Consider the following 72,089-nt stretch of genomic DNA (forward strand, 5'->3'; position numbering starts at 1 on the left):
CTGAAGCTGTTCCTCCTAGAGACTGTTCAAAAGCTAGGAGTACAGCACCAATCCTGTGGATCCATGACACAGTGGTATCACCTGTTTTAGGTATTGAGTGTATTTCTTAGACTGGTGGGACAAAATGGGGAAACTTTTAAAGTGATCACTGTAACATCACAGCTCCAGTCACCTGATGATAGCAGCTGACACATTCTGCAGAAAGAAGGAAAGATGTTGGGTTAGTAGAGGGAGGCCAGTATGACAACAATTAGTATCTCAGATTCCCACTCCACAACCTCAGATGCTGTATGCTTTTTTTTTTAAAAAGTACATACTGTATTTATAGGTCTGTATTCAGCCTCAGAGGATAAAATATATTTATAGCACCTTTGTGGGGCTAATGTTCTGGGGATGCTTTAGAGGAGCACTGAGGACATTCTGAAAGCTGATGAATAAAGGTGCAGCCGGGTGCTTTACAAAGCCAGGGAGCTATGAATGAGGAGTGGTATAAGCATTACTGTGGTAACCCTACCTCATTCAGGGATTTCCCCCATGCTCAGGGAATCCCTATACAACCAGACCTGCTATTTTTACAGCCCCTTTGCACTGGCAGACTGGTAAAAGGGAGCCAGAGTATAGGCGAGAATCTGCCCCATAAAATCTACACACATTAGAGCCAGATTCTTCAGTAAGTGGCACAAAAGAGCCGTAATGCACCAGCGGTGGCCATCTGAGAATTCTCCTTGTGCCGGGGAAAACTCCACTTCCTTCTGTGCCTCCCATCTCCCACCCCCTCTCCCCAAACGCTCCCTTTATAAAGGAAAAGAGGGAGGCAGGGAGCATATTGGGGGTGCACAACACAGGCCATAGAATTTCCCTGAAACAATTCCTGTGTAAACTAGAGCATATGTTTTAGAAAAATATCCAATCTTGATTTTAAAAAGGATGGGGAAGGGAGGGGGGATGGAAGAAGCCAGCTCTAGCTATGCCCTATCCCCCAATGAGGTGAGGTCCCTGAGGGAGCTCAGGAACAGCCCTGAGGGACCTTATGCCAGTTGCATAAATTAGGGCCACTCTTGTGCAGCCCTACCTTGCCCCGGTGCTGGGTGGCTGTGATGCAGGAAGGTACCATTATTGCCCTGTTGCCCCTTCCGCTCCACTCTACGTGAGTTCAGTTACTGACTTAGGCTCTCACCCAGTATTATTTATCTCATTAAGAAGCATTTCAGCTCAGCTTTAAGCATTTTGTTGCTGTTTTTAACTTTACAAAATGTGTAATTTGTGCCAAATCCCAAGAGTCAGCCTTTATTTAATGCAAAATGAAAAGCATAGAGAAGTATTGGACCTAAGCTATTGAGCTACCATCAGTACTTTGGAGTAAGTGGAAGGGACTCATTAGTTTGGCTCTTCTTTTCAAATGCTGTCTGCACACTTGGCGCTATTTACAAGATAAATAAGAGACAGAGAAGTTGAACGTCATTTGGCTTCTTCACTCTGTACCAAATTGTGTTCCCACTTCTCATGCTGGAAGGGCATAACGAGTGGAATCAGTTCTGGGTCCAGTTCTGTTCAATATCATCAATGATTTAGATAATGGCATAGAGATTACACTTATAAAGTTTGCGGATGGTACCAAGCTCAGGGGGGTTGCAAGTGCATTGGAGGATAGAATTAAACTTCAAAATTATCTGGACAAACTGGAGAAATGGTCTCAAGTAAATAGGATGAAATTCAATAAGGACAAATGCAAAGTACTCCATATAAGAAGGAACAATCAGTTGCACACATACAAAATGGGAAATGACTGCCTGGGAAAGAGTACTGCAGAAAGGAATCTGGGGGTCATAGTGGACCATAAGCTAAATATTAGTCAACAGTGTAACACTGTTGCAAAAAAAGCAAACATCATTCTTGGATGTATTAGCAGGAATGTGGTAAGCAAGACACGAGAAGTAATTCTTCCGCTCTACCCCGCACTGATTAGGCCTCAACTGGAGTATTGTGTCCAGTTCTGAGCGCCACATTTCAGGAAAGATGTGGACGAATTGGAGAAAGTCCAGAGAAGAGCAACAAAAAATGATTAAAGGTCTAGAAAACATGATCTATGAGGGAAGATTGAAAAAAATTGGGTTTGTTTAGTCTGGAAAAGAGAAGACTGAGAGGGGACATGATAACTGTTTTCAAGTACATAAAAGGTTGTTACAAGGAGGAGGGAGAAGAATTGTTCTTCTTAACCTCTGAGGACAGGACAAGAAACAATGGTCTTAAATTGCAGCAAGGGAGGTTTGGGTTGGACATTCGGAAAAACTTCCTGTCAGGGTGGTTAAGCACTAGAATAAATTGCCTAGGGAGGTTGTTGAATCTCCATCATTTTTAAGAGCAGGTTAGACAAACACCTGTCTGGGATGGTCTAGATAATGCTTCATCCTGCCTTGAGTGCAGGGGACTGGACTAGATGACCTCTCAAGGTCCCTTCCAGGCCTATGATTCTGTGATTCAATAAGAGTTTTGCCGGTGACTTGGCTGGGATCAGGATTTGGCTTTTAAAAAAGTAAACAATCAAGACCTCTGAAAATTGTGAAAAGTGGGAATCAGAAGATATTCTTTAAGGTTAATACATGCTCAGCATGGTATGGCTTAGACTGGTCATTTACTTTCCTTTGTAAAGCACTTTGAAATCAATGGATGGCAAGTGTGATGTAAGCACTAGTATTATATAAATTACTATTACTTATTAATTTTGCTTCAGTGGCTGTGCTCACTCTTTTTTTTTCCTAGCAGAAAAAAAGAGCTTTTCTTGTTGAAATTTCTATTACCGGTGCCAAATCCTGATTCCAGAAAATGACAAACTTTTCATTGATTCTTTAGTGGGAACAAGACTGGGTCCTTGAAGAGCTGAAATTTCTCTAAGTTTATGATAAATTGCTTTTAACCTAGGAAGTCTGGAATTCTTTTAATTCTCTATAAAATTATTTAAGTCAATTGAGCCTTTTAAAATTTGCTTTAATTCCTCCCTAAACTCCTTTGAAGTCATTTTGCTCTTTGCATACTCAGTTCTCTCCTTTATTTTTCTTTGCTTTTAATGATAGCGCTTCTATGTTTGCCAAAACTGCAATGTTATCACACTCTTTACATACATTTATATAAGCACACATACCCACACAGGACATTTGTAACTAAATGCAAAATGTCTGACTCTCTCAAACATCCTCTTCCTGTGCCCTGGGGCTCCCCAAACAGAATACCCTCCTGGTGTCTAAATATTGTGATTTTTCAAAAATGCTCAAACTCTCTTTAGGCTGTAGCATAATTATCTCGTGCAACATAACAACAACAAGAAAGTATAAAAATGAACCAGGAAATGTTTTACCATGGCTGTGAAATGGAGCAGCTTCCAAAATTGTCTCATTAGTGCATTGGTGGTAGAGGTGGTCGTAACAGGGTAACGGTCTGATCTGTGTTGACTTCCTTTTATCTCAGGTTCCAGCAGGCTCTTGTCCAATAACCCATTCCCACCCCCTTTCTCTCTTGATTACCATTAGTTATTTAGTCTCTCCAAATATTTTGTTAACGATATCTGTAGAACAAACATCTGTCACATTTACTTAGATTCAGAATACCTAGGCTGCCATGATCAACTTGGAGATAACAGTATTAATTTTTTGCTTGACTAATACCAGTTTACCCAGGGAATAAATCTCTCCTCTAACCCCCAATTCTTATGGTTCATTTGAGACAGATTATGAAGAGATGTTTCCTTTCCTCAACTGTCTGGACTTACTATAAAGAGAACATTTTTATTAAGATATGTAACCCTGTTATAATAGTCTTACACAATTATTTCATGTGAGTCTTGTGGCAGGAGGTTCTTTCTCTCCACTAAGTTGGTCAAAAATAATCATGAGTAAATTCTCGCGTGTGAAATTATTGTTTAGGTTCTGGCCTTAGGTGGTTGCCAATGCAATTAGCCTAAACTCACAGCAATGCAGCACAGAGCTCCACAGATTGCAGAGGATGAAGAAAAACAAACAGCACAGGAAAAGTTGACTTTGGAGAAATGCTGCAAACAGTGAATGCATCTCAAAGGGCTTTGCCAGTATAAACATATGAAATTAAAGGCTCTTTAACTGCTTTAAATTACTGATATGACAGAAACACATTGAAAAGCCTGAAAATGCCAGCTAAAGAGAAGAGCAGAAAACTCGGTTGCTCAGGGAGATTAAAGACTTGTAAAGATAAGTAGAAGTTCTAATGAAATCAAAAGGGTTTGAGGAACCTTAGCTGCATTTTAGGCATGCACAGGGAGAGGAAAATATCAGCGAACTAAATGATTTTTACTGTCTTCTCCCAGCCCAAAATCCACTGGGTTAGAGAACTCAGTGATCTGCTAAATGGACTGGAGAGAGAATACACAGAGTTCCAAACTTCAGCAAGTCCTAAGGGAAAACTGAATGAGGAAGTGTGATTGGATGGTTAGAGCTCAGTACTAGTTAGAGTTCTATTCTTAGCTGTGCTACCAACTTACACTGGTACCTTGGGCACGTCACTTCACTAACAATTCTGTCCTTTCATTTACTCATCTATGAAATGGGTATAATACTGTTGCCCCTCTGTTGAGCAGTAGCAGATATTGGGGCCTTGCAGGTAAGTTTCCTGTTGGAAAAGAAAACAGTGACATAGTGTCTGCATATTTTCTTAGTGTAATTCTGTTTATTCACACTGTACACTCCACTCCTAGATCAGAGGGGGTCACAAACGGCATGCAAGCAAACACCTCTTTCAGGAATCTCAGCCCAAACATCAGTGCCTGGTTCCCAGGAAGCAACTCTGGCCTAAGAATTTATTCTAGATTGAACGTTTAAGACAGAGAGCAAACGGGGGGGGGGGGGGGGAATTGTTGAGTGCCAAGTAATTTTATCCCAAAAGTTACTAAAAATATTTAGTCTAGATAAACAAGAAATGGCAGGCCAGCTCTTACTAGTTATCTCTTACTGCCAAGACAGGCATGTGACTCTCACTATTTTAGGCAAAGGGTTTTTTTTACGTACCATAGAGGACACCACAATTAGTGCTGAGCAAATGATCATAATTATTGACCTTGGCTATTTGATTGCTAAAGAAAGTAAAAGAAAACATTAATCAAAACACAAATGATAAACAAAGGTTACTTCTATTACCATCTCTTCTGGATGTCTCTCTGTGGAGAGTTTTTCTACAGAGATTACGCTTTTGAGAGGAGACCTGGCTTGGGTGGGGCCCTTTTCTCTTGGTAAGTTGAGGCCAAGGTCTTATTTCCCAAAATGATTGAAGGTTCAATCTTAATATATCGTTAGATAACTGAAAACTGTTGATAGATAATAATTTTGTTTAAGGTCAGGTGAGTCCTGCTTGGTTACCATTGATAAGCTAAAAGAGTTTTAAAATGGGAAAAGTAAGCAACTAAAATCCAAACAAATTAAATAAAGTATTTAAACCAGTTATTTAGAAAAAGCCATCTACAGATCTGTCTTAAGCCAAAAATCTTAAATCCAGTTAAATCCCCCTGTTTTTCTGTTTACTGATGTTTAGCACCTGACTTCTCTCCAGGAATACATGGTCTAACCCATTTGGTAATTAACAGGAGAAACTGTTCAGTTACAATTGCATGTCAATATTCCAATAAAATCATTACAAGAGTTTTCAAATCGAATCCCTTGGTAATGGTTTAGTTATTTCATCTCACTACTCCATGTTCAAGTCTTGGTGATGTCCATTGGGGGTTGAAGGTTGCCTTTTCACTGCTGCCGCAAGGCTGTTCTCTTCTATTTCTTCTTAGCTGGCTGTGGCAGCTTGCTTGTATAGCTGGACAGGATTAATTGATGAGTGCTGTAAAGTTGTGGATGGAGGCACAGAGAGTGCAAATTCCAAATTTGCCGCTTTCATCTTTTCATTGGCTCAGTACCTTCCTGGATTGTTCTTAGGAGCCTCTTATACATCTTATAAATATGTAATTTGTTAATTCCTATATGTGCTAGAGTTGTAATTCTTTCTTGACAGTTATTCTTCCTTTTTCTTTTTGCTGGGAGATTCTCCCACCATCTTTAAGTTTAGAGCTTTAACTCTTTTCACTCAGCCCATTTTCTGAGATATTTCTTCAGTTTCATTAGGGTTCAATAGGAATTGAAATTCTGTTCTGAAAGAGTCCAAACACTCCTGTTCTTTACAGAAAAGCTTTTTAGCTCTCAAAGCCTTTTAAAAATAAATAATTCTTAAAGAGAGTCTTCAAACTGGAATAGTTATTAAAGGATTGAGGGGAGATATGATTGCTCTCTGTAAATACATCAGAGGGATAAACACCAGGGAGGGACAGGAATTATTTAAGCTCAGTACCAATGTGGACACAAGAACAAATGGATATAAACTGTTCTAACCATCAGAGGAGTGAAGTTCTGGAACATTCAGCCAAGGGGAGTAGTGGAGGCAAAAGACATATCTGGCTTCAAGACTAAGCTTGATAAGTTTATGGAGGGGATGGTATGATGGGATAGCCTAATTTTGGTAATTAATTGATCTTTGACTATTAGCGGTAAATATGCCCAATGGCTTGTGATGGGATGTTAGTTGGGGTGGGATCTGAGTTACTAGAAAGAATTCTTTCCTGGGTGTCTGGCTAGTGAGTCTTGCCCACATGCTCAAGGTTTAGCTGATCGCCATATTTGGGGTCGGGAAGGAATTTTCCCCCAGGGCAGATTGGCAGAGGCCCTGGGGTGTTTTTTGCCTTCCTCTGTAGCGTGGGGCACGGGTCACTTGCTGGAGGAGTCTCTGCACCTTGAAGTCTATAAACCATGATTTGAGGACTTCAATGGCTCAGACATAGGTTAGAGGGGTTGTTACAGGAGTGAGTGTGTGAGATTCTGTGGCCTGCGTTGTGCAGGCAGTCAGACTAGATGATCATAATGGTCCCTTCTGACCTTAAAGTCTATGATTGCTTTCTCTTCTCAACAAGTTTTGAAGAGGTGATCCTTGTTCTTCTGAGTTGGGTGAAGGGTTGCTTACATATTGCTAATTAATTCCCCATTAATAAATATTCTCTATCTAAATAGCTTCTCACATTATTAATCTAGTCAGCAAGATTTCAGGCTGGTACATAAAAGATTTTACCCTTCACATAGCAAGGATATTAGGAAATTACATTATAAGCTTTGCATTTTGACAGAATATTTCTGAACATACATCCTCAAAGCGCTTGCCATTTCAACATTTATGAAATAAACAAACATTTTCTTCAAAACACTTCCCCATTATTAAAGTTTCAGAATAAAGATTTTAGAGTGTTAATAAAAGAATTATATTCCATAAGAATTTTGTGGGTTTTGAACTGTGGTTTCTCTTGCAAAAGAAGGGTTGACAAAGCCCATTTTTAGTGCTGTTTTTGGCTCTGATAACACATCCTTACATTCCAATTTGAGGTATCCTAAATAAGGATCATCCTTGCATTCCTTTACACAATGAGTGTTTTTTCCTAAAACAGGAATGTTTTTTACAAGGTTATTTTCTTGAGGTAAGGTTTGCAGTTATACCAAAAAACTGGTATCTTAAACAAAGGGAGGTGTTCTGTTCTTTGAAAGATGCTCTTCTGGATTTGTTTGTCTTCTTAGAGTTATGACCTGTCTTTGTAGCATTTGTAGTTGGCAATTAAAACTTCTATTAAATATTTTGTGCAAAACACAAATCTCAATTAACATATTTTTAAAATATAGACTTAGAAATAGCAATTACAAAAGCTGCATTTTAGAGTTTCTATTAACACTTTTTGGGGTAATAAACATGGTGTTATGGCTAAGGAGGTGTTATCTTGCTGACACTTGGCTTATCTCTAGGTGACAGAAAGCTTCCTGCAATTTCTTTTATTAGCCTGAAAATCTTATTTAATAAACTAAGCAATGAAAAACATAAGCATGTGAGATATTTTTTTCTAAGGTTCATAAGAACATAAGAATGACCATACTGGGTCAGACCAAAGGTCCATCCAGCCCAGTATCCTGTCTACAGATAGTGGCCAATGTCAGGTGCCCCAGAGGGAGTGAACCTAACAGGTAATGATCAAGTGATCTCTCTCCTGCCATCCATCTCCACCCTCTGACAGACAGAGGCTAGGGACACCATTCCTTACCCATCCTGGCTAATAGCCATTAATGGACTTAACCTCCATGAATTTATCCAGTTCTCTTTTAAACCCTGTTATAGTCCTAGACTTCACAACCTCCTCAGGCAAGGAGTTCCACAAGTTGACTGTGCGCTGTGTGAAGAACTTCCTTTTATTTGTTTTAAACCTGCTGCCCATTAATTTCATTTGGTGGCCCCTAGTTCTTATATTATTGGAACAAGTAAATAACTTTTCCTTATTCACTTTCTCCACACCACTCATGATTTTATATACCTCTATCATATCCCCCCTTAGTCTCCTCTTGTCCAAGCTGAAAAGTCCTAGCCTCTTTAATCTCTCCTCATATGGGACTCGTTCCAAACCCCTAATCATTTTAGTTGCCCTTCTCTGAACCTTTTCTAATGCCAGTAGATCTTTTTTGAGATGAGGAGACCACATCTGTACGTAGTATTCAAGATGTGGGCATACCATGGATTTATATAAGGGCAATAAGATATTCTCCGTCTTATTCTCTATCCCCCTTTTAATGATTCCTAACGTTCTGTTCACTTTTTTGACTGCCACTGCACACTGCGTGGACGTCTTCAGAGAACTATCCACGATGATTCCAAGATCTTTTTCGTGATTAGTTGTAGCTAAATTAGCCCCCATCATATTGTATGTATAGTTGGGGTTATTTTTTCCAATGTGCATTACTTTACATTTTTCCACATTAAATTTCATTTGCCATTTTGTTGCCCAATCACTTAGTTTTGTGAGATCTTTTTGAAGTTCTTCGCAGTCTGCTTTGGTCTTAACTATCTTGAGCAGTTTAGTATCATCTGCAAACTTTGCCACCTCACTTTTTACCCCTTTCTCCAGATCATTTATGAATAAGTTGAATAGGATTGGTCCTAGGACTGACCCTTGGGGAACACCACACTAGTTACCTCTGAAAATTTACCATTTATTCCTACCCTTTGTTCCCTGTCTTTTAACCAGTTCTCAATCCATGAAAGGATCTTCCCTCTTATCCCATGACAACTTAATTTACGTAAGAGCCTTTGGTGAGGGACCTTGTCAAAGGCTTTCTGGAAATCTAAGTACACTATGTCCACTGGATCCCCCTTGTCCACATGTTTGGTGACCCCTTCAAAGAACTCTAATAGATTAGTAAGACATGATTTCCCTTTACAGAAAGCATGTTGACTTTTGCCCAACAATTTATGTTCTTCTATGTGTCTGACAATTTTATTCTTTACTATTGTTTCAACTAATTTGCCCGGTACTGATGTTAGACTTACCGGTCTGTAATTGCTGGGATCACCTCTAGAGCCCTTTTTAAATATTGGCGTTACATTAGCTAACTTCCAGTCATTGGGTACAGAAGCTGATTTAAAGGACAGGTTACAAACCATAATTAATAGTTCCGCAATTTCACATTTAAGTTCTTTTAGAACTCTTAGGTGAATGCCATCTGGTCCTGGTGACTTGTTACTGTTAAGTTTATCAATTAATTCGAAAACCTCCTCTAGTGACACCTCAATCTGTGACAATTCCTCAGATTTGTCACCTACAAAAGCCAGCTCAGGTTTGGGAATCTCCCTAACATCCTCAGCTGTGAAGACTGAAGCAAAGAATTCATTTAGTTTCTCCACAATGACTTTATCGTCTTTAAGCGCTCCTTTTGTATTTCTCTTGTCCAGGGGCCCCATTGGTTGTTTAGCAGGCTTCCTGCTTCTGATGTACTTAAAAAACATTTTGTTATTACATTTAGAGTTTTTGGCTAGCTGTTCTTCAAACTCCTTTTTGGCTTTTCTTATTAAATTTTTACACTTAATTTGGCAGTGTTTATGCTCCTTTCTGTTTACCTCACTAGGATTTGACTTCCACTTTATAAAGGATAAAGTAATTGAAGGTATGTCTAAAAGCTCCTTAAAGGCACAGGCAAGTTTTTAATGACCTAACATTATGAGACTAATGTATGATAAATTTATTGTTACCATTATTACATCAATATTGAAGTCTCTTCCCCACAAAACCTTCTTACTGTTAGTTTTGTTTTGGGGAAGCTATCACAATCACAAAACTAACCACAACATTTCTTCAAAGATTGTGCCCACCGCAACCTTCATGCAGAGGGGTCTTTGGTTAGCTGGAAGAAAAGGGGTGCTGGCCCCTTTGAGGGCTCCCTTGCAACAGGTTTTGATCTGGGGGAAAGTTTACACAGATAGACAGGAAGGGCAGGGAGCAGTAGGGGGCCAAGTCTGGAGATGATCACTGCACTGCCCTTCTTGCTGGTCATAAGAGTGGAGGATATTTATATAGCCCATGCATCCCCGGAGAGGCCTTCTTTTACCAGTATTGAGCTGGGAGATACACTGCTCACAGGCTTTAAAAAAAAAAAAAAAAGAACTTAAACCTCTATGTGTAGCAGTGCTATATCATGCCCCAACAACACTATTTATTAGATCTTATCAGGTATTTTCCATCTGAATATTTTTGGAGGTGGTAACACTTCTGCATTGCAGGTGGAGAACTTGCACAAAGTGTTCCCAGAAGCAGAGAGAAGTCTCTTGCATAACTACAAATGAGATTGATGGTTAGAAATTAGTTCAGCTTTTTAAAAAGTCCGCTGTAGCATTTATCCTGCTGTCCTCTTGCAGCAGCTGATTCCACAGAGAATTACAAAGAATTTCCATTTATTGGCTCCAAACTTTCCCTTTCCTTGTTCTCATTATTATGCAGGGTAAAAAAAGAAGAGGTCAGTTTCCATTATTTATTAAATATTTAATCTTTTTGACAATAGGGATAATGTCACCAAGAATAACATCGTTGCACAAAATAAAGTTCTTTTCTCTCACTATTTCAGTTGTTTCAAACTGGATTGATCATTCTGTTTCTGTGTAAACTATGTGGCCAAAATCATTCCCATTTTGATTTGACACAGATACAGATTTGTACTAGACACACAATCTTGTCTGTCTTCCTCATGTAAGTTGTTCCAGAGGTTTAACCAAAAAAAAAAAAAAAAAATCAACAACAACAAAAGTAACTCTCTCATATGTGTGTGTTGAAACTACATTTACATCACTTGTCTTAATTTTTAATTTGTTCTTAACCTAAAATTGATGCTTTAAAAGTGATGATAATTTAGAGCCAGTTGATTTGGGAGTAAAACACCTATTAGGTGATACACTATCAGTCTGAAAAGATATTCATGAATGACTTTATGTTTGGTGTATAAAAAAAAAAGTCACATTAAGGAGGAGAATAATACACAGCAATCTTTAATGCCAAACAGCAAAATGGAAAGAGAATAGGATTAAACAGAGAAAGAGGCAGGATCCAAACCTGCAAATCTTTTTTTGCCTGAGAGGCTCCATTGACTTCAGAGGTACTGTTCATGAGAATGAGAGATTGCAGGACTGGGCTATTCTTTACAATGAGTTTGACAAACTGATCCTGATGGCATATTCATCTTATTTCCAGTTTTTTGCGTAGGAAAAGTGACCAGGCAAGAGGTTAATATGGTGAAATATTTTTCAGCAAATCATCTGATAGCAATTCATACATATCCAAAAGGAAAGAAGTGGTACTGCGAAGGAGCTTATGTCAGGAATTGGAATGTGAACAAAGCAATACGATCTTTGCCAAACTGCAAATATGCAGCAGTAATATGGGGTAGGGGGGCATGCGAGGTCACATGCTCCCCCACCCCCAGATTTGCTGCTTGGCTTGTACTGAGCATGCTCGCATGGACTGAGCATGCTCAGTAACACTGCTGAAGCCAGCTGCCCTCACTCTACCCCCCAACTATCGGCTGACCTGGCTCATGTCTGGAAATAAGTAAACTTTAATAACAAACTGTGTTTCCTGCTCCCACACCCCCCTAGGCTAAAGTTACAAACTGAAACATTCCATTCAATGAGCATGAGGCACCTCTGATCCAATTGTATTGCGCAAGGAATTGCTTGATTTGGTTAAACGTTGTCTATATGCTAGTTAGTGCGGGTTGTAAGCAGTAAGAGGCATTTAATTTTTCAACAGTTTCAGACATGCGGTGCACGTCTAACTATTTTATTGTTTGTACATGTTTCTCCAGAGTAATAAAGAAGGAGGTTAGAATATTTAAGACAATAGGCAGGTGTCTAGCTTATTGTCTTGCCAGGATCCATCAGTTTGTAGTCGTTGTGTTGGACTTTTCCTGTAACTTTCCAGGCAGTTTTGCAATCTCCAAGAAAAGGGTTGCAAACAGTTTTGTTCCTTGAATGTAATTGTGCCTATGCAAAAAAAGAAAGAAAGACCAATGTTGCTAAACAGATTATGCAAAACAAGGGCCTGACCCTGTGAGGTGCTCGACACCAGCAACTCCTATGGGTTTCAATTAGACTTGAGGGTATTCAACACTTTGCAAGATCGGGCCCTACATTTAGTGGGGAGGGAGAGAAAAGGGAAGAATTAAGTGATTGGGTTTCAAGGTGCCAGATTAAGAACCCTTAAATTGTAAATCTCCAAATTATCCACAGGACAAACACAACACGGGAAATGGCCATGCTAGCTTCTCCATCCCATCCTACCAAAATGCCTTATCCTAGCTCAGGGGTGGGGAGGGAGGGAAAACCATCTCTAGGGATGAGACAGGAACTGCAGTGTTCTGTGCCAATTTAATCCATATTTCTTTGCTAAGTGTCTCATAAATTTGTTATTAGTGCCAGCTATGATGGCAAGTCTTTCTCTGTGAATTAACAGCATATCAACACAGACAAGCTAAAGGGTCAGGCAGAAGACATTACATTTTCTCTTCCATCCTAAAAGGACAGCGTTGTCAGGCCTTCCTTTATTAACCTGGTAAGTGGAAAGGATGGAACAACTGCATGAATTAAGGATGCCGTTTAACATCTGGTTTTCCTGACATGCAGCAACGTGTGTATTCCAGAAAGATGATCAGAGGATTCAGATTTTTGTGTTGTGTCCCCTCAGTACTTCTGTCCATAACCTTAATGTGTGGGTCTACTCTGAAAAAGCAACTGTTGAATGTGATAGTGGGATTTCATGTTTACTGTCTGTCTCTCAATGATTTCCAGATCAAATGTGGTCAGTTTACAAGAAAAAGGTATTTTCTTCTAGCTGCCAGCCCTGCAAATATAAACCTGAGTTCTAAGAATCAAGCTGAGTTCTTCCATATCACAATCTGTTATAATGGGCCTGCAGCCTTCCTCAGTCACACTATTTGCTTCAAATTATGCCCTCAGTGAAAACCTAACTGTCTGAAAGTGTAACTCATTGGAACTTGGTAGACAATTCCAGTATTGGCGACCCCATGCATTCCAAAGTCATGCATCAGGCTCCAAACAATCAGAAAATAAACTTAAAATTCATGTGATTTTTAAAAAAAAATAAATGTTGGGTTATTTTTATTTGCCTTCAGTTGTCAGAGACTTTAGGACACACTTCCTTCACATTCTTAAGTTTTTCTCCACAATCACAAGGGCCGGAAACATAGGTTGTTTTTTTTTTTAAATGACAGCTGAGATTATCATGCAATCCCTTGATTCCAGCAGCTGGCTGGGACTTCAAGAAAAAAACACCAATTATTATGAGACTTGCAATAAACTCATGCAAGTTGGCAACAATGCACTTCTGTCAATAGGGAAGAAGGAATAGACTCCATCTTATTCCTTTTTAGCCTTGTTTGGCGCTGCAGGAGCAACACAAATAAAAAAGCAGCAAAACCTTATTTTTTGTCATTAGGATAAGCATATACAACTCTGAATACCCCAAAATAGATTCTATCTATTGGATAAAAAGAATGAGACAGGATTGTCAATTAGAATCAGGTGGGCACAGCCTAGTATGCTGGGATTGCTGTGGGTGAGTATTAGTACTTCAGTTCCTCCTCTCGTCTCTTAGGGTGCCTTTTTTTTATTTTAACCTGCTTATTTTCTCTTTTTGGGAATGCTCCGCATCATCAGCTGCTCCAACTGGAAGCATCATCACACTCTTCCTTGTTATATTCTGGAACATTTGGGCAATAGGAATTGTTGCGCCATCCCGGATCATTTCTGGATCTTGTCCAAAAACTGAAACACATGGAAAGAATGAAATTCTGCAGAAGTAAAATGAAGACACACTGGTCTCTTCACTGGAGCTAGTGAGCTTTGGCATTCTGCCCAGCACAAACTTTTCTTGGTAGTATTTCTTTTGGAGGAGACTGTATAGCCAGCTGATGTAATAATGCCATTATACATACATATCCTCGAAAACTATACTAGTCTTTTGATACTATCCTGATTTTGCATCTCAGTACACAGAAAAGTGAGACAGTATCTTCCGGCTGCCTCTTACCTTGCAATATAGGCCCCAATTCAAGAAGGTGCTTAAGCATATACCTAACTTTAAGACCAAGTAGTCCTATTGAAATCAATGACTCAACTCATATGATTAATATTAAGCACATGGTTAAATACCTTGCTAAATCAGAGCCTCAAAAATCAGCTGTTTGCACTGGGTTTTAGGTTTTCTCCTCTTTTTAAAGTGGTGTAAGTGAGTCTTCTGCTTTTGAAAAGTAATGTAACCCTCTAATGGGCTTCTATTTTTTCTATTGTAGAAGCCACCAGAATCTAACATTGCAGCAGTGTATATATGTAGCTAGGCCTTGTGTGTTTATATATCAGGGGTCGGCAACCTCTGGCACACGGCTTGCCAGGGTAAGCACCCTGGCGGGCCGAGCCAGTTTGTTTACCTGCTGCGTCGGCAGGTTCAGCCGATCGCGGCTCCCACTGGCCGCGGTTCGCCGTCCCAGGCCAATGGGGGCTGCGGGAAGCGGCGCGGGCGAGGGATGTGCTGGCTGCGGCTTCCCACCACCCCCATTGGCCTGGGATGGCGAACTGTGGCCAGTGGGAGCCGCGATCGGCCGAACCGGCCGACGCGGCAGGTAAACAAACTGGCCCGGCCCGCCAGGGTGCTTACCCTGGCGAGCCACGTGCCAGAGGTTGCCAACCCCTGTTATATACAGTTAGTAAACACAATTATTTGGAGTCCTGCTGTGTCACATATATTTAATGTTGTGTAGAAAGCAAAGATACATGAAGTGAGAAAGAGACAGCATTGCTCACTCCTTCCTAGGGGAAGAGGAAATACCCTCTCTATTGCCCCAAGCCCCCTTTGAATAACCTAAGCAAAAGTGTTGCAGAGTGGCAGAAGCAATCAGGTTCTTAATATTTTTACCATGTTGCTTGGGAATGGAGAGAAGAAAAGAGGACAGGCAGGGGAGGAGGGCAATTCCTAGGGGTTCCAGGAGAAGCTTACAGTGTCCCAGGGAAAGAGAAACTTTAACTCAGATCTAGCAGTGAAAGACCTGCTTACATTACCTTTCCTGAGGTAGGGAGACAACCATATTTCATATTTCTGAGGGGTAACATTAAAAAGACCTTTTATCAACAAGAGGGAGCATTTACAAGGGTAATGCCTATCTGCATAGCTGTCCCCCCCCCCATTTACCTGCTGTGCAGCATTTATTTATTTGAGTACGTATTACACTCCACTGAAATCATATTCTATCAGGTACATCATGATATGTCAATGGGCAGCACTGAGGTGAGTTTTCCTCAGTGTGCCTGATACATAAGGCAGCAATAAGCGGTTACCTGCATCTAAATGCACTGATGGGAGACTAGAACCATAAAACCAAACTGCAAGCATGTCACCAAACAGGCACAGTTCATTCACTGAATAAGTACCGCGCCCCGCCTTCCCAAATTATCTGGATCTAAATAATGTTCCAAACAAGAAATTCATTAATTTTAGGAAAGTTCCTTTTCCTTTGTGCAAGTCACTGTTAGTGTGACATTGTTTGGTGGATGTTAAAAATAATAAAAGAAAGAACAAACCTGTTTTGATTGCCTTTCTTGCTGCTGTATAAAGAGGATCATTTATGTTAGCAACCCATGGCATTGCACTTGTTGGCACAGACACCTTCAGTTTGTTTGGGCTGTTTCTCTTAGAGAATACATCCTCTAAATATTTTATCACCTAAAAGGAAAGCATCTTTTCATTAACAGTGTTTATACATTACATCCTTCAACAATAATATATCCAGAAATTGTGCACTCACAGACACACACTTTCACTCCCAAGCCCATACACAGCCACATAGTGGAAAGATGCCATTCATTATTCTGTAAATTTTAAGTGTTGACAGGATCTCTGAAATTAACAGGAATTTAACATGCTGAGAACTGACCAAAAGTTGAAGTTTGCCAGTATTACCTGATGTTCTCCAATTGAAATGTCCATGTGAGGGACTTGCCGGATTGAAAATTTTCCTATTACTTTTGCGGGTATAACTGTTTTTATTCCTGGTTCGTGAAAAGCTCCTTCAATCCCATGAATAGAGAGAGAGGGGTAACGCCACAGGTGCATAAGTATTTCCTCCTTTATAATGTAACAAACAAAACAAAAGTGACAATGACACAGCCATTCAAAATTCACACAATCTACTGAAAAGCTAACTATCTTGCATGTAAAATTTGTGCTTGATTACTTCTGCAATTTAGAGCTGATTGATTTGTGATTGAAACCCCTAGCCGGTAAAGATCTTTTTAAGTAAACACTGCTACTTCTTTTAGTCAACATTTACCTACAGCATGAGAATATATGGAAGAGGAAAGTTATTCATATACAACTCTGGTGACAGTAAGAGCAGACAGGTGAAAAAATGGCCTGGCAAGAGTGTCTTGGAGGTAAAAGTGTATAATAAAAATAATGAACTAAAAAGAAAAATACCATTAGGAGTTCATTTTTGTTTTTCAAATTCTAACAACCAACTGGCTTATGTAGTGATTATTTAGTTATTTTCAGTTGTCATTACTTCTAATTTTATAAAAGGATCATGAATTGTGATAATCTCTCCATAAACTGTATGTTATTTGTTTATAAATGTTTCAATGATAACTTGAGCGTGCTTCTCGTTTGCAAAGTAGTAGTTGTATCCTGGGCTAATAAATTCTAATGCCAATGGCAAAGGCGTGTATTAGCCTGGAATATGATCATTACCAAGTTAACAGGGATCATTATTATGTAGTCTCCAATCAGCTACTAAAACCACTCACCTTAGAACTGCTGGCCTACTCAGTTAACAGGGTTTTACACCATCTTGCTCTACCCTATTTATGCACTGGTTCAAATGATACTAAGCAGAATGGACAAGCTCTGATGGTGAAGAAGGGAAGAAAAGCTTTTAATAATGGGCAACTCATATCTAAATAATGGAAAGGATAACTGGACAGTGATCAGCGAACAATCCCATCCATTCTCTGGAGCGGATGCAAAAGACAATTTGTATGGCTTTAACTATACTGATATAGTTAAAGTGGTAAAAAACTCCCTAGTGTGGACAGTTATATCAATATAAGAGTGCTTAAAACGGTATAGTTTTATTCCGGTTCAGGAAGTGGAATAAGCTATATCAGTATAAGGCACTTATATACCGGAATAACTGCATACATGCTAGGGTTTTACACCAACATAAATATAGAGGTAATTTTAAAAAAATCACATCCCTAACTGACATAGGAATACTGGTACAACTTGGGTAGACCAGTTCTTAGCTGCTGGGTTTTATTGGTATTGTTAATTTTGGGATTGTCATTTTAAAATTCTGTCAAAAGCTTCAGACATAAAATCTAAAATAAATAAATAAAACCAGCCCCAAATTATACCAACTTTTCTGCTGCCATCCACTTTCCAAGTCTGAATTCAATTTACTCTCTAGTCTATGGTCTTACATAAGTGGTTTTTTGTATACAGTGTTGTTGTAGCTGTGTTGGTCCCAGGATATTGGAGACACAAGGTGGGATACGAATAAAAGTATGTCATCCACCTTGGCTCTCTAATAAGTATTTTTTGTTTGTTTTGGGGGGTTGTTGGGTTTTGGAGGGTTTTTTTGTATTACTATTTGTTATTGACTATCTGCATTTTCGATTATTTTCCCCCAGATGTTTGCATTTGACCAGGCCAAATCTTTTTTTTTTTTTTTTTTTTTTTTTTTTTTATCCATGTTTTTTTTTTTTTTGTTTTTTTTGGTTTTTTTCCTGTGTTCACTGTTGCTTGAAAAACCTTGAAGTTCGGAGTAATCGGTGAAAGTAATTAATGGGTCATTTAAATTCTTTCTGCAGACCATTAATAAAGATGTTACTGTACCTTAGTGTCATATAGGAATTTTTTCACACCACTATTATTTTTATATTCCTCTATATCAAATTCAATTGCTTCATACAACTTCTTCTCCTCTTCCGTTAGGGAAGCAACATCATCATAGACTCCAGGGATCAAAATACGACCTGATGTATCCACAAGGCTATCTACAGAACAGATACCAACAGGCACAATCTTCCCTTTAATTTAGGGCAGTGGTTCTCAACCATTTCCATACTGGGACCCCTCTTTTTCATACCAAGACTCAGTCGCATCTAGTCAAGTCACTCATTCCCATTTAACAATATGAAAAGGGAGATAACTGTATAATGGTTAGGAGGTCTCTGGCCTGGGGTATTTTCTAATTTACTAAGAAACACACTGAGTTGCTCTTTGCTGTTCAGTCTTTCATGGAGCTAGTGGCTGACATGGAAACATCATTCAGTTTATATAAGAATTAGCATAAAATATATTCAATTTCAGAAACCTTCACTAATAGAACATGTCAACAAGACTTGTCTGGAGCAGGTCTAATAAACATGGTGCTGAAAATAGTGTTAGCAACTAGTGGGCCATCTACTCTAGGGCTCCTAACACTGATAGCCCGGGTGGAAATAGTGGGAAGTATATGTATTTTAGACAGGCACTGAGGGGCCACATTTAACTCCAGAATAGGCCTGGAGTCAGCAAGGCACTTTAACATTTAACCTGAGCTGTTCTACTGAAGTCAATGGGCCAACTTCACACACAAAATCCCCCACACATGATCATCCAAATGTCAGGATGCTTACACAAGCCAAACTGAACCACTGAATTTCTGAGGTTCACCCTAACCCATTACTAACTAGTTATCGTCTAGTAATACGATATGCAGTATTACCAAGCAGAGCTATTAGGTCAGTCATTGGTTCATGAATGATGCCTCCAAAACTTCCTGAATGAAGATCTCTCTCCCCACACCGTACCTGTGTGAAATAAAGGTAACATGTTGACATGCACAGAACATTGTTTTAATGCTTTCAAATCACTGGCTTTCCATAGGGACTCAGAAATGGTCTCAGGTCTGCTTCTGGCAAGTGAAAGATGGCCTAGTGGCTTTGCGGCAGAGTATGAGACAGACAGGTTGAGCTCCAAGTATCATTCTGTGCAGCCATCTAGTAGCAGATATGGATCATTTTTGCTATTTTGATGGAGTCATTCTGTTTCAGCATGGCTTGAAAGAGTTGTATTCAGGATCTTGAGAGATTCGCTTTTAGTCAAAATATTCATCTACTAATTTTATTCTTTTTCCAGTACTGGGGTTGATGCAGATTTTGATTTGGTTCTCTAGGGATTAGATTGAAGAATGGGGCCAAGCAGGACCGGCTCTAGGCACCAGCAAAGCAAGCACGTGCTTGGGGCGGCCCATTTCCAGGGGCGGCATTCCGGCCATCCTTTTTTTTTCCGGAAAAATCCACCAATGGACAGATCGGGCAGTGCTAGGACCTGGCAGCAGCCAGGTTGGCTCTGCACAATGTGCTTTGCCTGCAGAGTGGCTCCCAGCCCAGCAGAGCCAGGGGGAGTGGGTGTGAGGCAAAGTCCCCAGCTCCTGCTCGCAGGGGGTCGGAGAGGAGCCGCTTTGACAGACGCGGCCAATTGCTGACACCCGATCCCCCGGGCCAGCGGGCCAGGGAGAACAGACCAGCCAGGCTGCTTAAAGCGCAGTGGGGGGGGGAAGCAGCTCAGAGCAAGGCGCACCCTGGGGGGAACCAGCCCAAACCCAAACGGAACCGAAGGTAACGGGGGGCAAAGGTGTCCTGGGGCAGGGGCGGCTGGCGGGGCTGCAGCTGGGTGGAGAGGGGGAAAGTCCTGCTTAGGGGGGGCAGCCACTGAATTATTAAAAGACTACACAAGTATAAAACCAGAAAAATTCAGTTCATATAAATTCTTTTAATTTATGAGAAACTGGGCACACTGGAAGACACTAACGTTTTTCATTATAGTGTATAGTTGAACCCAAATTGTTTGTAATTGTCATTTTGTTAAAATTAAATGAGAACACTAGTAGGAAATTGTTTTATTTCACTAACTACAAATTCTCTTTTTCTTTTTTTGTTTAATTTTACAGTCAAAACAAAACAAAAACAAAAGCATTGCAAAGTGCAAAAGCCAAAAAAAAATGGGGGAGTGGCCAAAAATTTTTTTGCTTGGGGCGACAAAAAACCTAGAGCCGGCCCTGGGGCCAAGGCAGTATCTCCCCTCTTACTTACTGACGCAAAAACTTCCAGCCAGGGAATTTATTTCCCTGTCCTCCCTATATTTCCCAGTGGCTCATGCAAGTTGCTAAATCACTTACAGTGTACTACTTACTCTGGTCAGTGGCTTCAGAACCTTAGTGTGGCTTCTCAACCAACAGTCCCCACTAAGTTGTGCACTCTGCTGGCAGACATCATGCATTGAGCAGTGCCTGCCACACAGGGGTGGGGCAGCAGTGGGGCTGGGGTTGTACTTGGGCAGCTAGCCAGTGCCACTGCCTGTGCCACAAAGGCAACAACTTCTATTTTTAGTGTGCCAACTTGATCAAAGCTTGTGCGTGTATGTCTACCCGAGCTGGAAACTGCACCTCCAGCTGCAGCGTAGATGTACCTTTGGGGGTGGAGGGGAGGTTGGAGGAGGGAGAGGGGAGAGAAGGAGAGAATGAAAGTGAATGTGAAATTGTGAATGAGGAGAAGGTGAGGGAGAGTCGGAGAGGGATTGGGAGAAGAGAGAGAGTGAATGGAGCTGATGAAATTAGGGCGGGGAGGTGTGGAAGTGGGAGAGAATGTGGATCTGTACTCGCAGTCAGTCAGTCTGTCCCTCTGCTCACAAACACGTATTTACAGAGCACATTGTCATCCTCTGCCCCAGGACCCAACCCCAAATAAATCAATGCCATTTTCTCTTGTACCTCCACAGAGAAGCAGATGTTTCCCCGAGACCCATACGTGAGGGCTGGTTTCCTGTTGCTAAGCCAAAGGTTATCCGAAATCACAAAAAAGTCAACATCGGAGAAAAAACGCTGATTTTCTTTCTTAATTATTTCCTCTAGTCCAAGAGATCCTGCTTCTTCCATACCTTCAATAATGAACTTGAGGTTTACTGGTATGTCCTAAGTAAAAAAATCAACAAAGCGTAGGTAAGAAACTGGCATTTTTAATAATTAAGAGGGCTAATAAACTGGGCTATGGGGGGGGGCAGCCCAAGTGGGCTGTCTAATTAAATTGTCATCTCTTTGGGGCAGGGAGCCCCTTTTTGTGCCATGTTTGCCTAGCAAAATGGGATCCTGGTCACAACTAGGGTTCTTGGTAATACAAGTAATAAATAATTAACAACAACACATCCCTATAGAAAGGGCAGTCCTGGAACATACAGCCTCAGGGACAACATTTCCTTTCCCTTATAAACTTTCTCTCTCTCTCTTCCTTATTTTCCTTTTTTTTTTCTTGCTCCCTAACATACAGGCTGCATCTTCACTGAAGTTTTCCTCTATATCTCCCACTGTTGCAGCTCTGCCAATGCTAGCCATGGAAGGGCTGTCTGTGTAGGCCCTTTGCTGGCATTTTTATCATTGTGTTCTCTAAACCTGCAGGATTAAGTGATATGGTGGTAAAAATGCGGATGGGCAGTCTACAGCGGTACTTCCAGTGCCCTTAGCACCAGTGAAGTTGCACAGCTACTGCAGCATAGGGAGAATTTGAGAAAATCTTCAATGCAGGCAAGGTCATACGACAACTTTCATCAAGGGCCAGTGGGAGTTAGAAATGCTCATATGTCCCAAACAAGAAAGAAAAACTAAGCTCAGCATTCCACTGTGGTTCATTTTCAGACTATGAAGATGGTCTTTTAAGTTAAACAGAAAGCATCACATTGCATTTCTCCAGGTTTCAGATTTAACACCAGTACAAAACCCTGGACTTTACAACAGCGGACTTGGACAGTAAATAACTTAAGATATAATTTATATATTTGCAGATTAGCTGTTTTCTTTGCTGAATCTCATATGCTGTTGAAAGAATATACTGTTCTGAATGAGCATTTTCCAGGTGCTTTTGTTTCCTGATTCTGGCCGTGGATACACACATACCGATGATAACTTGCAGCCAAGAGCAGAACAGAAAGGTGCAAAACTAAGCATGATCAATACTTACTTTAAAGTCAGTTCTTTTACAATTTTAAAAAGCTTTCAAGCAAATGATCTTCCTGGGTATCAAATCAGTTTAATGCTTGCCTTTTTCCTCAGTACCTTCTATAAGGCAGGACAAGGAGATAGCACCCTCTGCATTACATTGAGCCTGGTCAATACATAAAATACCCAAGCACAAAATGATCTTGGGGCGGGCTTGGAAACAGCATTAAAAATATACTAATGTTTGCAAATATATGAAACCAATTTGTGGGGATGAGGTTACTTCTGAAATTCACTCCTGCAGTGCCACTGTAATACAAACGTTTCTCTTTGCTACCTACTAATTTTAGTGCTCTGAATGATTCCGCTGCATTTATCCAGGCCAAGACAGGTCCTTTGTTATCTGTTGCTCCACGCCCATAAAGATTTCCTTAAAAAAAAATAAAAATAAAAAGCTTATATCAAACTTTGGAGCCTTTGATGCTGCTTCAGATATAAATGGGTGAAATCCTGGCTCTACTGAAGTCAATGGCAAAACTCCCATTGAAGTTAATGGAACCAGGAGTTCACAGAATAGTTTTAAGTAAAGGTGTTAGATGTTTTCCAGTAGGGTTAGTGCACTAGACCTCTGAGTCTCCAAGTTCAAATGTTGATTTGTGGCACAAGTCTGCTTGCTGGTTTTATTCTAGTTCTTAACAGAAGTATGTCCAGACCACAACATTTCAATACAGTTTGGCACAACATGCAGTTGCTATGCAGATGAAGCCCATAAAAAGAACTGTAGGGATGGTATCATTCAGCAGTGATGTGTGTAGGAATTGCACACTACCTAGAAGTCCTATAAATGCATCCAGGGATACAGGCCATGGTATTACTACAAAACTTTTCAGACTGATAAATTTGTATATGTTTATAAAGGTCCAGATTCTGCTATCATTCACATTGGTGTAAATCCAGAGTAACTGCCACTGAAGTCAATGGAGCTACACTGGTAAGTTTGACAGGAATCGGTCCCAAAGAGTGGGAAGGAGTGGTCTAGTGGTTAGAGCACAGGAGTGGGAGTTGGGATTTCTGAGTTCTCTACTTTACTCTTCTACTGACTCACTGTGACCTTGGCTCCATAGTTTTCTCTTCTACATTGCCTTAGATCCATCTGATTTCTCGTGGGAGCATGAAATTAAGGGAGGGAATATGACTGAGTTCCATGCATCACTCTTGGCATGGGTGGTGGGTATAATAGGCCAGGAGGGGCTAAGCCTCCCGTAAACCAAGCTCTGGCCCCACACGCGCTCTGCCAAGCCTGTGGGAGCTCAGCTCTGGCTAGAGGCAGCAGGCTAGAGGGACCAGCTGGTGGCCCAGAGCTGGGGCCGGAGGCCCAGGGCGGTTCGGCTGGGGCTCCTCCAGCTGGGGAGGGGATGGGGGGAGGCTCGGGGCTCCAGCGGATGGGGGTGGGGTGGAGGCAGGGCTTCGGACAGAAGGGGTGGGGCCGCATGGCTAGCCTTCCCAAATGGGGGGCTCACAGCCGCCCTTGACTTTTGGCCCCTGTGGGAGGTCCTTTGGCAGAGCTCTGTGGAGCTGTGGTATCACAGAACTGGGTAGACAGCAGAATGGGAGGAGGCGCTGTTCATTCTGCATCATCCTCTTCTGACCCAGAGGATTTCAGAGCAAAAACATGCCCTGTTCTGTTTTGTTGACTAAGGCAGAAAATGTTTTCAGCCCACCAGTTTCTAAGCAAACCAACCAACCAACCAAAAAACCAAATAAACCCCATCACGTGCAGCCCGCAGCCAACAAATCAGCAGAGCCAAAACAAAAACAAAACCAGCCAGCCAATCAAAGCAGAGCAAAAACAAAACACCCCCCAAAACTGAAAACCCACAAGCAGCACAGCAATACAGTGCCCACTGGAAGTTTGCAACCAGGGCGACTGCCCTGCTTGCCTGCTCCTACAACCAACCCTGATTAACTCCTGCTGGCTCTTTCCCAGCTGATTCTGTGCAGTCACAAGCAGGACTCAACTAATGACAGCACGGCTCCTGAAGGCCCGTTTCCCCTGAATTTATCCCAGAGATTTCCACACAAGTAGCACCTTCTTACACCAGGCCTGAGTTTAGAGGGAACCTCCTCCCACTCCCTAAGTTAGTGTCATGCATACAAATACTTGTGCCAGAATAATGACCATGTACAGACCATCAATTTCAGTCAGTGTGTAGGGGTCAGTTTTCCATCCATCTTCTTTTTTGGCAGGTTGTACATCCACATGTCCATAGAAACATACAGTGGGTTTTTGTGGATCTTTACCAAGTTCTGCTAGAATTAGAGGAGGCAACAGAAGGCTCTGGCCATCAGACAGCTGTGGAGGAACATTAACACAGTAACAAAGAAAAGCCAAAACTTTGTGGAACAGGCTAGTAGCTACACGGGGAATTGGAATTGTCAGTATTCAAATGACCCTTTACTGGTGCAGTGGACTCTTATCAGAGCAGGTTATCAAAACTGATTTCCACCCTATCTCTAAAGCTTATACAGAAACTAAGATTCTCTCTCCAGCCATTGAGCTTCTGTGGTGAAACTGAAGAGCCCATCTAATGTTTAACTGTAATACAATGATAGCACACACTCTTTGCTAGGCCCTTCCATTCCCTCCCAAACTCAGCCTGCAATGGAGACGATAGAAAACTGTCCATATGTAGAGTGACCAGATGTCCCAATTTTATAGGGACAGTCCCAATATTTGGGGCTTTTTTTAATATGGGCTCCTATTACCCCCCACCCCCTGTCCTGATTTTTCACACTTGCTATCTGGTCACCCTATCCACATGTGACATGAGAATGAATCAAGGGCTGAACAGAAGCCACTTTTGAGTTTGGTTTTGCAACAGATTGAAGTTCCAGGCTCTTGGAATCTATTAAAAAATGAAATATAAAGCCGTGTTGGTAGGCAGCACTGGCAGCTGTTGCACACCGTTCTGAAGACAGGCTAAGGTCTCAAGCTAATACGGCAGTTTACTACCACACAAGACAGATTTCTGCACAGGTTAGAGAAAACTGGATGGCTCACAAAAGAAGCAGCTCTCTGTTTCAAAGGAGGAGGAGAAGAATTTGCAGGCTGCATTGCATTAACAGGTGCTTTTGATTCTGCATGAAAGGAAGGTAGCTGCTGCATTACACTGGTAGGAGAGGGAATTTGTAAGAAGTCTAGTGCTTTCTCCTTCCTACAGAATGAAAGAAAACTGATGCCCTGTCCCTTTAAATGTTTGAGCACTCTCCCCCTCCCCAGTGCAAAGCCTCACTTTCGGGTTGGTTTCAGTTTTGCTGCAAGAATAATAAAGGTTTCCACGGCAGCTATATGTGCTTAAATGAGCTTCTCTGTGTCTGTATTTCATTCTCCGCTGGGTCCAGATACAACATTTGGCAATGAAGGATTTCTATCCCTGCATGTCCAGTGCTCCTATTGCCTGAATGAAAAGAAGAAAAAGGAAGGAAATAATACTGTAAACAAGGGGGAAGTTCACCCAGAGGCACAAGGTGACAGACTGCTGCTTTTGCTACTGGGAGAGTATGAACCACTCAGCTAGAGAGGGGGAATTGGCAATTAAAAACTGAACAAAGAATAGTCTGCTGCTCAGAGCTACTGAAAACAAAGCAGTGAGGGGGAAGTAAGCAACCATGTTGACAGACCATGTGCAAGCAAGTGGCCTGAGCAGCAGCTTAGCCTGGCCAGAGGGTCTACAGACAGTACAGGGAGCCCAAATACAGCCAAAGGGAGAATTCTACAGTCTGCAGTGTTGGCATGCAGCCAAAAGAGGCAGATTGAGTGTAGACGCACAGTAACAAAAAAAGAATTTCCTTGTGGCAGAGAAGATGTCCAGGAGGTTTGAAGTCCAACAGAAGAACAGAGGAATGACAATTTGTGTGGGCAATGTTGGTGAATTTGACAACAACTGCAAATCATGGGTGGTGTATCTCAAACATTTTGAGTAATTTGTAACTTGCAACTCTATTCCAGTCAGATAACGAGTTAGACCCTTGTTGACAGTGATGGGTCTGAAGGCATACAGACTGCTGCATGACCTATTGTCTCCAACTGTGCCCAGAACTGCCACGTACGCTGCAATTCATGCAACAATGCAGGAACATTTTTCTCCTACCCATCGATGGTAGCAGAATTATATCAGTTTAATCAGCGACATCAGGGAAGTGGAGAGTCGGTAGCACAGTTCACTGCTGCTCTAAGGAAGCTGTCAGTTCAGACAAATATTAAGTGAGCCCCTCCATGTCCAGTTAGTCTCTGGATTATGCAATGAGCAGGTCCTGAAAAAATTATTTACTGTATCAGTGCTTACATTCAAGAAGGCTGTTGAAGTGGCTGGACTTCCAGGATTCTCTGGACTTTAGCATGAACTGACAAGTTCATCTCGTGAACTGATGAGACAGAAAACCACGGGAATGTAAGGAATTTCTGTGTGGCCACTGTGCACAAACTATGCATGCTGAGAAGACTTGCTGGACACACCAGGTCATTTGTAGGACGTGCCAGAAGAAAGGACACATTGCTGTGATCTGTCACAGTTCAGCGACCTCCAGCACAGGTTAATTGTCCATACAAGAAGACACCTATGAAGACTGAAGCTAAGAGAAGATGGGAGTCAGGAATTCATAATGTGGAAAAAGACAAGAGCTCTAGTGACACTGGCCAAGACTTAGCACTACATTATCACAAGCTGGAATCAGAAATGGCATCTGGGTCACACCCTTGATTGAAGACTTTCTGCAAGAATGGAGCTTGATACTGGAGCTGCCATTTCATTGATTTCTGCATCTATCACCAGACTTTGTTACAAGTTGCTCTGGAAGAAACCTGTATGGTTTTGAAGATTTATACTGGAGACAAGTTAGTCCCAAAAGGGATACTCCAGGTGAAATTTCAACTAGATGGACAATACCTTTTATGTGATTGAAGGAAAATATCCACCACTATTTGGCAGATCATGGCTTGTCCACTCACAAATTTTAGTTAGGTTATTTAGTCTTTTATGGCACTAAATTGGGGAGGTCTTGATAATCTCCATCCAAGAATATTATAGAAATTGGCATATGAAATTGCAAGCCCAGTAGCAAGGATTTTTACTGAATCTGTAAACTTCGGGGTTGTTCCCTATGACTGGAGAATTGCTAATATAGTACCTATGTTTAAGAAAGGGGGGAAATGTGATCTGGGAAACTATAGGCCTCAATTGTATGCAAGGTCTCAGAACAAATTTTGAAAGAGAACGTAGTTAAGGACATAGAGGTAAATGGTAATTGGGATAAAACACAACATAGTTTTACAAAAGGTAGATCATGCCAGACCATCCTGATCTTCTTTGAGAAGATAACTGATTTTTTAGACAAAGGAAATGCAGTAGATCTAATCTACCTGGATGTCAGTAAGGCATTTGATACAGTTCCACATGGGAAATTGGAGAAGATGGGAATTAATATGAGAAATAAAAGTTGGATAAGGAACTGGTAAAAGGGGAGACTACAACAGATCATACTGAAAGGTGAACCTTTCAGTCAGGCTGGAGGGAGGTTACTAGTGGGTTCCAGAGGGATCAGTCTTGGGTCCTATCTTATTTAACATTTTTATTAATGACCTTGGCGCAAAAAGGGGGAATGTGTTAATAAAATTTGCAGATGTCTCAAACTTAGGAGGTATTGCCAATATGGAGTAGGACCAGAATATCATATAAGAAGATCTGGATGACCTTGAAAATTGGAGTAATAAAAATAGGTGAAATTTAATAGTGCGAAGTGCAAGGCCATGCACTTAGGGACTAACACGAATTTTTGCTATAAGCTGGGGACTTATCAATTGGAAGTGACAGAGGAGGAGAAAGACCTGGGTGTATTGGTTGATTACAGGATTACTATGAGCCGCCAACATGATGCGGCTGTGAAAAAGGTTAATGCAGTCCTAGAATGCATCAGGCGACTTATTTCTAGTAGAGACAAGGAAGTGTTAATAGCATTATACAAAGCACTGGTGAAACCTCATCTGGAATACTGGAATACAGTTTTGGTCTCCCATGTTTAAGAAAGATTAATTCAAACTGAACAGGTGTAGAGAAGAGCCACTAGGATGATCAAAGGAATGGAAAGTACCTTATGAAAGGAGACTCAAAGAGCTTGGCTTGTTTAGCCTAACCAAACAAAGGTTGAGGGGAGATATATTTATAGAGTGCAATTATATCAAAGGGATAAATACCAGGGAGGGGAAAGAGTTATTTAAGTTAAGCATCAATGCTGGCACAAGAACAAATGGATATAAACTGGCCATCAACAAGTTTAGGCTTGAAATTAGGCAAAGGTTACTAACCAACAGAGAAGTGAAGTTCTGGAACAGCCTTCCAAGAGGAGCAGTAGGGGCAAAAAACCTATCTGGCTTCAAGAATGGGCTTGATAAGTTTATGGAGAGGATGGTATGATTGGACTGCCTACAATGGCAGTAGCCAATCTGCGACTGTTAGTAGCAAATATCTCCAGTGGATGGAGATGGGATACTAGATGGGGAGGGCTCTGAGTTACTACAGAGAATTCGTTCCCAGGTGTCTGGCTGGTGGGTCTTGCCCAGGGTCACATGCTCAGGGTCTAACTGATCACCTATTTGGGGTAGGCAAGGACTTTTCCCCTGGGTCAGATTGGCAAACACCCTGGGGGTAGAGGAGGGGTCTCGCATTCCTCTACTGCCTGGGGCATGGGCCACTTGCAGGTTTAAAGTAGTGTAAATGGTGGTCTCTGTAACTTGAAGTCTTTAAATCATGTTTTGAGGACTTCAGTAACTCAGCCAGAGGTTAGGGGTTTATTACAGGAGTAGGTGGCTGAGATTTTGTGGCCTGCAATGTGCAGAAGGTCAGACTAAATGATCCCTGATGGTCCCTTCTGGCCTTAAAGTCTTTGGGTCTATGTAAATGATAAGGTACATATATGTTTGGGAAGTTTTTTTAATGTAGGGTGTAGGAATGTGTTGTCCTGTCCCTTTAAATGTTTGAGCACTCTCCTCTCCCCAGAGTAAAGCCTCACTTTTGAGTTAGTTTCAGTTTTGTTGCAAGAACAATAAAGGTTTCCAAGGCAGCTAGAGATGTGCTTAAATGAGCTCTTCTCTGCCTGTATCTCCTTCTCTGCTGGGTCCAAATATAAGAAACCACCTTACTTCCTGGGCTAATGTTTTGATCCTATGCTTAGAAGTGAGAATGCCTCTGTATCCATGTGACAGTGGGTGTCTCACTCCTTCCTACCAGTGAGAATTATCCATACGTTACATTAGAACACACCGTTAAAGTACAGATCAGAGTATTTTAAAACATGGCAATGATAAATAGGTACCTTGTGGGAGCCCAACTTCACTAACTCAACAGTGGCTCCCAAAGCTCGAAGCCTGTCTGCTGTTAATTCCACCATTCGTGTTACTTCTTGTCTTAGCCCTGGTTGAATAGAATCACTCTCCACTGCTACCCATTCCTTAAGGGTCTGCAAAGGAAGCCAGGAATATAATTAAATGAACCAGTGGGGTACTGAAAACCAGATCTGCACTGTTGTTTGCACTTTGAACTCAAAACACATCAGATTTGAAGCTGTTTTAATTTCAGCTCTATCATGGCCATGCTGTTGCTGTAGCCTCTTTGCCTGTTCTATCTGGCAAAGAATTGTCAGGACACTGGATCACTCTCTCTCTTGTTAAAGTGTCACCTCTGCTGCTAAAGTCAGAGTGATCAAAATCTGATTCCCTCATCCATTTTTACAGAGCTTCATTGAAACAACCTTCTTGATTCCATCAGGGGACCCCAACAGTTCTGATTACCTTTCTACTTGTCCTTCAGGCAGCACCCTTTTCACACGTATAGTACACCTTGCAGGGGTGGGGGGGGTATAGTTTCAGAGCAAACAAAATGAGCCCCAATGGATTCCTAAAGATAGGGTGCTCTAGAGAGATTCTGCATGGGAGGGATGGTCTATCTTTCGGTCTTCTATCCATCTGAGGTAATTCTCAGCTCACTGTCATCATGGGATCTAAATCCCTGTCTAGGAGAATGTAGAGAGACCAGAGTAGTATTAAGGCTGTCCATCTAAATTCACTTTGAACTGGGTAATTGTATTTTGCATGAATTGTCTACAGTCTAGACAATCCTCATCTAGTTTCAGACATGCCCACTGTTACAATGAGTACGTGCTATTGAGTAATTCTAACAACATGAAGTGTTCATAATTTGACATGAACTAATCATGTCTGACCCATTCCTCTGTTCTTCCTTTTTCCCAAAGCAAACTGATCCCACTTTTTTTTTTTTTTTTTTAAAGAATCCCTTGAAAGGCTAAATCCTGGCAAAGAGGTCACAGCCCAAACGAACAAGCTTTGCACTCACAAAAATGCACAGAAACATCACAGGACTGAGGAAAAGAATCCGGAGCCTATCCCCAATCCAGTAATCGGTGCAGAGCTGGCATGTCTGCATGGCAAAGTGAGGGAAGCAGCAGCATACGTAGCCTGCTTCTCCCCTTTATGCAAGGTTTTGGCTCAGTATGGATTTGCATAATCTGCATGGATCTAGTGGTGATGACCACAGTCCATCCATATTCCCATCTTGCATGGTACACTGTGCGCAAAGCTACCAACGATCTCTGCTACATGGAACACAAGAAGAGTGCAGCGTCGCCACCATAGACTTTCCCTTGCCTAGCCCTGCTGCATAGTGAAATGTGGCATTTCCACTACATCTGAGGCCTTGTGGAAGCCTGCTCACTATTTTCCTCTTAGAGAGAAAAGAAGTGGTCTCATGAACACACATTGTTGGTCTTTATTACTTCACTTCTGCATTGTAGCTATTTGACAATATGAGTAGCTCTTACCTGAATAAATTCATTTTGATGAAGATCAATGTATTGGAAGATCTGATTCTCCAAGCCTGAGGAGGATGAGGACACTCCTGCCTCAAAGAGCAGCATGATAACAGAGAGAGCCAATATCTGCAAGTTCAAGACAAAATTTGCTATATTGAAGAGAAGACATCCACAAGCATTTGTCAGGTACATTTCACTGCTGGGCAGGCAGACATAAATAACTGCTGAACAATGGACAGGTCAGTCTGCTTTAAAGTCCCACTGCACTAGGCAAAGGCATTTAGTACAGACAGCATGCAGAGTTTATTGGTCAAACTGTAGGGGGCGAAAAACAGTAAATGGGTTTTGCACTATCTGGACTACAAGCAACTTCTGGGAATGATTTTGATGCACAAACATTTTCTAAGGAGACATTTATTTCTTCATGAGAAACTGTGAAACAACCTCAAACTGTAGGTTCTGCCAAACACAACAAACACGGCGGGGAAATGCAAACAGAAATACCAATTGCCCAAGGAGCTCAGCTTTCTCTTCCGACATTTCCAAAAGGAAAAAGAACTAATTCAATAATGTACATTCCACATGTTACATGCAGTTTGTTTAAAGGGATAACAATCCTGATGGAGATGTATACGAGGCAATAAATGGCTTTTGTGGATGATTAAACACGAGGGCAAAGCTGAAACATTAGATAATGCAGAAGTCACTTACTGCCTTGTGTAGTCCCACTGCCACGAACGTTAGACAAAACAAGATTTAACAAGCCACTGTAGTTAAAATATTGTTCTTGCTTCACAAGGGTTTGAAAATTCTTCTCTTGCTGTGTTCCTGGAGTTTCTGCAGATGGTTCTCTGAACTGGGAGCTAGATAATTGACATTTGAAGGGTGGGGCTAAAAACTAAATATTTTTGTAGGGAGTGATCTCTTTCGAAAAAGGAATTCTTGGATTTAAAACAATGAGCAACCTGTCCAAAAAGTTGTACTTTAAACTGAGTTCACAAAACATGCTGCTACTTGCACAACCCGTAATGTTAGCCTCTAGTTTTAATTGCAGTTTCAGTGATGTTTGTGAGAGAACAAGATATAAAAAGTGAGACTGATAAACGAGGAGAAAAAGGAATGAGAGTGAAATTGTGGACAAACAACATCACTTGTCCCATAACCTCAGCCGTACAGAACACAATGCCATCCACAGCCTCAGAAACAACTCTGACATTATCATCAAAGGGGCTGACAAAGGAGGTGCTGTAGTCATAATGAACAGGTTGGATTATGAACAGGAGGCTGCCAGGCAACTCTCCAAGACCACATTCTACAGGCCACTATCCTCTGATCCCACTGAGGAATACCAAAAGAAACTACACCATCTGCTCAAGAAATTCCCAGCTACAGTACGGGAACAAATCTACATGGACACACCCCCAGAACCCCGACCAGGGGTATTCTATCTGCTACCCAAGATCCATAAACCCTGGACGCCCCATCATCTCAGGCATTGGCACTCTTACAGCAGGATTATCTGGCTATTTGGACTCTCTCCTCAGACCGTACGCTACCAGCACTCCCAGCTATCTTCGAGACACCACCGACTTCCTGAGGAAACTACAATGCATTGGTGTTCTTCCTGAAAACACCATCCCGGCCACCATGGATGTAGAAGCAATTTACCCCAATATTCCACATGAGGATGGACTACAAGCTGTCAGGAACAGTATCCCTGATGAGGCCACAGTAAGCCTGGTGGCTGAGCTTTGTGACTTTGTCCTCACCCACAACCACTTCAGATTTGGGGCCAACTTATACCTTCAAGTCAGTGGCACTGCTATGGGTACCCGCATGGCCCCACAGTATGCCAACATTTTTATGGCTGACTTAGAACAACGCTTCCTCAGCTCTCGTCCCCTAGTACCCCTCCTCTACTTGCGCTACATTGATGACATCTTCATCATATGGACCCACGGAAAGGAGGCCCTTGAAGAATTCCACGTGGACTTCAACAATTTCCACCTCACCATCAACCTCAGCCTGGACCAGTCCACACAAGAGATCCACTTCCTGGACACTACAGTGCAAATAAGTGATGGCCACATAAACACCACCCTATACTGGAAACCTACTGACCGCTATACATACCTACATGCCTCCAGCTTCCACCCAAGACACATCACACGATCCATTGTCTACAGCCAAGCCCTAAGATACAACCGAATTTGCTCCAACCCCTCAGACAGAGACAAACACCTACAAGATCTTTATCAAGCATTCGTAAAACTACAATACCCACCTGGGGAAGTGAGGAAACAGATTGACAGAGCAAGACGGGTACCCAGAAATCACCTACTACAGGACAGGCCCAACAACGACAATAACAGAACACCACTGGCCATCACATACAGCCCCCAGCTAAAACCTCTCCAGCGCATTATCCACGATCTACAACCTATCCTGGAAAATGATCCCTCACTCTCACAGACCTTGGGAGGCAGGCCAGTCCTCGCTTACAGACAACCCCCCAACCTGAAGCAAATACTCACCAGCAACTACACACCACACCACAGAAACACCAACCCAGGAACCAATCCCTGTAGCAAACCTCGTTGCCTACTCTGTCCCCATATCTACTCTGGCGACACCATCAGAGGACCCAACCACATCAGCCACACCATCAAGGGCTCATTCACCTGCACATCCACTAATGTTATATATGCCATCATGTGCCAGCAATGCCCCTCTGCCATGTACATTGGCCAAACCGGACAGTCCCTCTGCAAAAGAATAAATGGACACAAATCGGACATCAGGAATGGTAACATACATAAGCCAGTAAGTGAACACTTCAATCTCCCTGGTCATTCTATTACAGATTTAAAAGTCACTATCATTGAACAAAAAAACTTCAGAAACAGACTTCAAAGAGAAACAGCAGAACTAAAATTCATTTGCAAATTCAACACCATTAATCTGGGCTTGAATAGGGACTGGGAGTGGCTGGCTCATTACAGAAGCAGCTTTTCCTCTCCTGGAATTGACACCTCCTCATCTGTTATTGGGAGTGGACTACATCCACCCTGATTGAATTGGCCCTGTCAATGCTGGTTCTCCACTTGCGAAGTAACTCCCTGCTCTCCATGTGTCAGTATATAATGCCTGCATCTGTAACTTTCACTCTATGCATCCGAAGAAGTGAGGTTTTTACTCATGAAAGCTTATGCCCAAATAAATCTGTTAGTCTTTAAGGTGCCACCAGACTCCTTGTTGTTTTTAAACATTCCATAGTTTAACGATTCCATTAAACAGTTATGGCAATAGAAGTGTGGGGTAAAACCAAATGGAAATAGTGAAGGGACTTTTGAAGCAAGCATGAAAAAAAGCCAGGAAATTTTGAGTGGGGAAAAAATATCTCAGAGTGGTTAATGAGAAATAGGTGACGCTTGTTGGTGCTTTTGTTTTTAATTGTTCAGAGTATCTTAAAGTTTAGGACAGAGCAGCAGCAGAGAGGATTTAACAATAGGAGGCTTACAATAGAGTCCAAAATCCCAGATCTGAACCTCTTCCATAATGTTTCAGTGTGAAAACTGCTACAAACCTTTGTGGCTTGGGGCTCATTTTAGAGTGAGAGCCTTTAGCACTGAGACAAAAGGGCTTGTGAGACTGGAAATACCATGCAAGATTTGAGGGACACACGTTTCTTAAGAAGGGAGGAATTAAATCAGACCCAGAGAAAACCCTAAGAAGAGGGATGGCTCCTTGTTGAAAGGCTCTGACTGTACAAGGAAATGCTCATCATTAATTCAGAAGGTGCTAGAAAATACCTTTAACTGTAGATAGAAATTAATGAGGCTTTCTGTAAGATCACAAAACCAATATGATCAGTGTAGCAAGAGGTCAAAAGCCAGTGCTTGCCATTACATAAAAGGAAAAACAAAAATGGGGCTTGTCTCATTTTTTATGATGTATAAAGGGAACCTGAAACTTTGCTTTTTAAAGATTCATTTTTCTGCTTTTTTTTTTTTTTTTTTTTTAAATGTTGGGAATTAAGTCTTGTCTGTGGTGGAAAGCCTATAATCACAGGCCAACTAGTGAAATAACACCACAGAAGTGTGAAAACTAAGAGTAAAGGATTTTTAATGTGGCCATTTAAAACTCTGGTTTTGTTCAGACCCGTATCTTCTATGATGAATTAACAATTCAGAGAAAAGACACCTTTGTTAAAATTCAGCTGGCCATTCCATTACAGTTTGAGAGCTCACAGTGCATAACCTCCAAGACACCCAGGAGACTCCACAGCAAAGCCAGCGAAGGGCAGTCTTGACAGTCCCAGTATATCTAAGTTAAAGCAATTTTTGAACACCTCTTTGTATTATATATATATCACCTTTTCAGTCCTGTGTCACAGAATATTTATTTCAGTCCATTTTCAATAAAGTTTAGGTGAGCAATTTCTTGTTTCTGGTTCTTGGGTGTGGTTTTTGAGCAGCTGCTCTGCCTCAGACACATTACTTTTGGGACAGGGATCATCTTTCTCATAGATTCCAAGGCCAGAAGGAACTATTGTTTTCATCCAGTCTGATCTCCTGTATAACACAGGCCATAGAACTTCCCCAAATAACTCCTAGAAGAAGTCTTTTAAAAAAACATCCAATCTTAATTTAAAAATTGTCAGTGATGTAGAATCCACCATAACCCTTGGTAAGTTGTTCTATGATTAATAAGGCTCCGTGTTTGTCACAGAGGTCACAGAAGTCACAGATTCTGTGACTTCCTTGACTTCTGCAGCGGCTGGTGTTCCTGGCCTGGGGCCCCTGGGCCAGTCGCACCACCTGCTGCTGGGGGAGTCTCACCCTCCCCCCGTCCCCCAGCAGCAGGAGTTTGGGTGGGTGGGGGGCGCTCAGGTCTGGGGATTGGGGTGTGGGGCAGTGCTTACCTGGAATTACCTGGGATCCCAGAAGGGCCTCAGGAACTCCCCTCCCTCAGCTCCTAGCTCCGCGTGCTGCCTCTGCTGGCAGGCACCACCACCACCCCCTCCCCCCCCGCTACCATTGGCCGTGGTTCACAGCCAATGGGAGCTGCAGAACCAGGGCTTGGGGCGGAGTGGAGGCAGCACCTGGAGCTCAGGAGCTGGGTAGGGAGCTTGCCCCAGCCCCGCTAACCCTCCCCTGCAGCACCCACAGGCCACCCCCACCCCCAGCTACCCTGCTACCAAATTTTAGTCAGGGGTATATACTAAAAGTTATGGACAGGTCACGGGCTGTGAATTTTTGTTTACTGCCGTGACCTGTCCGTGACTTTTACTAAAAATACCCATGACTAAAATGTAGCCTTATTGATTAATTACTCTCACCTTTAAAATGTATGCCTTATTTCCGGTCTGAATTTATCTAGTTTCAATTTCCAGCCCCTGAATGGTGTTATACCTTTCTCTGCTAGACTGAAGAGCCCATTGTTAAATATTTGTTCCCCAAAGATGTAGGTACATACAGATTGCAATCAAATAACCCCTTAACCTTCTCTTTGTTAAGCTAAATAGACTGAGCTACTGGAGTCTGTTACTTTAAGGCATGTTTTCTAATCCTTTAATCTTTTTATTGTGTATTTATACTGTGCCTAGCACACTGGGGTCCATAATCAGGGCTCCTAGGCACTTCTACAATACAAATAAATATTTTTTTACATAGCATCTTCCATCCAACAATATCAAACTGCTTCTCTAGAGGTTGACTGATTAAGTCCCACAACACCCACGTCTGGGAGGTATAGTGAGTGGTAGGCTTTTACAGATGGGGAAAGAGAGATACAGCAGTTGTATTACTTGTATAAAACCATTCTGAGAGTCTGTCAGAGTTGGGATTAGAACCAAGTTATCCTGATACCTAATTTTGTGCTATTACGCAACACTACCTTTGTTAAATCTTCTGCCACTGGTTCTATACGAGTTTAAATTGAGCTCTCCTGCCATTGGCCGAGCCGAAGTACTATTACTTTCATTTTCCATTTGTTTCATAGACTCATAGACTTTAAGGTGAGAAGGGACCATTATGGTCATCTAGTCTGACCTCCCGCATGATGCAGGCCACAAAAGCTGACCCACCCACTTTCCCTTAACTCAGCTGTTGAAGTCTCCAGATCGTGATTTAAAGACTTCAAGTCGCAGAGAATCCTCCAGCTTGCGACCCCTGCCCTATGCTGCGGAGGAAGGCGAAAAACCTCCAGGGCCTCTGCCAATCTACCCTGGAGGAAAATTCCTTCCCGACCCCAAATATGGCGATATGGTTTCATTTCAGTGTGTCCAGTTTAAATTTTCTACCACAATCCTTTTTCCAGTTTAGCCCTCAATCTTATTACATTGGTCCCAGTTGTATGTTACAGACTATACCAGCAAACCCTCCCAGTGTAGGCGCAACTTATACTGTCAAAAAAGTTTTTTTGCTGGTATAGCTTATACTAATGCCCAAGCAAAATAAGCTATACTGGCAAAGACACTTACGTTAGTATAATTGCGTCTACATCAGTAGAGTTCGCCACTATAGAAATCTTGTTTAAAAAAAAAAATCACACCGCTAGCAAACATTATTATACCAGCAAAAGCTTCTACTGCACTTCTGGCCAGAGCACTGGGTGACCTCTCGTGTAAGAACCATAAGGAATTTTCTCCTAAGTGTCCATTCAGCACCCCTGAGTTCTAAGATGCTCACTCACACTCTCTATATTTAGTTCTTTAATTTCTACCAACCTTATGTTCTTTTTTCCACTTTAATACCAAGTGCCAGTTTTTAATTTGACCACTTAGGTGTATATCTGCACCCATTATATTTCACATTGTAATAACAAATCAGCAGTACTTAGTGGTTTGCAGCAGAGCACTTTACAAATATTAGCTAATTACCACAGTACTGAGAAATACCAATTATTAAATAGGAACCATTACGATGCCATTGTTATTCATAGCAAAACTCAGCTTTAATTCAGGCATGCTCTGGCATTCAGATAATCAGTTATTTCCATTCCTTTGCCTCCACCCCACTTGGAACATTTTGTGTTTACCTTTAACTATTTTAATCAAGTAACAGGATTATTTACTCAGGGGCGGCTCTATGGTTTTTGCCGCCCCAAGCACAGCAGTCAGGCGGCTTTTGGCAGCACGCCTGCGGGTGGTCCGCTGGCCACGCAGATTCGGCGGTATGCCAGCGGGAGGTCCGCCGGTGCCGTGCCTTCAGTGTCCCCGCTGCTGAATTACCGCTGAAGCCGCAGGACCGGCGGACCTCCTGCAGGCATGCCGCCAAAGGCAGCCTGATGGCCGCCCTCACAGCAACTGGCAGGCTGCTCCCCACGGCTTGCCGTCCCAGACACGCGCTTGCTGCGCTGGTGCCTGGAGCCACCCCTGTATTTACTGCGTGTACAATGCTTTAAAATTATAAAGCAACTCTGAGTGCTAAGTACTATTTAGAGTGAGAAGTATTTCTAAATTTGTAATACAAAGTTTAAAGATTTATACTGCTGAAAAAAAATATTTCTTCTAATTAATTTGCAAATTTATCTTCTGTGTCTTTACACAGAGCTTAAGACCCTGGAGGAAAGTAGTCGTCCATCAGTTTATTGCAGGAATATTGTTCTCTGTGGTTAGGACCAAATCCCTTGCTTTGTCTCTTCTTTGATCAGGGACTGACAAATGATTTGGGGCGGGAGGGAGGGGTTGAAAATGGTCTTTTTTTTGAAAGTGAAAATGTTTCACAATTTTTTTATTTTGCTTTTGATGAAATCTGAAGATGGAAATACTTTCAGGTTTTGGTTTTTGCCCAAAGAAATACAGCACTTTTAATATGAAGAATGCAACTACAGAAAATGCTTATTTTTATTTTGTTGTTTCTGATATGGCCATCATGACCTCTCTTTTTTTGTCTGCAGGCCTGACTTGACATGAGTAATTGGTGAGGTCTTATTTCTTGGGAGACAGGATTAGGAAGGTAAATGGATCAGCCTTATTTCTGGAAACAGAATGTCTGCACTAGCCAAGATAAGGGGAAAACACGCAGGGAACCATTTACAATGGACAAGATAACAATGGATAAAATAAGCCTGGAATGTAAGATGAGATAAAAAGTAAGGGCTAGTCTACACTGGCAGTGTTAAAGCGCTGCCCCGGCATTGTTTTTTAATGTGGCTTGTGTAGTCGCGGCAGAGCACTGGGAGAGAGCTCTCACAGTGTTCTAAAAAAAAAAAAAAAACACCTCCACGCTGGTGCACTGTCTACACTGGCTTTACAGCGCTGAAACTTGCTTCACTCAGGGAGGTGTTTTTTCACACCCCTGAGCAAGAAAGTTGCAGCACTGTAAAGTGCCAGTGTAGACAAGCTCTTAGGCTATGTCTACAGTGGCAAGTGAAGGACAAAACTTTTGTCGTTCAGAGGCGTTAAAAAACCACCCACCTCTGAAAGACAAAAGTTTTGCCAACGACAAGTGAGAACAGCACTTTGTCGGCAGGAGAGCGCTCCTGCCAACAACGCAAATGCTGCTCATTGGGGGTAGAAGATTTTTGTCAGCAGCAGAGCCAACACTGGCTACACTGTGCGCCTTTTAGCGGCACGGCTGTAGCAGCACAGCCATGTCACTAAAAGCTGCGTAGTGTAGACATAACCTAAGTAATGCACAGACAGAGCATGCTGTACACGGACAGGTTCCTACAAAGTGACCAAGCCAGCCTCAGAACATAGAATCGTAGAATATCAGGGTTGCAAGGGACCTCAGGAGGTCATCTAGTCCAACCCCCTGCTCAAAGCAGGACCAATTCCCAACTAAATCATCCCAGCCAGGGCTTTGTCAAGTCAGGCCTTAAAAACCTCCAAGGAAGGAGATTCCACCACCTCCCTAGGTAACGCATTCCAGTGCTTCACCACCCTCCTAGTGAAATAGTGTTTCCCAATATCCAACCTAGACCTCCTCCACTGCAACTTGAGACCATTGCTCCTTGTTCTGTCATCTGCCACCACTGAGAACAGCCGAGCTCCATCCTCTTTGGAACCCCCCTTCAGGTAGTTGAAAGCAGCTATCAAATCCCCCTCATTCTTCTCTTCTGGAGACTAAACAATCCCAGTTCCCTCAGCCTCTCCTCATAAGTCATGTGCTCCAGACCCCTAATCATTTTTGTTGCCCTCCGCTGGACTCTTTCCAATTTTTCCATATCCTTCTTGTAGTGTGAGGCCCAAAACTGGACACAGTACTCCAGATGAGGCCTCACCAATGTCGAATAAAGGGGAACGATGACGTTCCTCTATCTGCTGGCAATGCCCCGACTTATACAGCCCAAAATGCCGTTAGCCTTCTTGGCAACAAGAGCACACTGTTGACTCATATCCAGCTTCTCATCCACTGTGACCCCTAGGTCCTTTTCTGCAGAACTGCTACCTAGCCATTCGGTCCCTAGTCTGTAGCAGTGCATGGGATTCTTCTGTCCTAAGTGCAGGACTCTGCACTTGTGCGTGTTGAACCTCATCAGGTTTTTTTTGGCCCAATCATCTAATTTGTCTAGGTCCCTCTGTATCCGATCCCTACCCTCCAGTGTATCTACCACGCCTCCCAGTTTAGTGTCATCTGCAAACTTGCTGAGAGTGCAGTCCACACCATCCTCCAGATCATTAATAAAGATATTAAACAAAACCGGCCCCAGGACCGACCCTTGGGGCACTCCGCTTGATACCGGCTGCCAACTAGACATGGAGCCATTGATCACTACCCGTTGAGCCCGATGATCTAGCCAGCTTTCTATCCACCCATACTTCTTTAACTTGGTGGCAAGAATACTGTGGGAGACCGTATCAAAAGCTTTGCTAAAGTCAAGGAATAACACATCCACTGCTTTCCCCTCATCCACAGACCCAGTTATCTCATCATAGAAGGAAATTAGGTTAGTCAGGCACGACTTCCCCTTGGTGAATCCATGCTGACTGTTCCTGGTCACTTTCCTCTCCTCTAAGTGTTTCATAATTGATTCCTTGAGGACCTGCTCCATGTGACGCAATGTATAATAAATGCAATGTAATGTGTAAATGTATATAAAGATAGAGATTTTCTTTTTTATTTTTAGAAGTGTGGTATGCTCTGAACCTATGTCCTGTGCCAGTGGTTCTCAAACAGGGGTACGTGTACCCCTGAGGGTATGCAGAGGTCTTCCAGGGGGTATATCAACTCATATAGATATTTGCTTAGTTTCATTACCGACTACATAAAAAAACACTAATGAAGTCAGTACAAACTAAAATTTCATAGAGACAATGACTTGTTCATACTGCTCTATATACTGAAATGTAAATATAGTCTTTATATTCCAATTGATTTATTTTATAATTATATGGTAAAAATGAGAAAGTCAGCAATTTTTCAGTAATAGTGTATTGTGACACTTTTGTATTTTTATGTCTGATTTTGTAAGCAAATAGTTTTTAAGTGAGGTGTAAGTTGGGGGTACACAAGACAAATCAGACTCCTGAAAGGGGCACAGTAGTCTGGAAAGGTTGAGAGCCACTGCCCTATGCTTAAACCTGATCACCTAAAGTGCAGTTTAATTGTATGCCAATAAAGACATCTCAGTGACAAGTTTGGAGTTGAGATAAGTTCTTGGGAACTAAGTGGATAAGGTCTCAGAAGCCACCCCAACAGTCTGCCCAATACACTAGGGTTGCCAACTTTCTAATGCAGGGGTGGGCAAACATTTTGGCCCCAGGGCCACATTGGGTTTGCAAAACTGTATGGAAGGCCAGGTAGGGAAGGCTGTGCCTCCCTAAACAACCTGGCCCCCGCCCCCTCCCACTTCCCACCCCCAACTGCCCCCTTCAGAACCTCTGACCCATCCTACTCCCCCTGCTCCTTGTCCCCTAACCGCCCCCTCCCAGGACCCCCCACCCCTTATCCAACCCCCCTGTTCCCATCCCCTGACCGCCCCCCCGAACCTCCACCCCTTATCCAACCCCCCGGTCCCCTTACCATACCGCTCAGAGCAGCATGTCTGGCAGCCACGCCGCCTGGCCGGAGCCAGACACGCTGCCACGCTGCTCTGCAGGAGCATGCAACCCCACCACCCAGAGCACTGCCTGCGTGGCAGCAAGGCTGTGGGGGAGAGGGGACAGCAGGGGAGGGCCGGGGGTTAGCCTCCCCGGCCGGGAGCTGAAAGGCCGGGCAGGATGGGCCCACGGGCCGTAGTTTGCCCACCTCTGTTCTAATGGCACAAAACTGAACGCCCTTGTCCCACCCCCTGCCCCACTCCTTCCCTTAGGCCTCGCCCCTGCCCTGCCCCTTCTCTGAAGCCCTGCCCCCACTCACTCCATCCCTCCTCCCTCCGTCGCTTGCTCTCCCACACCCTCACTCACTTTCACTGGGCTGGGGCAGGGGTGTGGGAGGGGATGAGGGCTCTGGCCGGGGGTGCAGGCTCTGGGGTTGGACCAGAAATGAGGGGTTCAGGATGCAGGAGGGAGTGAGGGCTCCAGCTGGGAGTGTGGGCTCTGGGGTGGGGCCAAGCAGTTTGGAGTGTGGGAGGGGGTGTGGGCTCCGGGAGGGAATTTGGGTGTGGGAGGGGGTTCTGGGCTGGGGGTTGGGGTGTGGGTGGGGATTCAGGCTCCAGCTGGGCGGCGCTTACCTCAGGTGGCTCCCGGTCAGAGGCGTAGCAGGGCCAAAGCAGTCTCCCCGCGGCTCCCAGAAGCAGTCAGCATGTCTACCTCCTAGGTGCAGGGGCAGCCAGGTGGCTCTGCACAGTGTGTGCTGCCTGTACCCGCAGGCGCTGCCCCTGCAGCTCCCATTGGCCGCGGTGCTGACTAGAACCACCAAGGTACCTTTTCAACCAGGCGTTCTGGTCAACAATCAGACAACTGGCAATGCTACAATCCACAAATAAAGCCCATGATTTTATTTTTATTTAAACTGGGTTGAAAAATAGCAAAGAAACTAAAGTGCTGTGGGAAAAACAAGAGTAAAATGATTGATTCTGCCAGTGTCCAACTGGAGGGGATCTAATGACTTGTTAAACAGATTTTTGTGCAATTCTGCTCTTTTAAGCAAGAGAGTATACATGTATATGAAAAACCTGAAAAGAGAGAGATGAGAAAATACTCACAGAGCCCCCACAGGTAGCAAGGTGACCAAATACTGTAAATCCAAAAAGGAATTAGATAGCAACCATGTTGTGCTGTTCAGTGTGTGTGTGTGTGTGTGTGTGTGTGTGTAATTAAGAAGAATTAAGAGAAGAAACTATATGGTACTTGCACTACCAATACACAAAACAGCAACTTCTAGTTAGCATTTGTGTAGTAACCAGAAAGAGCTGTGTACGGGGAGTTGGTTTAATAAACAGAAGGGAGCCTTCTGGTGACACTAAAGCAGCTCATTGTTGCAACAAAAAACCATCAGGCACTAGTTTCATAGGATGGCACAGGCATGGAATAGCAAAGGAGAAAACAAACACTATAGTGTTCAAATCCTAATGCATTTGAATTGGTCTGACCTTAAAGAGCAGTTAACAGCCCCTGGAAAAGTTTTAAAACAATTGGTTTTAGAAATAATGCATATGATATATTTTTAGCACTTCCACTCCTTATTAATAAGCACATTTTCTGTGTTTCACTTTCCTCTTTTTATTCCACAGTCATTAATAAGAAAAGAGGATCTTTGCTTTTTAAGTGTTCTGTTTTGCAGCTTCAGCCTTGTCTACGCACAAGTTGTACTGCTTTAACTGTATCAGTACAACCCACTCTAGTGGGTTATATCAGGATAAAGGCACCTTATATCACATAGCTGTTACTGTCGGTAACACGAATAAACTATAGAGATGTAATCCTTGATCTACACTACAAAGTTTTAGCATCTAGGAGTGTGAAAAAAGTCATGCAGAGAAAACCGCAGGTGTAGACGCAACTATGCCAATGGAGGAGTGCTTCTGTCAGCTTAGCTAATGTTGTTTGGGGATATGGTGTAACTATTGCAGCAGAACTCCTTCTGCCTGCTTATGCTGTCTCTGAGCTTGGGGTCTCTGTCAGCATAGCTATATCAGCAAATGCTCTGTAGTGTCGACAAGCCCTCATTACCTTTATACAGATAACTGCATCCACACAAGGTGCTGTAGTGATTTAATTATTTTGATAGAAAAGTCACACCCCTAACTAAGATAGACCTTAGTTCAGGGCTTTGGCTCTGGCCCACAGGATCTCAGAAGTGGATGGCACCATGTCCCTGTGGCCCCCGGGCGGGGGGGCAGAGGGCTCAATGCATTGCCCTTGCCTCCAGGCCCCGCCCCCCGCAGCTCCCATTGGCCGGGAACGGGGAACCGCGGCCAATGGGAGCTTCGGGGGAGGTACCTGGAGGTGCGGCAAGGGCAGCGCACGGGGAGCCTTCTGCCCCCCACCCCCAGGAGCGGCGCGGGGCCGGGGACAGAGCAGGCAGGCAGGGAGGGAGGGAGCCTGTCCTGGCCCCGGTGCGCGCCGCTGCCACCCCAGTGCCGCTTTAGATAAGCAGCGCCGGGCCAGAGCCCGAACCTCTCCTGCACCCCGCCCCCCAACTCCCTGCCCTAAGCCCCCTGCCTGCACCTCACACCCCTCCTGCACCCCAACCCCCTGCCCTGAGCCCCCTCCCGCAGTCCACACCCCTCCTGCACCCCTGCCCTGAACCCCCTCCTGCACTCTGCACCCCAACCCCTTTCCCTGAGCCCCCTCATACATCCCACACCCCTCCTGCACCCCAAGCTGCACACCGCACCCCCTCCCACACCCCACACTCCCTCCTACACCCCAACCCCCTGCCCTGCATACAATTTTCCCACCCAGATGTGGCCCTTGGCCCAAAAAGTTTGCCCACCCCTGCCTTAGTTGTTGCTTGAAGTGACTCTCTGGTTTATGGCATCACAGTCAGGTGCTGTGGATCTGGGTATGATGCTTTGAAGTCAACAAGCAAGTCGTCCATAGAATGAAATATTTTGAGGACCAAGCAGAGTCGGGAGTGGAGGTGGGGTTTGTTGATAGGAAGTGGATCCTATGAAAGAATTTCTTCATAAAATTAAAAGGCTGGAGAATACCTGGGTTTGCATCATGTTAATAGTAAACTGAACATTTGAAATGAGATGAGTCTTCAGTTACAGGAAGGGTTAGTCTGGCAAACAAATGGTGGGTTTTTTCTTGAAGGTAGGGTGACCAGACAGCAAGTGTGAAAAATCGGGACGGGGTAGGGGGATAATAGGAGCCTATATAAGAAAAAGACCCAAAAATCGGGACTGTCCCTATAAAATCGGGACATCTGGTCACCCTACTTGAAGGTACGATCTTCCTAATGGAACTGCTATCAAGGAAGGTAGTTTAAAAATAAACACAAAAGCTTAGTGTGTTCTCCAAAGAGCTGCCTACCTAGTGCACAAAAAGGCAACCATTTGTTTGAATACAATTCTGACTGAAGCAGTGGGACCCCTTGTGGCCACATGGCTGGTTCTAGTATTCACACTTTTCTCATTCAGCAAATTCTCCAGAAAAAAGACTCAGCCATGCAAAGCAGCTTCCATTGTACTCCACAGGAGCAGAAGGCATTCAGCAAGCTGCAGGAAGATCTCAGCCTCTCACCAAATCTGGCAGTAATTTACGTTGGGCAAAGAAATGGAGTTTCATCCTGCAAGCCTTATAACTACAATGGAAGTTCTCCATGTGAAGTGCTGGCAGGATCTGACATTTGGTTAGTAGATAGAAAGCACTTTCACAGTCCGATAGCAACTGTTTGAAATGCTGTTTTTGTAAAACTTTGTAAAGCCTTTTTCCAAGACAGATAACAGTGCCACGACTAGAGCTGATGGGAAACCAAGAATTCTGTTTTATGAAAAAAATGTGAGGTTGTGATTTTTTTTTGTTCCATATTAGAATAAAGTGAAAACCTCTCAAAAAAGTTTTGCAAAAAAAAACCAAGAGTGAGAGACATCCAGCCCAGAATAGCCAATAGCCCAGTGGTGAGGACGCTTACTTGCGACCGCTCTTTCAATCTCAGCTTTTGGAGCTGTTCCACTTTGACCTAGTAAATATTTAATTATTTGTATAGCGAGACTGATTCTATAGCCCAGTTGGGTGTCTCTGCTCTGCCTGATTCTCTCTCTGGCCCAATGAATATTTAATTTATACAAAACGGAACAGCTCCAACAGGAGAGATGGAGAGACATCCACACAAGAAGAGCCAAAGTGCCAGGTGGTTAGCGCACTCCTCTGGGATGCAGAATAGCCAGGTTAAAATTCCCACCCAGCTCTATTACTGAAGGTTTGGGGCTACATTCCTAACTCATGAAAGTTTTCTATTCAGGAAAAGTCAGGATATTTATTTAGCACTATTTTCTATATTGCATATTAAAAGAAAACCCTTACCTATTTATGTTCTTCTTTTTGCCGCTTTCTTGATAGTGGGTGGGGAACTAGAGACACTGAACTACAAGCTGTGCTTTTTATTTTGGACAAAGAATTTATCCAAGTTGATTAAAAGGTTTGTAACTAACTAAGAAAGGTTACCGATTGGCTAAAAATTAACTTTTAATTCAGAATTTTAGGACAGCTTTTTAGTTAACCGGTCAACTAATAATGCAGTCTACAAAAGCCAAGTCACATAAACACCAATACATGTGAAATGTCCCCCACTGTTTCTTTCTGGAGAGTGGACTCTGACAGTGAACTAAGCATCAGAATGTACTTTACCTTGGCTGATAAGTACCAGTTGTTCAGGACTAAAATGCTGTTTTGGAGCATGTAGGGAAGTTTGGTTTTTTAAAATATTATTAAAGTCACACCAGAAAGCATTTTTTGGCCAGGATTAAAAATGGTTCATTTAATTGCTTTATCTGAATAAATATTCCAGGCCTCATACTCCATTGTTCTGCACTGTGTGCAGGCATGTATACCAGTGGGTGTAAAATAATACCAAACTGCAATGGCAGTTGTGGTGTTTTTTTCTCTTTACACAACACAAAGAAATCACATGGTCACACCGTTGGCCCAAATAACCATATTTACTATATGTACACACACTTAAAAATTCAAGGTCTATCTATCTACATACTGCTGTTCTGGCTGGTTTCTGGAGACTTAAAAACACTGAGTGCCAATAGAGGACTCAAGCTATTTAAAGAGGTGCTACCCTATTCCTATAACATTACTGTTATGTTCATAGCATACACACAGAGAAATTAGATAACAATATAAATACTCTTGCTGGCAAGTTGCAATATAAAACTACTTCATTACTTAGCATTCAGAATGATAACACACAAAAACCAAAAAACAGAGAGAGAGAAAACAGGTTGCCCCCTAAAGCAGTGAGGCACAACTCACCCCACCTTGCTTTAAGATGACTCTTTCCAGACTGACTCTGATCATACACTTTGCTACAAAGCCTCCTGGCTTATCACCAGGAATAGGAACCCCCACCACTCTTGAAGTGACAGCTTGCAGTTCCAACACAGCCCTCAATACACCACAACTACAGCAGTATTTTACATCCACTTTGCCCTCACTTAACTCTGGTGTAAGTGATTGCACAAGGTGCAAGGCAAAGGAGAATCAGGCCCTGGGTCTCATTGTGGTGCTATTTTTTCCCCTTACCAAGGGACTTTCATATTGGAACAAGTTTGAAAGAGGAACTTGCTATTGTTTCAGATATTTGGGGTTAAATAAGAGTTTCCCTCCTTATAGAGGACTGAATGGCTCAAGGGTTATGAAAAGGGAAATAGCATTTTGTATTTATGGACCCAATGCTGCAGTCCTTTCTCAGGCAAAACTACCATTGCCTAGGTCACCTCTCATCTGCTAGATGCAGACAAGTTGGTAGTCACCAAGAGATAAGAGCCATCAGATGGCTCTTAGGTGACTTATATGAAATAAGATGGTCTCAGTTCAGTTCAAGGAGAGTGGCCATCCACATGACCAAATCCACTCCCCCCACACTAATAATGACCCTGCTCCCCAGTTTTAGCAGAAAGGCCAAGATCCTTTGTAGTAGCCTTATAAAGACTTCCCCTTCTTCTAAGCATTCACATTGGGTTAAATTCACATAAAAACTAACTGGGATTTATACAGATGAAACCCAAAGGAGTGGGTGAGGAAGGTGAAATTTGTATATTTATATTTAAATGTGCCTATCCCCTAACCCCAAGGCACAGTTCTAAAACTACCTAATTCTCATCTCAACTACCTTGATTTTAAATCAAACTCCACTGTCTTCAACGGAGGTAATTCTGAAGTACAACGGTGTCAGTGAGATCAGAAGTGGGTCTATTATATTACACTGGTCTACAATTTTTGAGAAGTCGTCTGCTTCAGAGATAAAATGTGCTATTTATTATGTATTTTGATGTGCTGAATTCAAATATGACAATTAAAACAACTGATTGGCTACTGTTTCTAAGATATTTAAGTTTTTACATTTTATGTCTATGTATATTGTGTAGATAGTAGAGTTTTAATCATAAATTGTAAACCTAGGTCTTTTCATGTGTTTATGGTTGCTTTACATGATAATATTTCACCTGTCCTGTTTATGTAACACTTTAAAAATCAGCAAAAGGGTTATATAAATAAAAATTTTTATGAAACAAAAGGCAAAAAACTATTATGTACATAGTTTAGTCCTATTCAGTGTCTACTCGGCGCTTCTTGGCTAGTCTCTTGTATTCATTAAATGGAGCATCTCTTGTCACTGTCCAGCAATAGTCTGCAAGGGCTCCATTTGCCCTGATAGTGTTTCTCCATTGTTGCAATGTCCTGGTGAAATCGCTCGCCGTGCTCGTCGGTCACTGCTCCGCAGTTCGGTGGAAAAAAATCTAGATGAGAGTGCAAAAAATGTATCTTCAGTGACATGTTGCAACCAAGGCTTTTGAATGCCTTGAGGAGGTTTTCCACCAACAACCTGTAGTTGTCTGCCTTGTTGTTTCTGAGAAAATTTATTGCCACTAACTGGAAGGCTTTCCATGCCGTCTTTTCCTTGCCACGCAGTGCATGGTCAAATGCATCATCTCGAAGAAGTTCACGAATCTGAGGACCAACAAAGACACCTTCCTTTATCTTAGCTTCACTTAACCTTGGAAATTTTCCACGGAGGTACTTGAAAGCTGCTTGTGTTTTGTCAATGGCCTTGACAAAGTTCTTCATCAGACCCAGCTTGATGTGTAAGGGTGGTAACAAAATCTTCCTTGATTCAACAAGTGGTGGATGCTGAACACTTTTCCTCCCAGGCTCCAATGACTGTCGGAGTGGCCAATCTTTCTTGATGTAGTGGGAATCTCTTGCACGACTATCCCATTCGCAGAGAAAACAGCAGTACTTTGTGAATCCAGTCTGCAGACCAAGCAAGAGAGCAACAACCTTCAAATCGCCACAAAGCTGCCACTGATGTTGGTCATAGTTTATGCACCTCAAAAGTTGTTTCATGTTGTCCTAGGTTTCCTTCATATGGACTGCATGACCAACTGGAATTGATGGCAAAATATTGCCATTATGCAGTAAAACAGCTTTAAGACTCGTCTTCGATGAATCAATGAACAGTCTCCACTCATCTGGATCGTGAACGATGTTGAGGGCTGCCATCACACCATCGATGTTGTTGCAGGCTACAAGATCGCCTTCCATGAAGAAGAATGGGACAAGATCCTTTTGACGGTCATGGAACATGGAAACCCTAACATCACCTGCCAGGAGATTCCACTGCTGTAGTCTGGAGCCCAACAGCTCTGCCTTACTCTTGGGTAGTTCCAAATCCCTGACAAGGTCATTCAGTTCACCTTGTGTTATGAGGTGTGGTTCAGAGGAGGAGGATTGGAGAAAATGTGGGTCCTGTGACATTGATGGTTCAGGACCAGAAGTTTCATTCTCTTCCTCTTCCTCGTCTGACTCAAGTGAGAATGATTCTGGTGCATCAGGAACCGGCAGTCCTTCTCCGTGGGGTACTGGGCGTATAGCTGATGGAATGTTTGGATAATGCACAGTCCACTTTTTCTTCTTTGACACACCTTTCCCAACTGGAGGCACCATGCAGAAGTAAGAATTGCTGGTATGATCTGTTGGCTCTCTCCAAATCATTGGCACTGCAAAAGGCATAGATTTCCTTTTCCTGTTCAACCACTGGCGAAGATTTGTTGCACAAGTGTTGCAGCATATGTGTGGGGCCCACCTCTTGTCCTCATCTCCAATTTTGCAGCCAAAATAAAGGTGATAGGCTTTCTTAACCATAGTGGTTATACTGCACTTTTGTGATGCAAAAGTCACTTCACCACAAACATAGCAGAAGTTATCTGCACTGTTCACACAAGTACGAGGCATCTCTGCTCACTTTGGCTAAACAGAAATGTGTCCCTTTGCAAAATCAAACACTGACAAACAAGAGAGCACGACACTGTATGATTTCTAGAGCTGATATAGGGCAATTTGTTCAGCAGAGTGATGGAAGCTTCGTTATCATTGCATCATCCATGACTTCTAGGAATAACATGATGCAATTCATATCATGTATGACGCAATACCAGCTTCAGATTGCATCATTCATTGTTTTGCCTAAAAAGCAAGTACTGTCCAAACCCAGTCATAGATTTATTCATAGAGCCAGTCAAAGATGTATTTTAGTCATTTCTGGTTTAAATTGAGATCCCTTCCCTTTATAACTCACTTATCCTCCGCCATTCCCAAGTCAATGGTCGTATATACTGACCCAATAGCATATCTTGAAAACTAGAGCCAATCAACAATTTTAAGCATCATTTTCGTTCTCAGTGACCCAGAATTAGTAAAGTTTGACTACATTTATTTCAGAAGCATTTTGGCTGTAGAGCAGTGTTATTGTAGCTCAACAGCTTGCTAATGAGTCATAGTATAACAACTGGAAAATGCAATATTGTGCTAAGAAAAAAAGAATTCTTTTATTGCTTAATATTTCACTGTAAATAAGTCCTCATCTGATAATCTTTAACTTGGAACAAAGTTTAGAGTTCATGATGTATCAGGTTTATGATTTTGTGGTTATTATTCCATTTATTGGCCATCATAAACATTACAAACATTGTCTGAAGGCCTGGTTAAATGCACGGTGTCAAGTATCAGAGGGTAGCCGTGTTAGTCTGTATCTACAAAAACAACAAGGAGTCTGGTGGCACCTTTAGATGCATCTGAAGAAGTGAGGTTTTTACCCATGAAAGCTTATGCCCAAATAAATCTGTTAGTCTTTAAGGTGCCACCAGACTCCTTGTTGTTTTGTTTAAATGCAAGCAGCTTTATCTCCTTAAATAAAAGTCTCTCTGGTGGTAGCTTATTAACTAATGGAAGGGTTGGCTTATGAGGAAAGACTAAAGAACTCAATATGAATAGTTTGGTTAAATGCTGACAATGTTCAGGAGAACAGCTGAGTGTTTAAACACTCAGGAGGGAGAAGAATTATTTACAGGAGTGGAATTAGTAATAAAGGGATAAGATAAAGAAAAGGAAGTTGTCTTAATATCGTTGTCTGTTTTGAATTTGAGCTTTTCCGGGCAGGGATTGTCTCCAATTATGTGTTTGTACAGTGCCTAGTACATTAGGGCCTTGAACTCAGTTGAGGTCACTAGGTGCTAATGTAATAAAAAGACACAAGGAGGAAAAAAAAAAAACGTACTATAGTGAGACTATAGAGGATATTGGGGGAAGCTACGTTTCTTGAGCCAATTAATATTTGACTGAGTAAAAGACTGGAAAATACTGGAGCAATCCCTCACTGGCAAGGAAACAGTCTAGATAATGGAATAAAGATTTTCATCTCTACCTATCATTTTGTGATTAGTTACCCTCCACCTCATAACAGCCACTTGTCAATACCTTGCACTATATTTCAGCTGAGAGGGCAATGTTTTTACACAGTATTTATACAGCCACAAGTGATCCCAAGTTACCAGCCATGCTTGTCTTCATTGCACTAAATCTAAATGCCACCTTTAGAAAAAAGTAGTTTAAAAAATTCTCCCTCAGAGCTGCAAATGCTGACTGGAAGGCCCCTTCCCCAAATTCCCAATACTCCCCTCACTTCCTAGGGGCACAGCCCCATTCCCTTGCTGAGAGAGTTGCAGCAGCTGACTGGATCCTTATTGCGCTGCATTCCAGAGAGAACTTCTCATCCAGCCCCCTTTGGAGTTCCCTCAGAACTAGCCCCATTACCTGTGCTGGATTCTAGGAACAAGTTTTTGTTCAGTGACCTAACATTATTATGCTGCAAAAACTTGACAGACAATACAATTATATCTACACAGGTAAGGAGAAGCCCTTTGAGGTCCTGAGTTGGCAGGTGTTATACAAGTGCTGATTAATATTAGTGTATCATTATTGGGCAAAGGCCAAATCAGAAAAGGCTTGGTCACATTGTCAAAAGAAAGTCACTCAAAATGATACATGGAGCTTGGCAGCTATAGATTATCTTCAATGGGAACTTGGGGCGTTCAGCACCTTTTAGGATCAGGCCCACAAACACCTACAAGGCTCCACATCAGCTGTCACAAGGACACCGTGTGTTATTACCACACCTCTGCTTCCTACCTCGTGGCTTACCTTGCAAGTCCTCCATACACAGAACTCTCCCTGAAGCCAATAGGACTTCCACGCACAGAGCTTAAATGATCAGCCCCAGAGAACAGAAAAGACTTATTTTTCTAATGCCCTTCTCCTCTGGGCTCTGCTGTGTCCCGAGATAGAAAAACAAAAGAAGGGCATCCTAACAGCAAGCTTGGAAATTCATAGTTTTTAAATTCAAAAAGTATTTTCAGATATTAGTCTCATGTAAGTGACGATGAAAAGTTGTTCTAATCTTGAGACCCTTCAGACTGCTTTGCCGAGCAGAGCAAAGCAACATCAGTGTTAGACTCAGGGTGATTAATGCTGTACGTGCAATTGAGATGAACACTCATACAACAGCAAGTGAATGGCTAGGATCTGGGATTATGTTTATTAGAGCCGTATGCTACAGGTATCAGTTTAAAAGCTTATGCAGCACTCCCCCACTGTCTGGGAGAGTACAGATAGAGGCAGTGGAAGTGTGTTTATTTTCCCCCCTTTTCCACCTTAAGACACATGTTTAATTGGCTGAGAAGTTGATACAACTTGTCGCTGCCCTGCCCCTGACCGCTGCATAATGCCCTCTCTCTGCTGGAAACCTCCATTTCGAGAGGAGGTTCCAATAGCAGCCACCCCTGGGGAAAGGTCTGGAAGCACATCTCCATTGGAGCTGTGCTGTTATGGATTGAAGGGGAAGCAGGCAGTCAAAGCCAGGAGAGAGGCTATTCTTAGTAAATACATACAGTTATTGCTTCTACAACTTGAAAACAGACAGAGCTCACACCTCAGACCACTCCTGCTTCTTGCCAGAAGCCTGAGCAGGCTCAGACTTAGGGCTTTGTCTACATGAACACTTAGCTTGCAGCAGGCTAAGGTGTAAATCTACCTCCTGCTAGCTTGCTGTGCAGTAGCTCTCCATGTGGACCCTGCTGCTGTACACTAGAAGTTCCCTAGTGCACTTTGATCTGCCCTCCTTTGAAACCGGAGTAGATTAAAGTACATTAGGAACTTTTAGTACATGGCAGCAGGGTCAAACACGGACAGTTAGTGCATGGCAGACAAGTGTGAGATGGATTTACACTCCAGCCTGCCACAAACTGAGTGTTCATATAGACAAGCCCTAAGCGGAGCACCTTCATAATTAATGAAAGTGTTGTCCAGTCTCTAACAAAACTGACCGTTGACAGCACATGAAACATGATACTGCCACACCAAAAGCAAAGAGGCAAACATTTAGATTTGGGTGCCTAAAGTTTAATCTATATTTAGACACCTAAAAAAGTTCCAGTATTTAGGCTCAGATCCTGCTGCTACTGAAGTGAATGGCAAAAAGTCCCATTGACTTCAATGGTTCTGGACCAGGTCCTTAAATACGGATTTAAGAGCTTAACTTTAGGCACAAAAGTTTTACATTTCAGCCAGACTGTTCAGGAGAATCCTGGGAGGTGAGCAAAAGTTCCTATCCTTTTACTTACTGTATTTCAAAAGGGATTAGGTTTCAGGGTGTTATGGATTCAAGACCATGCTGAGGAGAAAGTATTCCAAGGGAAACCCCAAGATCACCTAAAAGGAGTTTACTGGTCTAATCCTAATTTTTATTAGATATCCATCTCACTGTGCCATCATATAAATAGCAACTTCTAGCAAGAAAAGCCCATCATTAGAGAAGTAAAGATGGTGGGTTAGGGCTAAAGCGCTGTGGCAGGGGTGTTTTTTGAGAAGCCGACATGATGACTAGAACACAATGTTTGGCTCTGACCAGTAGCATTGGGTCCCAATCCAGCAAATTACTTAAGAACACACTTAAATTAAGTACTGAGTAGTTTTATTGAAGTTAATAGAACTGCTCATGTGCTTAAAAAGTTAAGGACTGCTTTGCTGTACCCAGGCTTTGGTCTCTTTCTTCAAGAGCAACAAATGCACTCCAGATTTTAGAAATGATGAGAAACAGAACAAAAAATTATATATCAACGTATGTACATGTGTGTGTTTTTATTAGAGAAGAGAAGACAGGAGACATGCAGAAAAGAGATAAGGAAAACCACAGCTACTCCCATTGGCAAAACAAATAAGGAATAAGAGGGATTTATGATGTGCATACCTTTTTAGTGGTAAAAACTGGAAGAGTTACAACTTGGTTAACAAAGTCATGCCTATTTATATAAAAGGTAAATTCAACCAAAACATGGCTCCAGGAGACAGACCATAGTTGCTAATGTGGTAAAAGTCATTACGCGATTATTATTATTATTATTTTTTTTAAATATCCCCAATTAAGGGAAATGGAGAGGGTACGAGAATTACTTTCACATGCCCCCTTTAATAGAGCTGTGCATGGAATGCTATTTAATATTGTGGCTAAACACAACCCCTTCAGTTATGCCATCCAGGGTTTTTTAACTTTCACAACATGGACCTGACTGCAGAGCCAGGCTGCCTGCTTCAGATTTCATTTTGCATTTATTTGCATGCCCACATCTTGTTGGATTTTTGGGGGTTTTTTGTTTTGGTTCTCTCACATTTGAAAATGGACATTCAAATTTTGCAGTTGGAGTTCTTTATCTAAATCCAAGGCACACAGTTAATTAAAAGGACTTACCATGATGTAGTATCGAAGCTAAAAGATTTAGCAATTCTTTCCCACTTCTTCTCTTCCTACATGGAAAGCCACACGTGGTTAGTCTTTTTCTTCGTTATCCCTTTTTATATAAAAAATATATATATATATGTTTTGCTCATCAGTGTTAACATTTCTCATACCACAGGTTAATATCCAAGGTTACAGAAAAGGACTTAGAACATGTCAACAAAAGCTTATGTGCACAAGAAAGATTAGATAGATAACATAACTGAACTGAGAAACCATCTCTCTCTCTAGGCCAAGGGTGGCCAACCTGAGCGTGAGACGGAGCCAGAATTTACCAATGTACATTGCCAAAGAGCCACAGTAATACGTCAGCAGCCCCGCATCCAATCCCCAGCCCCCATTGCCTCCTGCCTGCCAGCAGCCCTCAACAATCAGCACCTACTCCCCCCGCCCATTGCAATCAGCTGTTTCACATGTGCAGGAGGCTATGGGGAGGGAGGCTATGAGGGGGAAGAGCGAGGGCATGGCAGGCTCAGGCCAAGGGGCAGGGGCCTTGGGGGAAAGGGTGGAGTGGAGGCAGGGTTTGGGGCAGAGCAGGGGGTTGAGCAGTGAGCACCCCCCAGCACATTGGAAAGTTAGCATCTATAGCTCCAGCCCCAGAATCTGTGCCTAGCTAAGGAGTCGCATATTAACCTTTGAAGAGCTGCATGCGTCTCCGGAGCCACAGGTTGGCCACCCCTGGTCTAGGCTATGTATGTTGGTTCTACAAGGCTAACTGGCAGGGCTGGCTCTGGCTTTTTTGCCTCCCGGCGGGGAGCGCAGCAGGGGAGGGCGCCGAGCCCGGCTGCGGCCCCGCTCTCCCCGGCCGGCTGGAGCGCCGGGGAAGGGTGGCGAGCCGGCCGCGGCTCCGCTCTCCCCGGCAGCCGGAGCACCGGGGGGAGGGCAGCGAGCCTGGCCAGGGCCAGGGCCGGCTCTAGGCACCAGCAAAACAAGCTGGTGCTTGGGGCGGCACATTTTTAGGGGCGGCATGGCCGGCGCCAGAATGCCGCCTCTAAAAATGTGCCCCGGCCGCCCTAGCTCACCTCCGCTGCTGCCGCTCGCACGCCACGGCGCGCGAAACAGCTGATTCGCGCGCCGCTGCTTGCCCTCCCTCCGAGGCTCTCAAACCTGGGAGGGAGGGGGAGATCCCGAGCGGCTGCGGCGCACGAAACAGCTGATTCATGCGCCGCTGCTCACCCTCCCTCCCAGGTTTGAGAGCCTGGGGAAAGGAGGCAGGGCTGGGGATTTGGGGAAGGGGCGGAGCTGAGGCGGGGCCGGGGGTGGGGTAAGAAAAAAACAGGGTGGGAGGCGGCCAAAATTGTTTCTGCTTGGGGCAGCAAAAATCCTAGAGCCGGCCCTGGCCGGGGCCCCGCTCTCCCCGGCCGGCCGGAGCGCCAGGAGGAGGGCGGAGAGCCCGGCCGCGGCCCCGCTCTCCCCGGCCAGCTGGAGCGCCGGGGGAGGGCGGCGAGCCCGCCGCGGCTCTGCTCTCCCCGGTGGCCGGAGCGCCGGGGGGAGGGCGGTGAGCCCGGCCGGGGCCCCGCTTTCCCCGGCCGGCCGGAGCGCCGGGGGAGGGCAGCGAGCCCGGCCGCGGCCCCGCTCTCCCCGGGTGAGCGCCGCCCCCCTCCAGGTGCCGCCCCAAGCACATGCTTGGGGGGCTGGTGCCTGGAGCCAGCCCTGCTAACTGGAATAAAAAGCAGTAAACTTATTTTTTCACTAAAATCAGCGGATTATGATTGAATCCAACTGAGAACAGGTCTATTAAGAAAGAAAGTACTTTTTCTTATATACATAGTCACTTTTTATAGTAGAATCACACTTTTGGTAAATGGTGTAACATTAGCCATAGGGCATGACTGATACCCCTTGATTTCATAGCTGAGTGTATGCAAAATTTATCTCTTTAGGTTATAATTCTACCTAGAGATTTCATTCATCCCTGTGGTTGGTAATTCAGCCTTAAACTGGACAACCGATTTAGTGAGGACAGATTCTCAGTTTTAGAGTGACGTGAAATGAAAAGGGTTTTTTTTAAAATAGAAAGATAAACAGCTGTTTTCCAAACCATAAAATACCAAATTTAAATATTATGAAAAGTATTAGATCACTCGTAAATCACTTACTGCCATGATTTTTTTAAGTGTGTAGCCAATGATTCTATTTTATTATCCATTTATGGTGTGATGTTATGATTAATCAACGTTATATTGTATATATTAATTGTATGTTAAATAGAATTAATTTGTAAGATTATAGAAGTATAATATTGATCAGTAGTTAGAGGAATCATGTATTAGATATAAGTAAGACAATGCAAGATTTTAGCTTAACTATTTTAGGCCTTGGAGACAAGAAATGCTGACACAAATAAATGACCGAGGAATAACCCGATGCCCTAAGATTATGGGAAAAGAGATATCAAGTGAGAATATTGCGAAAATTATAAAAAATGCTGTAAAATTACCTCTTGTCTCCAATATGTGTCTTAACCACAGGATAAAGGTGGTACGTCAATGTGTTTTTTCCCCCCAGTTACGGCCAGTGATTTATTGGCGTCAGTATTCAAAGTAAAAATAAGAGACCCTGGCTGGGCGGAGATGACAGCTGGTACCAGATCAGGGGACCCGCCCAGCTGCATCTGTTTCCCGTCTCACAGGACATATCCAAATCCCAACTCGAGCCCCTGTGCCGCATCCTTCCCCAGCCCAGGGGCACAGAAGGGTGCAGGGGTGTCACCATATAGGCCCCACCCTAAAACTTCTTGCTCTTGCTCAGTTTGTTGTGGCACCAGGTGTTGTGCTTCCGCAGGAGCCTCCAGTACTGGGGTGTCTCAGGGTCCAGCTTCTCCAGTTTCTTGGGGGGGCTGAGGTGCATCTGGAAAAGCCAGTCGGGATACTCAGAGCCGTCCTTTGGAGCCACCTCCAGGCCCTGTCTGTGGAAGTTCACTCCCATGGTGTGCGTGGTGAGCAGCATGGCTTCCTTGCACACCACCTTTCATCTCCTCCTTACTGAACCCTTTCCCTTTGGCCTTCACCACTGCTTTCTTGGCATAGCCATTAGCCAGCATCCTGCAGAAGGTGGAGGGGGCGGCACCCAGGCAGTGCCCATCCCCAAGAGCCCATACAAGTGCCTGGACAGCCATGGGCTCCCGCTCACAGCTGCACACGTGGGGCTCCGCTGTAGCCTCCTTCTCCCAGTCACTGTTAATGAACATAAAGAGAACCTATACAGCCTATAGAATTTAGGGTCCCTTATGTTTCTAGGGGACACAGACCAATAAGATAAAAGAGGGTTGACACTTCCATGTACAAGCACAGAATGTAGGTATAGACAGAATCACATTATAAAAAAGGGTGCCCAGAGCGGGAAAATTGAGCTTCCTATGGGAAACCTCCAGCGGGGACCATCCCCATATTGATGATCAATCCATGAGAGAGCCATCAGACTCTAACACCATCTAGGAGGATGTGAGTATGTCTGACATCATAACTGGTGCATGGATCTATTTAGGAATTGTATATGCTGTGACATTCATAATTCTGTTGGCAGCTTTAATAAAACAGCTAAAAGATCTTGTGATTGTCTGTGTTACTTGCCTATAGTTTCATGTGTTCCTATGAACTCTAGATCTAGAAGAAACAGATAACTCTGTTGAACTTGAGATTGTACTCATCAGAGCCGAACCCACTGTAGTATAATCAACATTAAATAAAACAACAGGCAACAAATGAACCTTTTAAAAAATATTAAACATTCATAAATGCGTGAAAAAAATTGAGAGACTGATCGTCTCGGCTTGTTTGTGCATCATCATCCACCAACATACCTCTATCTGACCTGGAATATTACTCTACAACTGTGACTGCTCACTAAAAGGCTTCTCTTAAATAAGAAAGGCTTGTAGTTTTGCCAGATTTCATAACAATTTTGAGATGTGGAATAACTTGGTAAAATTTAGAATGAGGATATGTTCGTCTGTCATCACACCGGAGACGTGTTCTTTTGCAGAAATGAGTAGAATTAAAATTTTGCTTCAGATTCTTGTCCAAGGAATGTGTAATTGGGATTTACTGACTTGCTTCTCACAAGGCAAAACACTTTCTGAATACAGTTACCACACAGATAGAAACCACAATACCCTTTACTTTTGATTTAATTCCAAATTGGCAGAAAGACCCCAGGTTTGTAAATGTCACTACGCTATCCCAACTCTATAAATTCAGTCATGGTACTGGACCAAAAATAAAATACAATTTATCCTTTTGCTAGCAAGGGATTACATTTGATCTTCAAAAACACCACATCAGATATGATTAAATAGCAATCTATTAATCCCAGTCCACCTTAGAACTTTTAAACCTGGAAAAAAGACTTGACCATCCAATATCCCTTAATAAATGCACCTTCACTTATGTGAATTGATTTTGATCATTCAGTTGAAATAAATTCAGGTACAAATATCTGAATGTGATATATATGTATATCCCTATTTAAACAAACATGTGGATTAATTTGACCATGCAATGCTCCAAATATTCACAGCTTTAGTTATTGATATGACTAAGTATTCAAATAAATGCAGGTGCTTAAAGTATTATGAATGAGGAAGGAAGGACTTGTGATGAAGAAACTGGACTGGAACTTAGCAGCTGACCTGTTTACTTATATTTTTTGGTGTGTGTGTTTGATCTTGAGAAATTTTACTGTATTATGACTGTCTGAGTTACAGCATATACAAGCCTACTGAAGTCAATTATATACTTGTGATTATATAAATCAGGCAAATATTTGATCCATTGTATCTGACTGAGATATTAACTCTCAAATTTTACATTAAGTACACAATCTTAACGAGCTCATAATCCCTGTTCTATAACATTTATTACACCCGTAGGAGTTTCACTGTCTAAGGCTCCATCTTCTGTGTGGTCTATTTGTACAGTGGCAAGAGAACAAATAAACTACTGATAAGAGCTCAGGTTAGATTTTTATTTCCTTAGTGTTGAATCATATATAGTTAATTCCTTAGGAATTTCCAAGCCATTTTCTAAATTCAGCTATTAATGCTGAACTCTAGAAATTGACCAAGAATTTATCTCCCTCAATAAATAAAAACAGAATAACCAACACCCTAAGATCCATTGATTTTGCATTTCCCAATCCTAAAAAAAAGTCATTGTTTTTTGGAGATGTTGAAGTTTTCACAGGTACGGGGCAAAATCCTGGCTCTATTGAAGTCAATCAGAGTTCACAGATGATTCTAATGGGACCAGGATTTCAATTACAAAGTAGATTACCAACTTCACCCTCCCCTTCTCTTCCTTTAAAACTCCCTCAAAAGAACATGACTTGGGAACTCTTTATATCTTTGGCCCATAAGCTCATTTCTGTTCAATAAAGTTATCAGCCTCTGCAACCTCACCGTTCTTCACAGTAATAAAACCAAGTTATGTTTTGTTATTCTACATCACTTAACATAGACGGACCCCAAAGGTCCTCTAAAATTCACATTGAAAATCTTCAAGAAGAATAAAGGAAAAAGAAGTCTTTCTAGTCACCTTACCATTTTCTCCTGTTTGCAACATGAATCTAGAAATAGCTCTTTGTTCCATCCAGAGTTCACTTGCTGACGCTGGTCTCCAAGTGCTTTGAATCACTCAAAGGAGGAAAAAATCAAATGATTAGGAGATTCATAGATGTTAGGGCCAGAAAAAACCATTGTGATACTCTAGTCTGACCTCCTACATACCAGTCCATAGGTCTTCCCTGAGTTAATTCATGCTTCAAGTCCAGTAGCTGTGGCTGAATTAGAACATATCCTTTAGCAAGACATCCAATCTGAATTTGAAGATTTCCAGTGATAGAGAACCAACCCAAGCCTTGGTAAGTTGCTCCAATGGTTAATTACCCTCATTGTTCAAAATTTGTGCCTTATCTCTAGTCTGAATTTGTCTAGCTTCAACTTCCAGCTTAATAAAGGGTGGAATGGCGGTGTGGGAATGGGACAGATAAGGCGTAAATTAGCTGACTGACAGGCTAGAGAGAAGGGTACAAAAATTCCTATTCTAAGAATCTGTAAAAAGAAGCAGCAACATATAATATGTGCTGTGAGAGAAATGGCAATTTCCTGCAATATCTTTGGGAGATTTTACTGCATTAAGTTTACATATTATTACAGGACAAGGACGGTGTGTAACTCCATGAGGGTGGGTTCCCTCCAGGAACTAAGAACAACAGTGGGGAGTGGGGTGATTAGGCACATTCACTCAGGTTGTAACAGTTTCAGAGAGGTACCACCACATGGAAAGGCTTGTATATACTCGTTCAAACTGGGATTCTCCAGACACCAAACACCCAAAGGAAGGATTTTTGGATAATTAGCCTGACTCAGAGCCATCTTTCTGATCCAGCAAATGGGGGTAGGGGAGTCCCACAGACAGCTCAGGAAAGGCTGGAAAGACTGACACCTGCCCAAGCCTGAGGTTAGAGTTGGGGTGACTGCCAGTAAGCTTACTAGCATGCCTATCACTTCATTTATTGTTTTTAATATGCTTTCTATGGAATGCTCTCCCCTTAACAATAAGCATGCTTGCTTCAAAAGAGCTGTGTGGTAATTTGTAACTGTGGACAACAACAGCTATTCACAGCCTCTGAAGAGAAAGCAAAAGCTCAGATGCTGGCCTGTTTATGTAGTCTGGCTTGCTGAGAACACCATAGTGTAGTCAGGGACCTGTGCAGTCTGGAAATACCCCAGGGTCAGGAAGGAGAGACATATGGAGGTCTCTGCCCAGAAGAGGGGGCAGTCAAGCCCCCAGAAGCTTAGAATGGGCTCCCTTGCTGGCTAGCAGAGGGTATCAAGGTACAGTTGCCCTAAACTGTGACATGTGCCTGACCAGCACTTTATTAATTTCCTCTAACAAACCTCACCTTCACTCCATCACTCATGCTGGCCATTACCCCAGATACCAACGAGTGCATGAAGAGCTATTTCTTCTGGTTTCACCTTGATGGTTCCAGTTTCCCAGCCCAGTCTGCCTTGCTCTCTAAAAACAGAATACTGCTATTTAGCACTGAGCAATGCCCACAGGTAGCTGGGGACACTGGATGCTATTCTTTGCATTGAAGCAAAAGAGCTTGAACTTTAACAAGAATTTTATTTTAACCATTTAATAACTGACATCAGTCAGAGCCTGATCTGACTCCTGCACTTCAGATCCCTGCCTTCCAAAATTGAGAACGATCTCTGGTTTCTACATCCACAACCTGACACAAAGACAGGTGGAGAGGGTACACAATTTGCCTAAACTCAGTGCGGGTGAGCCAGTATCTAAACCAGGCCTAAAATACTGGCTTTTCTATAACTCAGGTCTGCTCAACTCACTAGACTATGCTTTTCCATTGCAAGCTGCAATCTAGGTCACAGCAGCCCCACTAACTTTACTATGTAAAAAAGCCCAGTTTTTAAAGCTTGCCCTTGATGGTTATCCATCTGATTACAGATCCCTTCTCTTTCTTTTTTAATGTTTTGGGCTGTATTTTCAGAATGCTGCTTCTACTTCCTTAAATAATTTTGCTTTGTTTGTGGAAGGGATTCTGTCCATAAAACTTTCCCCTTATTAATCCAATTACTGGAAGGAGCTAGAGGAGCAGATGTATTACTGAGCCTCTCATCTCCCTCTAATGAAGTCAGAGAGGCTGAACCTGTTTTACATTTGGAATGGATAATACTAATCAACTGTTACTGAGTACAGCTTCAGGGTGACTGTGTCCCACTAAATCTATGTCATATTTGTGCATAGAAAGAGGTGGAATGATAGCCTGTGTTAGAAAGGTAGAATATATTTTCAATATTAATGCTTTATGTTAATGACTTTACTGCTCACCTTCCCATTTAGGGATGAGCGTTCAGAGACCATTAAACACAGCACATTCTAAAGGACCTGGGGGTTACCACTTCCCATGATTCCAGTCAAGGAAATTATTGGCCTGAGTTATGGGGTCTTTTTTTTTTTTTAAATAGCCAATTCCCTTCCACCCTTTCCCCCAGACTGCAGTTGAAGAAACACTTCTGTCTTTGTGTAGTGCTTATTCAACACCCTTTTCTGAAGAAATTACCAGTAACTTCAGTGGGAATTTTACTTGAGTAAGGGCTTCAGGGTTGGTCTCTTAGTATATTAAAAACACCACTCTGTATGTGATTAAAACTTCCAAAACCAGACTCAAGTCTTAGCAAGAGTTCATTGCGCCAGAATTTCCATTCAATGCTTTTTCATGACAGTTCAAAGTGTCAGTAGATTGAATTGTAATTGCTTCAATAGGCAGTCAGCCCCCAGATTCTAGTTACATATATAGATTTGTATCTTTTCCCATATATCCCTATACCCGAAACATACTCTTGGAGCTGGTTTGCCATCCCTCCAAAACAAAAGAAATGAAGCAATTCAAGGTCTGTTTGACTTATCCCTAAATAAGGAAGTCCTATTGCCTGACCACTGACCATGTGAGGTGAAGTGTGTTATTATGAAAGGAGGAGATGTGCCAGCCTTAAAAACTTATATTAAGCAGCGAAGGAAAGAATTTGTTAAAGGACTTTTCTCTCCACTGATTTAAGGTTTTTAATTTCAAATAGTTAATGGTGTCTTAACATGAATGGTACTATACCTGGCTGCACAAAAGCCAAGTCTGATGTGTGACGATCCGTAATAGGATATTTCTGAAACTTATAGATTTCAAAGCTTCATAGAACTATGCACAGTGTTTTTAATTCTTCTTCCATACTCTGAAGAGGGACATTTCTTTTTACACGTTTTTTGTTTGGTTGTTTGTTTGTTTTTAAGCAAAGAGGCATGCAGGCTGGAGTCTTTACAATAGTCTCTTCCTGCCTAGGACTTGCCTCTTCTGGTATCTAAGAGACTTAATAGAAATATGGTCCTTAGGCAAAATACACCTGGAACCTTTTATGAAAGAAAGAATTTAACTGCAATTTTTAACTGTCTGCCATTTCTGCTGATGAAAAAATAGGTGCCAATGGATCTGCAGAGCCAACTGCCAGCCGGCCTACTGTTGCTATCCACACAAATACCCAAGAGGAGAAGGAAAGGGATAGACAAAGAACTTGATGACCAATAAAAGATAAAGCTAATCTAGTTAGACCTGTTGTCTTCTTAGTTGTTATACTGACGGTTTACCAATCTTTAAAATTAGCTATTGTAAGGGTGGCGGTTTGGATAACAAAAAGGTTAAAATGAATTAAATTTAAGAAAGTATTACCTACCAAGCAAGAGGGGAAAAAAGTCACAAAAAGTGTTTAGAATGAACTGAGTCAATACATGAAACATACCTATTATAAAGTTAAAGCATGTCTGACCATCCCAGCAAATCCTCTACTAGTTCCTCTAAGGGAACATGCACAAGAATACATCTTTTATGAGAGGAGGAGGATCATGACCATGAATATGAGGGAGCCTAGGGATATGCCAAAAGTTTTGCAGATCTGGATAATTATAGGGAAAAGAGACATTAAAAGCCTACTAGTCACAAGAAACAGAAGTAATTTTCCAATTTCCTGCTTTTGATATTTCACTCAAGTTGCTATTAAACATTTCTGTAAGATAGTTGTACTAGATGTTGGATGGGCAGGGCCACCCAAAGGGGGGGGGGCGCATGTGGGACAATTTGCCCCAGGCCCCGCAGGGGCCCCCATGAGAATATAGTATTCTATAGCATTGCAACTTTTTTTTATGGAAGGGGCCCCGAAATTGCTTTGCTCTGGGCAGCATTTGATTGAAGTTCAGAAATGGATACTCCAGTGGGCCATAGTTCTTCTGTCAGGCTTCAGAACAAAGTCACCATGGGAAGAAGCAATTCCATTTCATAACGCCCTCCACTTTTTTTTGGCTTGCCTCTTCAACTGAATTTATGTTAGATCAACTAGAATTAGCTTCCTTGTATAGGAAAAAGTACTCAAGGTTAGCTTGGGTTTGAGCACTTAGGTATCAAGCTTTAGAAATTTTGTATTATAATGTAGAAACATTAAGAGAACAGCACTGTCCAAAACAACTTTGCTAAAGTACCACACATACATTGCTTATACATCCTCTGCCCTTATTAATCCTGCTCCTTCTAATTCACTAGAAATCAAGGAATGGTGGATAGCCATTGCTAAATACAACTGTTCTTCCAAAGGGAGCACCAGTTTGGGAGAGAGGCCAACCCTCCTCTTCACGCAACCACACACTTTTAATTCTCCTCATTTTAAGCGCTAGAAGTTGTAAAGTTTCAGAGTAGCAGCTATGTTAGTCTGTATCCGCAAAAAGAACAGGAGTACTTGTGGCACCTTAGAGACTAACAAATTTATTTGAGCATAAGCTTTCGTGGGCTACAGCCCACTTTAAAGTATAAACACTATATTTTAAGCACTTGACCCAAAACACTAAAGTTTGTTTCTATCAACAATTCACTAGCCATTGGTTTAGTCATACAGTAGCTGTTGCATTGATGGCATGGTTTTTCACTTATGGGCAAGAGATCAACACAACAACAGGTTTCCATGATTCAGATGTTATACCTATAGGACAGCCATATTCCCCAAAGGAGAGGACAGTACAGTAATGATGAAAAAGGAAGCTGTTCTAATACATGTGTTCTCATTTTTCAGTCTTGAGGGCAGACATTTAAGAGGTCCATGCTGCTGTCTGATTGAGATGAACATAAGCCTGCTTAGACAGAATGAGGACACTGTGTACCAATATATCAGCATCCGTTGGTCCATTTCATTGGCATGCATTTTAATTAGTCTGCAAGAAGTCTCAAAACCTCTAGGGATATGCAAAATTAATACCTAAATGAATATTTGAAACTACTAGAAAACATGCATTAGTGTTCAGAGTTTGTCATAAGCCAACATGATGTAGAATGGTATAATCAAGTTAGCAAGGGATAGTAATCAAAATTATCACTACTAAGCTCTCCTATATGGCCTAAGCAGATTCTACTAAGAGTGATTTAAAACCTCTGCATAATTGTATTAATGATCAGGAAGATGATTTATTCAGGTTAAAGAGTGACTCAATGCAAAAGCATATTTAGCACATTTTAATTTAATGTGTTCAGCTGACAGGGAAAAAATAAGTTGTTTTTTTTTTAAAGCTAATATTTGGCTTGAACAAGTGAGCAAACAAACTAATGTTCTAGATCAGTGGTTCCCAAACTGGGGCTCGTGAAATGTTACAGGGGGTTCTCAGGAAAAAAATTCCCTAATGGTCCCTAGGGACCCCGGGCAGCACAGGCCAGCAGCACGGAGCACCTGGACTTCCAAGAGCTAAGCAGATAAAAGCAAGCATATCTATCAAACTTCAAGACTCCTTATAAGAAATAGAAAGGGAGGTGGATATTTTTTGCTGTTTTTAAAATTAAATAGGTAGCTAGTCTTGTTTTTAAATTTTTTTTGAAGAACAAGTTTAAGCTTTGTTGTAATGTGAGTTTGCCTGGACTGCTCAAGACCCTGAATGCTTGTGTAGGAGGAACTCTTTGAGTTGGCTTCTTAAATACCTTCATGCTCTTTCACATCTGATACTCCTTGATGAAATATAGGAGCCTTGTCTTATAACAGGCTTATTCAAAGTGATACAAGCTACGAAAGTGAGATCTTGGAAGAGTGTTGCCATTTTCATAATGTAATAAAAATATTGTAATGATAAATAATAATTAATAAGTGTGTAATAAGCAAGTAATAAAAACAAATTTTATATTTCCAAGATGACTGCTTTTATAATTTATACTCAGGTAAAGGAGAAAATCCCTGGAAATATTCATTTTTAGGAGGGGGTTCGCGAGACTTGACATTTTAATGAAAGGGGTTCACAGGTTGTTAAAGTTTGGGAACCACTGTTCTAGATAAACAAATGTTTCCCTTTGCCACAAAGAGATCACAAAGCTGACATTAAGTTAGGATGATATAGCGGGAGTTCTTTAGGAAAAGCTACAACTAACTAGATATACCATTATCAAATTCATTATGCTAAAGCAAAGACTTCTAAAGAGGGCAGATCTATATTTTTACAAATTAAATACATCTGCAGTTTAAAAAGCGGCACAGTTTAAAGAGAGTTAATTTTGGCCTAACAAGCTTGACTGACTTTGGCAGTGGTGCTATCTAGAAGGCTGTACTGAACCTTTAGGAGAAGTTCATCATTGTATTTCCTGCCCTCAAAGCCAATGTTTCTTGTTATTGTACAAATGGAAATGGATGACTGACATTCTGAAAAGCTGCATAGTGTTGACTAATTAGTCAAGACACCACAGTCAGGTAGGAAAGAGTCATGCATTATGATCCCTCCCTCTTTTTTAACTTGGACACAGAAGTTGACTTGCTCAAGTCTACACAACAAGCAGATGACATTCGGGGTTTCCTGGTGGTCAGTCAGTATTCAGCCCACTACTCCGCATTTCTGGGGTGTATGGGGTGGCCAGGGAGGGGTAGTACCTCTGATGGGGGGACTTGTCGTACCCTTTGGGGGTAGTCCATCCACTTTGGTCCCCACCTGTCACTCAGCTCTCACCTGTGGCTCCAAGTAGCTGCAGCATGCGCAGCGGCCACATCCCAGGCAACGGCTTCAACAGGCTGGCTAAACCAGGTGGGTGTAACTGATGGGACTCAAACCCTCAGTGAATTTGGGATATGCCTATCCTACATGCGACGTCAGCTCCAGCGGATTGGGCGAAAGAGATCACTAAGATCCAACGGCCAAGAAGGCGGGTCTGCAACGCTTTGTGGAAAGCGAAGGACTTGACAAGGCACGAAAGACGTCAAGGCTATCCACTGCAACCAAAGAAGTTACCAGTCATGATGATTTTTCATACCATTGGTGTCTGGCTTCTAAGGTCAAGAGAATGGGATTGCTCCCGTGCAACGGCTCTACCACTTAAAAAGCTTTCACGCACAGGTCCTGTGCAAATCACCAAACATCATCATCATACTACCCAAGTCCTGCGGCGATGGGGGAGGGGCAAAGCGACAGGTCAATGTTACCACTGGGAGTCGTAGTCCCAATCCTGCACGCAGGCGGCCTGTGGATAGGTGGTCGTCCAACTCTGTACTTGGGGCAGCAGAGTTGCCCGGCAGCATCCCAGGAGTCTGAGCAGCCCTCTTCAGGACAGCACTGCTCACCCTAGTAAGGGAGGGGCCTAGAAAAGGTGGCCTAAAAATTGCCTGCCCTACAACAACTGGCCAGCAAGCCACGGCTGGCAGTTTAACCCAATCTGCGGCTGAAACCAAAAGAAAAATTTGAGAAAACTTACCATTGGTGTATGGAATGTTCGTACCCTCATGGATCAAGAAGCTGTTGCAAGACCTGAGAGAAGGACAGCCCTCATTGCTCGAGAACTAGTCCACTACAACATCGATATAGTGGCATTAAGTGAAACAAGATTGCCTGGGGAAGGTTTCTTGAGTGAACCAGGAGGTGGTTACAACTTCTTCTGGAAGGGTAAGACTGAGACAGAGGACAGAATACACGGAGTTGGTCTGGCAATAAAAACCTTATTGATGCATCAACTCCCAGACCTTCCAGTGGATATCAATGAAAGATTGCTGAAGCTACGCTTCCCACTAAATGCCAAACGTCATGTCACCATCATCAGTGCATATGTACCCACTTTAACATGCTCTGACAACTCAAAGGAACAATTCTATGAAGATCTCGACAGACTGATCAAGGCCACACCTGTAACAGATAAACTACTCCTACTTGGAGATTTCAATGCCCGAGTCGGGGCTGACAGCAAGAACTGGAAAGGACTAATCGGGCCACATGGTGTGGGCAAAATGAACAATAATGGATTACTTCTTTTGAGTCTTTGTTCTGAAAATGACCTGACCATTACCAACACTCTGTTCCAACAAGCGGACAAATACAAAATGACGTGGATGCACCCTAGGTCCAAACAGTGGCATCTGATAGATTATGCCATTGTTAGAAGGCGAGACATCCGAGACGTACTGATTACCAGAGTAATGCGAGGCGCAGAGTGCTGGACAGATCACAGATTAGTCAGGACGTCTCTTCAACTCTACATCGTTCCTTCTTGGCACAAACGCCCTAAGCATGTGCGACCTGCTTTCAATATAGCCAAACTGAAGGATGCTCAATGTTTCAACAAATTCCAGAAGAGTCTTGATGACAAATTGACATCCCACAGACAACTGATCGGTACTGTAACCGAAAAGTGGGACCAGTTCAAGCAGATAGTGACTGACACAGCAATAACATCTCTTGGACCAAAGAAAAGAACACATCAGGATTGGTTTGATGAGAACCAAGAAGAAATATGCTCAGCACTGGAAGTAAAGAGAAAAGCCTTTATTGAATGGCAGAATGACCCCTCCTCAGTCTCTAAACGGGACCATTTCAAGTACCTTCAGAGCAAAACACAGAAAGCCCTCCGTCAGATACAAGACAACTGGTGGGAGAGCAAAGCCAAAGAAATTGAGCACTATGCTGAGACCCACAACTTAAAGATGTTCTTCAGTGCTATTAAGACTGTCTATGGACCCTTTAAACTAAGGACCACCCCATTGCTCTCATTAGACAACACAGTGCTGATTAAAGATAAAGACGGCATCAACGAAAGATGGCGAGAACACTTTAGCAACCTTCTCAATAGACCATCAACCGTGAATAATAATGTCCTTAATGAAATTCCACAACAACCTGCTCTGACAGATCTTGACTTTCCGCCCACTATAGATGAGATTAAGAAAGCTGTTAGCCAGATGAGTTCAGGGAAAGCTCCTGGAAAAGATGGGATACCAGCAGAGATATACAAAGCAGCAGGTCCAGCAGCACTAGCAGCGTTCCACAGTGTGATCATCAACATCTGGGAGGATGAAAACATACCACAGGACCTTCGCGATGCTACTATTGTCTCTCTTTTCAAGAACAAAGGCAGCAAAGCAGAATGTGGAAACTATAGAGGCATATCCCTCCTCTCTGTTGGAGGGAAGATCATCGCCCACATCATCTTGAACCGCCTAATAGCCAGTATTTCCGAGGCAAATCTACCTGAAAGTCAATGTGGTTTTCGACCTGGCCGGAGCACAGTCGACATGGTGTTTGCTGTCAGACAAATACAAGAGAAGTGCAATGAACAGAACATGCACCTGTATGCTGTCTTCATAGATCTGACAAAGGCATTTGATACCGTCAACAGGGAAGCCCTTTGGACCATTCTAACACGACTTGGCTGCCCAAGAAAATTTGTCCAGATTATACGCCTTTTTCATGACAGCATGACAGGCAAAGTATTGTCTGATGGAGCCACATCAGCCCCCTTTAACATCACCAACGGCATGAAACAAGGATGTGTTCTCGCTCCTGTCCTATTTAACCTGTTCTTTGCATGTGTCCTTAACCATGCAGTGAAAGATCTGGACCGAGGTATATACTTGAAATACTGGCACGATGGTTCACTTTTTGACCTCCGTTGCCTGAATGCAAAGACTAAGACAGTGCAAAAACTCCTTCTTGAGGCACTCTTTGCTGACGATTGTGCCCTCATGGCTCACACTGAAAATGATCTTCAGCACATTGTCAACAAGTTTGCTGAGGCCTCGCAACTTTTCGGACTAACTATCAGCCTCGGAAAGACAGAAGTTCTCCATCAATCTGCACCTGGATCAAATGTTTCTGTCCCGAGTATCTCCATCGACGGCACTCAGCTGAAAGTAGTGGACAACTTTAAATATCTGGTTAGTGTCATATCCAGTGATGGATCACTGGATAATGAGATCAATGCACGAATATCCAAAGCAAGCCAGGCACTTGGCTGTCTGCGTGTCAAAGTTTTAAATCACCATAACATCCGGATGTCAGCAAAACTGCTTGTGTACAGAGCTGTCGTTCTTTCATCTCTTTTGTACGGGTGCGAAACATGGACACTATATAGGTGTCACATCAAGCAGTTCGAAGCATTTCACATGTGCTGCCTCCGTAACATCATGAAGATCCGCTGGCAAGACAAAGTGCCCAATCTCGAAGTCCTCGAGAGAGCCCAGATGACAAGCATCGAAATGATGATCATGAAGTCACAGCTACGTTGGACCGGTCATGTCAGCCGCATGGATGGCAACAGAATCCCCCGCCAGTTTCTGTATGGTGAGCTCTCCCAGGGCATCTGGCATATAGGTCGTCCACGGAAATGTTACAAGGACACCATCAAAGCCAATCTGCAGTACAGCAGTATCAAACCTAGGGACCTTGAGGACGCCGCCAGCGATAGAACACAGTGGCATGCAACAGTCAGAAATACCTGCATCGCCTTTGAGGAAGACCGCTGCCAGCGTCTACAAGAGGCACGCGAACGACATCACAGAGCATCAGCAGCGCACAATCCACTGATCGCGAACTTCCCATGCACCATCTGAAGCAAAATGTGCACCTCTAGAATTGGCTTGTATAGACATCAGAGGGCACACCATGAGACCAACAACTGATGATCTGCACAGATTTGTCATCATCGGATCGATGGACTACCAAGAGACTCCGCATTTCAACTCAGAGTAAAACCGGAGATCTGAACGAAGGTCTAT

The 72,089-nt window shown here is 42.7% G+C and overlaps 2 protein-coding genes and 1 pseudogene across 8 annotated transcripts in view; all 3 read right to left on the reverse strand.

Annotated features, from left to right (window-relative positions):
* The window catches only part of LOC112115188 (beta-Ala-His dipeptidase-like), an 18,464-nt gene extending 15,020 nt beyond the window's left edge, over positions 1–3,444 (reverse strand). For all 3 annotated transcript variants that reach the window (XM_026660741.1, XM_026660756.1, XM_026660750.1), the window contains exon 1: positions 3,353–3,444. In XM_026660741.1, coding sequence (XP_026516526.1) covers positions 3,353–3,391 — 39 coding nt within the window. In that variant the 5' untranslated portion in view covers positions 3,392–3,444. The remainder of the gene's footprint in view (positions 1–3,352) is intronic.
* Positions 3,445–10,939: 7,495 nt separating this feature from the next.
* On the reverse strand, positions 10,940–58,059 carry CNDP1 (carnosine dipeptidase 1). 5 transcript variants are annotated; one of them, XM_024212212.1, is made up of 14 exons: positions 57,966–58,059; positions 55,478–55,577; positions 45,158–45,331; positions 31,338–32,191; positions 29,817–29,960; positions 24,639–24,801; positions 22,790–22,878; positions 21,231–21,431; positions 19,185–19,269; positions 18,311–18,471; positions 16,379–16,543; positions 16,000–16,141; positions 14,043–14,190; positions 10,940–12,390 (listed from the first exon to the last, which is right to left on the reverse strand). In XM_024212212.1, the coding sequence occupies exons 4-14, from the start codon at positions 31,518–31,520 to the stop codon at positions 12,285–12,287; spliced, it is 1,587 nt and encodes a 528-aa protein (XP_024067980.1). In that variant the 5' UTR covers positions 31,521–32,191; positions 45,158–45,331; positions 55,478–55,577; positions 57,966–58,059; the 3' UTR covers positions 10,940–12,284. The 5 variants fall into 5 exon arrangements, with proteins under 5 accessions (XP_024067980.1, XP_029769839.1, XP_029769834.1 ...); XM_029913979.1 differs by lacking the exon at positions 57,966–58,059 and having other exon boundaries at positions 31,338–31,454; positions 55,478–55,771; XM_029913974.1 differs by lacking the exon at positions 57,966–58,059 and having other exon boundaries at positions 55,478–55,771.
* Positions 58,060–58,176: 117 nt separating this feature from the next.
* On the reverse strand, positions 58,177–58,664 carry LOC112115220 (annotated as a pseudogene).
* Positions 58,665–72,089: the final 13,425 nt, after the last annotated feature.

Source organism: Terrapene carolina, unplaced genomic scaffold (assembly GCF_002925995.2).
Source record: "Terrapene carolina triunguis isolate 2854851 unplaced genomic scaffold, T_m_triunguis-2.0 Scaffold58, whole genome shotgun sequence".
In the NCBI taxonomy this organism is placed as follows: domain Eukaryota; kingdom Metazoa; phylum Chordata; order Testudines; family Emydidae; genus Terrapene; species Terrapene triunguis.

Excerpts from the sequence above, each read along its gene's own strand:
- CNDP1 (XM_024212212.1), bottom strand. The coding sequence starts at position 31,520 with ATGTACCTGACAAATGCTTGTGGATGTCTTCTCTTCAATATAGCAAAT. Across the intron at positions 14,191-15,999 it reads AAGAAAGGCAATCAAAACAG|TTTTTGGACAAGATCCAGAA; the intron begins GTTTGTTCTTTC and ends CATGTGTTTCAG. Across the intron at positions 12,391-14,042 it reads CAAAAAGAGAAAATAAGCAG|GCACAATTACATTCAAGGAA; the intron begins GTTAAAATAAAA and ends TTTTTTGCATAG.